This window comes from Thermobia domestica, chromosome 3 (assembly GCF_964235325.1).
Source record: "Thermobia domestica chromosome 3, izTheDome1.hap1.1, whole genome shotgun sequence".
Lineage (NCBI taxonomy): Eukaryota > Metazoa > Arthropoda > Insecta > Zygentoma > Lepismatidae > Thermobia > Thermobia domestica.
The window spans coordinates 132,241,863-132,301,374 of record NC_137456.1 but is presented as its reverse complement, the minus strand read 5'-3'; the positions used below and the strand labels follow the sequence as shown (position 1 = coordinate 132,301,374).

Here is a 59,512-nt window from a genome sequence, read left to right as displayed (position 1 = left end):
CAATTAAGCGATTCGGTGACTACAAATCATATCACAAGCAATTTATAAAATTTATAGACCATTTGAGACGGACAATAGACCCCATCAGATAGTACTTAGGCTAGTAGACCCTATAACCGGAACAGGAAGAAATGTCACTACTGATAACTGGTTTAGTTCCATACCACTGGCTGAAGAACTACAAAAACGTGGACTGTCTCTAGTTGCCACTCTGCGGAAGAATAAAAGAGAAATCCCTGCAATATTTACTGAAGGCAAGGAACGTGAGGAATGCAGTAGTTTGTTTGGTTACGGTGAAAATATGACTCTCCTTTCGTATGTACCGAAGAAAAATCGAATGGTTACTCTTATCTCTTCCATGCACTTTTCTGATGATATTGATGAATCTTCCGGAAAAGCCAAAAAGCCAGAAATGTTAACTTTTTACAATGTAACAAAAGGAGGTGTAGATACGCTATATCAAATGAAAGCTACATATTCTGTATCTAGAAGAACTCATAGATGGCCACTAGCTGTCTTCTTTGCTTTGATGAATATCGCCGGTATAAACAGCTTCATAATTTTTCAGTCCAACACACAGAGTAACATGAACAGGAAAGATTTTCTGAGTCTTAGCTAAAGATCCTTGCTTGGACATCATGAGGGCAAGAGTAAATCTGCAATATCTTCCCAGAGAATTAAAATCAAATATCCGAAAGTATGCAGGAATACCAGAAGATCCATCTTCTGTGTCGGATCCAGTTCCAATTTCAGGGCGTTGTGCTTTCTGCACGAGGAAAGAAAACAGGAAGACCAAATATTCTTGTGTCAAGTGTCAAAAATTTGTGAGCGGTGTGCATAAAGAAACTGTCACATATTGCAAAGAATGTGTTCATCAAGACAGAGTGGAGGAACTTGAAGACGTGAATGTGTAAGTAGTATGGATATGTAAACCGAGAGGCAAAAGCATAATTTATATGAACGTTTCAAAATACATAAAAACTATATTTCTTATCAGGTCTAACTATACATGTTATTATTCTTGTTATTTGAGAAAAAGCAGAATAGTTTCTTTATTGTTGAGGTATGTATGTCTAACGTATTTTTATATTAGTTTAGGTCTTCAATAGCATAAAATAAATTAAGACGCCTATTAAAACAAATATTTTAACCTAAAATTAAATACAAATTTAAAAAAAAAAAACAAATATTATACGAGTTTTACTATGTAGTTATTATGCGGAACAAAATTCCGCGCGCGACTAATTAAGTAATTTTTTTCACGCGACTAGTTAAGGGTTAAATGACTAAGCTCAGAACCAACAGTTCATAATTCCATACTTCAATAATTTGCAGAATTTTATATCCAGTCTTTAACGCTTTATGAAGTTCTGGGGTACAATATGTATCTGTTAAGACATGTTGAGTGTCACAATGTATGCATTCAATGATACCTTCTTCCTTACATGTGCAACATAAGCCAAACATAAGTCAGCCGTTACACGTATATGTCTACTGTTACATGCATATTTCTTTACTTTGTGTATATGTTCTGTATCATGAAACATTACAAGTGGATATAGTACTGTAACATTCAAATACTGAATTGTCATCCATTAAATCTGTGTGAATAAAATCATACTTTCTCACACTATATTTTCATAAGATCATGTATATAATTAATGTTATTCTTAAGTTAATATTCAATCAAAATAAAAGTGGAGTTAGTCTGACGTATCAAATTAAATATTTTTTTTTATATTTAAAATACACAGAATCTAATTCAATACGTAAACAAATATTGTAATGGGAAAAAAACTTTTAAAATATTCATACTTATTTTCTGCGCATTTGTTTCGCGCATCCCCTACCTTTGCACTATAAATCCTGCGCATGCGTGTACTTGTACTAACACAAATAAAGTGGATGATACGTTGTTAAGATGTACAGTCAAAAGGTAGATGTTTCAGCAGTTGCAAAGCGAGAAATAAATAAAGACCTGCATAATGTTAAACAATTAAGAACATATTCTTCTTTTCATAATAAGAAAAGGAAAGGTGAAATTGAAACCAATCTTTCCTTATCGCAAAGTAAACATGTAAAATACATTTCACCACGTGAAAAACGTTTTGAACTTGAAAAACAAAAGAAAATTATTGTTGTACATCCAAATGATCCTGACATTCCTGAAGAAGACGCTGAAAAATATAGGATTATTTATCCAACACAAGAAATTAGCATAGACGATAGTGTGTATAGACGAAATTTCAGATACCCAAATGAAATACCGTTTGAAGAGGAAGTAGTAGTGCTAGATCAAAATACAATTTCTAATGACATTCTGATATTCAATGATGTGAAGTGTGATTGTACTCCTAATGAAGTAAATGAAGTTTGTGTAAAACAGTTACTAGAAAAATATAAACTTTCTGAACCATTACTTTGTGAAAGTTGTGCAATTCGTAGTGAGAAAGAAACTGAGCATAAATGTGTAAGTGAAAGTGATGAAGAATTAAATACTACTGTGTGGAATTTCCTAATTAAGAAATCAACACGCGAGGAAATATTAAAACAATATCTAAAAATTCATGTGAAATATATAGACGTAAACATTATTCCGCATCTTATAAACAAATTTAACTATACATATCAGTAGATTACATTCAATGATTATCACATTTCTGATTTAAGAGAAACATATCTTGAACACGATAAAAATGTGTATCAACAATCCATACTGTGAATACCAATGTCGTTTCCTAAATACATACAATTATTGTGAATATCGGTGTTCTTCTTTTTCTATAGATGAACAGTGTTTGTTATTATGTATTGACCGTTGGAAACCACAGCGAGAACTTTTGTGTTACGGGTGTTTTCAAAATCGCGCAAATTTAAATGAACATGAGTGTATTACTTTAGACTATGATATGTTATGCTATAATGCATGGCGTAGAATGGTAAGCACACAAAGTTTTGATGACTTATATAAAGATTTTGCAACAGTACATTGTGATACTGAAATTGATGATTGGACATTTACATATACATTATATAACATTTTGTTAAACAAAGATAACATTCAGTTAATTACAGAGTTATTCTTACAAAAAGATTTACATTATAATATGCACAAAAAGTAATAATGGAAAATAAAAACTTTTCTGCTAATCAATTACAAAATAATAATAATAATAACAATGTGTATAAATTAACAAAAAGAAGTGATAAAAGACTTTCAGCAAAAAATTGGCCAATATGTAATTGTACATATACTAATATAAATATAGATTGTATTAAACAATATATCAAGGAATGTTAAAATCACAAATGTATCTGTATGTAAACTATGTATATCTATATCTTATTGTAATTTGTAAATAAAATTTTATCACTGTATATTACTTGTTTTCATTTATATTATTTCCTTAGATGTATGATTTTAAAACTTTCTTTTGTGTAAATGCGTTTTACATTATCGTACTTAAAATTATTTCATGCAACTAAAAACTTTAACATGTGCATATGAAACTTTAACATATGCATATAACAAAAATCCGTATGTTATGATCCACGTGCCTAAAATTTGTTTGTACACTTTTATATTGCATGCATGTGAAAAACTTCACATTTTCATTTTGACAAGTTGTATTTTCATTTTGACAAGTTGCATTTTTATTTTGACAAGTTGCATTTTAGTTTTGACAACTTGCATTTTTATTTTGACAAGTTGCATTTTAGTTTTGACAACTTGCATTTTCATTTTGACAAGTTGCATTTTTATTTTGACAAGTTGCATTTTCATTTTGACAAGTTGCATTTTAGTTTGACAACTTGCATTTTCATTTTGACAAGTTGCATTTTCATTTTGACAAGTTGCATTTTTATTTTGACAAGTTGCATTTTAGTTTTGACAACTTGCATTTTCATTTTGACAAGTTGCATTTTTATTTTGACAAGTTGCATTTTCATTTTGACAAGTTGCATTTTAGTTTGACAACTTGCATTTTCATTTTGACAAGTTGCATTTTCATTTTGACAAGTTGCATTTTTATTTTGACAAGTTGCATTTTAGTTTTGACAACTTGCATTTTCATTTTGACAAGTTGCATTTTTAATTTTGAAATTACATTTTCATTTTTCACAAGTTGCATTTTAGTTTTGACAACTTGCATTTTCATTTTGACAAGTTGCATTTTAGTTTTGACAACTTGCATTTTCATTTTGACAAGTTGCATTTTAGTTTTCGTAAGTTACATTTTTTAATTTTAATTTTGTTCAATCACTTCATATTTTTACGGATCGTATGTTATACATACTCTGAACAAATTTATTTGTGAACGTTTTAAAATTGGAGTTAATTATTTGTTTTTGAAAAACACTTTTCGACATTTATACCACATGTATGTGAAAAACTTTTTGCATGTTATGATTTGCGTTTGTAAAAAAAAAAACATTTTCTGCATGTTATGATGCTTGTATGAAAAACACTTTCTGCATGTTATGATTCGCGTTTGTAAAAACACTTTCTGCATGTTGTGATTCACTTTGTAAAAACATTTTCTGCATGTTATGATTCGCGTTTGTAAAACACTTTCTGCATGTTGTGATTCACTTTGTAAAAAACATTTTCTGCATGTTATGATTCGCGTTTGTAAAACACTTTCTGCATGTTGTGATTCACTTTGTAAAAAAACATTTTCTGCATGTTATGATTCGCGTTTGTAAAACATTTTCTGCATGTTATGATGTTTGTATGTAAAACATTTTCTGCATGTTATGATTCGCATTTGTAAAACAATTTCTGCATGTCATGATTCGCATTTGTAAAAACATTTTCTGCATGTTATGATTCGCGTTTGTAAAACACTTTCTGCATGTTGTGATTCACTTTGTAAAAACATTTTCTGCATGTTATGATTCGCGTTTGTAAAACACTTTCTGCATGTTGTGATTCACTTTGTAAAAAAACATTTTCTGCATGTTATAATTCGCGTTTGTAAAACACTTTCTGCATGTTGTGATTCACTTTGTAAAAAAACATTTTCTGCATGTTATGATTCGCGTTTGTAAAACATTTTCTGCATGTTATGAATCGCGTTTGTAAAATTAGTTTCTGCATTTTTATATTACATGTATGTATGTAAAAAGTTGTTGCATTTTTAATCATACTATAATATTACTTCATAGTATGCATATTTAAATTCATTATTAGATCAGTTTCTGTTTTTATATGTATTCTTTTTTCCCATTGCAAAGTCGGTGTTAATTTTTTGTTGTTGTTGTTGTATTATTTAATATCTCGTAATTATTTAATCGAACACTTTGTGTGAACGTATTAAGAATGCGATGAACAATCTTCTTATTTCGTTTTACTTACCGTAATACTCTTACATCAACATAGTTATGTAGTGTTAAATAATTACTATGTAAAATACTAAGGACACTTAAGTGTGAACTTAAAAAATCCTTTCTCATTGCAAAGTCAGTGTTAATTTTTTTATTGTAAATATATTAAAAAGTTTCTGTGGAACTCTGAACAATCTATGATTGTGAATATAATAAAAATTCTTGCAGAAACTCTGTTTACTTTTCTTAACACAATACTCATAAAGTGTAATTCATCAAATATTTGTTGCACAAATTCGTTCTTATTTATTTATGTGGATCTTTCGTTACATAAACTCTTCTTATTCAGGGTATGTTTTGTTTGTTACACAAACTTTGAGGATCTATGTTTCAAATCGCAAACTTGTAAAATACTCATCAAACTTTTAAATACTTCAAAGTATTAGTAAAATCAAGAAAAATATAAAACACTCATCAAATACCAATTTTAAACGATAGAAACCGTAAATGAGTTTCACTTTGTAAAATGCCAATGATAGCTTTTATTTAGGAAAGTTTCTTTTATTAAATAAAAATCAAGAAATGAAATTCGTATATATTTATTTGGAGATAAAGATATATACAAGCAAACAAGTATAGAAAATAATATACATGTACAAACACACACACACACACACACACACACACAGAAATAATATATACAGATTATATTACATACAAAAAAAGAAATCACTTTGTCGCGTTTCTATCTTTTTCTAATAAAATGTTCACTAGTCCTTCAATATAATTTGGGTTCTTTAATAAGTTGTCATAGGTTTCATGAAATAAATGTTCACTTCTTTTGTTAGCAGAATGCGATTTCACATAATTTGAATACACATTGTCTCTCACATTTTTGCTTGCCATAATTTTCCATGCTTCTGCTTCGAGAGTTAATATATTCACAAGAAGGCACCTGTGCCCGAACTGGTTGAAAAAATTTAGGGTACAACCAGGGCATAGTAAAACTGTATCTGGTTCCCACTTTAAAATACTATCTTTAACACAGGTTTCACTTACAAAGTCACTATTACACTCGCACTGGTACTGCACACGCAAATCCAATGGAACCTTTTGGGGTGAAGATGGATAGTCCAACGGTGAAACACTTGGTGATGGCGTGCTGGGTTTGCACTCTTCTATCTCGTTGAATAACTTACAAATTTCTTCCTCCTCTTCCTCATTAAATAAATCAGGAGATGTTGATCTTCCTTCTTCTGCAAGTGTCCACTTTATCGTTGGAACTTGAAACTTTTGCTCCGGTGTTCCTGGTACTGGTACTGGTGAAGTTGTTCTTGATCCAACGGGCGAAGTTGGAATTAATATTGGCTCTTCTCTTAAATCAATGATTTCTTCCTCTATAATAACATCTGGAGAAGCCGGTGAGCAAATTTCTTCCTCTATAATGACATCTGGAGAAGCCGGTGAGCAAGTTTCTTCCTCTATAATGACATCTGGAGAAGCCGGTGAAAAATAGCAAGTTTCTTCATCAATAAACAAGTCCGGAGATTCTCTATGCAATTTAAACTTTTTGTTGGGAGATTCAACATAGTCAAATGTAGAATCCCAATCTACTTCGTTGCAAAGTTGAATTTCTCGCTGTACTATAATGGCAGACGAATCCATGATGATACTATGTCAGTCTTCTCATCATACCCAGTATATAAGGAAAACTTATGTCGACGTCATATCACGTGGTACTTTAAAACACGCCCATTACATCATTTAAAATATTTTCAAATGTACTTCCCCAATTCTCTATACAACTTTCAATAGGTATAAGGGACGGAGAAAACATATACTTACATTGCATTTATGTTCTCATGTATCATTTATTGATCAAACATTCTTTTGAAACAACATTGTCAATATTATTTACATTGTGTTACGATCATTCAAATCTTACAACGGTATTCCCTCAATAATGTTATTCATATCCTGTACTAATCACTTAAAATGTTATCTACGTACAAAGAAAAGTGTCAACACAATTCATACTGCAAAACTTCTTTTGTGTTTTCATTCGGTATCATATCAATGTAACAATCTTCTATTGCATTCAGTACCCCTTCATGTTTCAACAGGATCAACACTTCTTTTGTATTTCCGTTCGGTGTCGCGTCATGTACCACAATTCGTGGTGCCAAACTTCTTTTGTATTCTTCGTCAACAATGTTTTATTACTGTATTATTATCTACCGTAACCTTAATCTTCTTTGTATTCACCATCAACATTGTTTTGTGTTCATCTAACGCATTACCAAACTTCTTTTTATTACTCTGTTGGCACTCTGTGATGTTTACCTGTCACGATCTCAATCCTCTTTGTATTCTTCGCCGACAATGTTTTTTATTGTCATTTCACATACCAATAAACTTGTTTTTATTACTCTGTCGGTATTCTGTGATGTTTATCTACCGCAACCTTATTCTCCTTTGTATTCACCATCGACATTGTTTTGTGTTCAACTACCCTGACGCCAAACTTCTTTTCTATTACTCTGTCGGCACTCTGTGATGTTTACCTGCCACGACCTTAATCTTCTTTGTATTCGCCGTCAACAATATCTTGTGTTCAACTACCATGACGCCAAACTTGTTTTATTACCAATTAGCATAGGGGCATGATTCAACATGTTTACCTGCCACGATCTCAATCTTCTTTGTATTCGCCGTCAACAATATCTTGTGTTCAACTACCCTGACGCCAAACTTGTTTTTATTACCAATTAGCATACAGGTATAATTCAACATGTTTACCTGCCACGACCTCAATCTTCTTTGTATTCGCCGTCAACAATATCTTGTGTTCAGCTACCCTGACGCCAAACTTCTTTTATTACTCTGTCGGCACTCTGTGATGTGTACTAAACGTGTCGTCGGTTTTCCTTTGTATTTGTCTTCATGTTTTAACACGCACCTGTTACCCAACAACGCCATCTTTCCCTCTTGCACAACGAGTTTCCAAAAAGCGCGCGAAAAGTTCAGTTCGTGTCTTAAGTTCACCAGCGAAAGACGTACAAGCACCACGCTCTGTATATGTATCAGCACTGCTTATCGTACCGCACTATACATACATATTCTATACACGAAATTTCTAGTATGCTCACACAGTGTTCGAGAAAATAAAGATACGATCCGTCAAATTAAGAAGTCCCGCATGAATAAAGATTATTCCCTCCAATTTATAACAACGAGTATTATTATAAATAATACGAAAGAACAAAAAAAACAAGTTGCTATGCAAATGGTCAAATTAATTAATATAATCACAATCAAATTTAACAATGTGTATGCTTTAGCATACGATTTGGGAAAAAATAATAAGGAGATTGCTTAGCAAGCAATCCGTAAAATAAAATGTTCCAATTAATTTATTAAGAGAATTAATTAATATAATCACAATCAGAGATTGTTCTATGGAGTATGCTTTAGCATACGATTTGGGAAAAACATAATATTTTTTATAATGAGCTTCTAATGAAGCGATCCAATAAATAAGCAGAGTATGCTTTAGCAAACGATCCAATAAATAAGGAGCTTGCTTAGCAAGCGAACCAGTACAATTGTTCCAATTAATTTATTAAGAAATACAAATAAAAGAATAATTAATTTGATCATAGCATAGCTGTTAGAAACAACCCTATCAAAATCATGTCCTTCAACCTCTTTTCTAGAAACTACTCCATCCCTCCTAACACTCAACCTTTTCCAGGAACCCGTCTAACCACCTAACAAACAGGGTAATAAAACCGCCTCCCCCTAAAACATCCCCAAGGCCGACACGGGCATATTGACATCAAATCTACACAGTCATAAAAGCAATAAAAGCAATTAAGAGGGCAATAAAAGCTATTCAAGTGTAGAATCCTAGACATGGCTACTACTTTGTACCTGTAAGAGGCCAGAAATCGAGTCAGTAACTTTGCATTTCATACAAAAATTCCGAAAATTTGCCGATTGTTAAAATCAGTTACCAGTAACTCTGTGGTATGAATGCTTTTTAAGTTCATTTGGGTATGAACATTGATTAAGAAACTTGAGGATATATAATGCTATTAGTCAACAGTTATCCCTCTATAACATTTGAATTTTTCATTAGTAACTATAAAATGCTACCACGATTACTTTCAAAAGTCTAGTATATAAACTTATTAATTCAGACGAGAAATTTTTGAGACGGTACGAGAAAAGCGTTTCGAAGAATCAAAACGAGGCGAGGGGGCCGCGGTGGCTCAGTAGTAGAGTGTTCACCTCTGGTACATGGGGTTCTTGGTTCGATTTCAGCTCGCGCCAAGTAAGCTTTGTGGTGAACAAACACGTATGTGTGCATTTTATCGGGGTTCTCCCGTGTAACCCCACTTTCTTCGTTGCACTATTTCATACATTTCTCATAATCACCGTCTTCTTTAGGCTAGCCGCCATTACTGTGGGACGTAAATCTTAAAGATTTCATTTCATTTCATTTTTTTTTCAAAACGAGGCGAGAAAGAATCCTTGAAGAAAACGAGACGAGACGAGATCAAAAAACCTTATTTCTCGTCTCGTCTCGTGGCTAATATTACTTAAACTTCTAAGAGCGCTTGTGGTTATTATTTATTTATTTGTTTATTTATTTATTTATTTATTTATTGCAACGAGAGAAGCCACAAATGACGATTTTGTTATTCAATTTCTCACTATTTTGTATGAATGTGCTCCATCGTAGCTAAGCGGTTAGCGTATGCGCCTTTGGCGTGGGAGACTTGGGTTCGATTTCAAGCGAGAGCTCATTTAGTTTGGATCTCACGTTGAGCTGTGGGTCCACGTCTCACATAGCCTCGCTGCTGAAAGGAAAATCGTATCATATGTACCACCATATGCTGCCAAATCATATCATATCATGCCGTTTTCTATGAATTTATATGCTAGTACGTATATTCTATATTATCATTAGTGTTTAATGAAAATATATCCAAAGATAAGATATATATATATATATACCAGTTGAAGATTTTATTGAGGTTTACGAAATGATAGGGGTTAAAATGAGTGTAAATCCTCATGCGTAATTCTCGAGAAAGTCGAGAAACAAGTTTAATAAACTTAACGAAACGAGTTTTAATAAACTTAAAAAACTTACTCTACGATAACCACGTGACCTACTAAGATAAAACTGATACGGAAGTTTAACCTTATGCGTAAAACTTTCCATTATGATACTTCGCAAGATGACAGTACACGGTACGGTGAATGAGATATATAATTAAAAAAAATATGTTTAAATTGTACAGTTCAATTTTTAAACTATGCTATTTGAGACATATACCAATTGATAGATCACATCGAAATGAAAATTATATATATATATATATATATATATATATATATATATATATATATATATATATATATATATATATATATATATATATATATATATGTATATGTATAAGGGGAAATTGACGCACGTAATTTTCGAGAAAATCAAACGAATTTTTATGGCGTTACAAAGTATGTCGTTCGTAACCGATCTCCTATATTTATGTACTGTAGATGAAAATATGTTTTCTTAAGGAGCAGATTGTATGCTCTTCCATTTCTCCTTACAGTAACACATACACTTCTAACAATAACTAAAATAATTCTAACAATGACATACATGTTCCTAACAGTGATACACATACTTCTAACACTGACTCACATAGTCCTAAAATTACACACATATTCCTAACAATGACACGCATACTTTTAGCAATGACTCAAATAATTCTAACAATGACATACATACTTCTAACAGTGACACATCTCCTAGCACTCTCACATACTTCTTAAATGACAAACATATTCCTAACAATGACACACACACACAGTCCTAAAATGACACATATACTCCTAACAGTGGCTCACATAGTTCTAACAATGACACACATACACCTAACAGTGACATCTAACAATGACACATACAAATTCCTAACAATCACACGCATATGCTGTTACTAGTGGCTCACACTTCTAACAATGATACACATACCCAACAGTGATATATGTTTCTAACAGTGAAGTAGATGGTTCTAAAAATGACACACACACTCCAAAAAGAGATTCACACATTTCTAACAATGATGCACATATTCCTAACAGAGGCATATATACTCCTAACAAGTTCTAACAATGGCACAAATAGTCCTAACAGTGACACTTAATACTTCTAACAGTAATATAGCTTGTAAGATTTTATATTTCACTCACTTCTTTCCACGTACTAATATAAAATACAGAACACAAAGCAATTACAATATACTATATATATATATATATATATATATATATATATATATATATATATATATATATATATATATATATATATATATCCCTTAATATCTATATTAATATCAGGAGAGCTTCACACACACATGTTATAACGATACATTTGTTGAACGCGCGATTGATAGGTAACGTACGAAATGTGCTACTCACGTTTCGCAAGTCTGTTATTTCTATATGCTGTAGAGCGCAAGTCAATGTCCAAGATTCTCGTTGTCGGAATCACGCTGAGGGTGGAGCGTGTGTTATGTGCGAGTATGCGCGATGCCAGTCAATCGATCGGTGTGTTTATAGTTTCCACAGTAACTTGTAAACAACTTTTCAGGGAGGGATTCACATATCATTTTATGTGTATCAAAACAAAGAATTAAGGTAAGTACTAATTTATTGTTGTTTAAATGTAAATGTACTTTATATGCATTTGTTTTCGTACATCATACAAAGATGTCTAAGCGTGCATTATATGCATCAAACACTTCCATATTATGGGAAGACCAGGAAAAATTTGGTCTGCTTAATTATTCAAACAGATATTCTCTAAGAAAAAAGCACGAAAAGTTCATTACACCTATGGCTGGAAAAACAGAAATGTAAATAAAATCTTTGTTGATACTCATTTGACACACGTGTTGGCCGCGGTGTCTCAGTGGTAGATCGTTCACCTATGTTGCATGGGGTTCTTGATTCAATCCCAGTTCGCGCCAAGTGAGCTTTGTGGTGGACGAACACCATGTTCGTGGGTTTTCTCGGGGTTCCCCCGTGTCCTCCCACTTTCTTCATTCCACCATTTCATTCATTTCTAATCATCACCGTCTCCTTTAGCCCAGCTGGCATAGACGTGGGACGGAAAACTTTTAAAAAATCATTTGACACACTTAATTGTAATGTCACTATTGAGCGCTAACTTGATGACAGCATCGTGACATAAATTTTAAGATTTATAAATCTGTATAAGTCCCATTGAGTCACGATTCAATTCATGTTTCGTTTCAACATTGTAATAATACGTTCCTCAGGTTATCTTCCCTCCCTGAGAAAGATACTGTAAAGGTACCGAAACGTTAAAAAAAAATGTAACTTTTCTATTTTATTCCTAAGCTTTACATGAATAAAGAAGTATCGTAAATATCAGTTGTATGCAACTCACGATCATTTGTTCCAAAAAAAAAAAACCGATCATTTTTATATATAATTTTATATACCTATGTATCTAGGTATATAATAAATTGATAGAAATAGCAATTGACTAAATAAGAAGTTGTAAAACTTCAACAAAAGCTTAAACTCTTCTATTTTTATTTTATTTTGTGTGAATTATTATTTATTATGATCATGATTATTAATAGGTCACTTGCACCAAACTGAGAAACCTCAATGCTCTGTGATCCTCTTTGTCTTGACAGGATTCTTTTAGCACCGTCAATTGTGATACCGGTACTTTCCTTCCTCTCTTTTCCTTCCAGTGTACCTTTTATTAAGTCATCATAGGATTCAGTTCTTGTTCAGAGAATGCTTCAAATAGTTTCTTTTTCCCTTTATAATTATATCAAATGTTGTTCTGTTCTTCGTATAATTCCTAGTACTTCATAAATATACCTTTCAAATCAGCTAACTTTCTACTTTCTTTTCCATATCCAAATTTTGAAAGTTTCAAGTAGCTTTTCTTCCCTTAAGTACATTTCTACCCTAAACAATACAATACTTCATAGTAATATTTGACTATGCTTTTAAAACTCTTTATTTGAAACTCGTAAACACAATTTTTCAGTAAATTCAACATGTAATCTTTTTGTACTTTTATATAATCGTTTAGTTAACATTACTCTGTTCGATTTTAACAAATTTATGGCACGTATCTTCCATGATGTCGTAGATAATTAGTCACAGCGTTATATAAGGAGTAGAGTTCATTAAAATAATAATAATAGTAATATTAAATTAACAATGGTTGACTTTAAAATAATAATGAATGATTTTTAAATAATGGTTGACCCTAAAATAGTAATGAGCTTGGAACTAAAAGGATAATGATTGATTCTAAGATAATGATTAATATTAACATCATGATAATTGCTTTAAAATAATGGATGATTGATTTTATGATAATGACTATCAATAGTAATGACTGATATTAAAATAATGGTTGGTTTTAAAATAATAATATAGATATTAAAATAATGATTCGCTTTAAATAATAATGATCGTTTTTCGGCTTTCACATGCTTTTCTGTTATTGTTACGTGTGTTTTCTGTGTATATAGGAGAATACCCTGTATATTTTCAAATTCACTATCCTAAGCAATATACTAAATATCTATTATTGTTTTCAGTTTTTCCTGTGTATATGCAAAATATCGTATTCGTGTTTTTCCTACTTATTATTTATGCTTATTATTATGTAGCTTATTATTTTGTATTTCAATTAGTGTTTCTGCATTTGTGTGTCTATTTGCTCAGTGCATTGATGGATATATGTAACAATATTTAACAACTTAATTTTCAATAATAAAAAATGTATATAAAAATATATTATTGATTATAACTATAGAACGAAAAATAATGATTGATATTAAAATAATAACAAATTTTTATTAAAATAATGATCGACTCTTAAGAAATAATAATTGATATTTAAAATTAAATAATTAATATTAAAATAATAATGGCCGATTTTACAAGAATGATTAATAATAACATAACAATGATTATTATGAAAACAATGATTGATTTAAAAATATTAATGATTGACGTGCCTGAAGTTGGCCCCCCACCTCTTCCAAATTACGCCAAACATTGCACATCGTTAGTGCATCGTTAGTGCACGTTAGTGCACTCAGAACTAACGTTAGTGCTATCAGCGTTTACGAGATATTGAAGATTTTTGGTGGGGGGGGCCAACTTCATATGAAGTTAGCCCCCCCACCCATCTTTATGCAGACACATTTTTAAAAAACTTTGCACATCGTTAGTGCATCGTTAGTGCACTTAAACACACTTAGCACTACCGTTAGTGCTATCATATTTTGGGATTTATTCAAGATTTTTGGTGGGGGGCCAACTTCAGAAATACCAAATTCTATTCAAATAGAGGTAGAAACACGAGGTTAGCGGCAATCGTTAGTGCATCGTTAGTGCACCTAAACGCACTAAGCACTAACGTTAGTGCTACCATATTTTGGGATTTATTCAAGATTTTTGGTGGGGGGCCAACTTCAGAAATACCAAATTCTATTCAAATAGAGGTAGAAACGTAGAGCCAAAGGCAATCGTTAGTGCATCGTTAGTGCACCTAAACGCACTAAGCACTAATGTTAGTGCTACCATATTTTGGGATTTATTCAAGATTTTTGGTGGGGGGCCAACTTCAGAAATGTCAAATTCTATTCAAATAGAGGTAGAAACATAGAGCTAACGGCAATCGTTAGTGCATCGTTAGTGCACTTAACGTACTAAGCACTATCGTTAGTGCTACGATATTTTGTAATTTATTCTAAATTTTCGGTGGGGTGGGCAACTTCAGTAATATCAAAGAGATAGGAACATAGGGTTAACGGCAATCGTTAGTGCATCGTTAGTGCACTTAAACACACTAAGTACTAACATTAGTGCTACCATATTTTGGGATTTATTCAAGATTTTTGGTGGGGGGGGCAACTTCAGAAATATCAAATTCTATTCAAATAGAGGTAGAAACATAGAGCTAACGGCAATCGTTAGTGCATCGTTAGTGCACTTAACGTACTAAGCAGTAACGTTAGTGCTACCATATTTTTGGGATTTATTCAAGATTTTCGGTGGGGGGCCAACTTCAGTAATATCAAATTCTTTACAAATAGAGATAGGAACATAGGGTTAACAGCAATCGTTAGTGCATTGTTAGTGCACTTAAACGCAGTAAGCAGTAATGTCAGTTCTACCGTATTTTGGGATTTATTTAAAATTTTTGGTTAGATGCCAACGTTAGAAATATCAAATTCCATACAAATTGATGTAGAAACATGGGGTTAACAACAATGGTTTGTGCTTTGTTAGTGCATTTACACGCACTAAGTACTAACGTCAGTGCTACCATATTTTGGGATTTATTCAATATTTTTGTTGGGGGGCCATCTTCAGAAATATCAAAGTCCATAGAAACCTTTAGTGCTTTCTAGAAGCACTAACGATCCACTAACGAATGGCATTAATTTTTTGTTAGTGCTTGAAGTTGGGGCAGTTCCCGTGCCCTCCAAAGATATTGTACTTGTAGCACCTACACCACTGAAGTACTAACGTTAGTGATTGGTGCACTAAGAACCACTAACAATTGCACTAGAAGATATCATTACTGCTTTTGAATTTGGCGGAAATTTGATGTAATTAAAAATTACCAATAAATTTCTTATGGGAGTTTCGTGACATGGAATTGTCCATAACTACCCTAATATTGAAGTACTAACGAAACTGTTAGTATTTTCTAGAAGCACTAACGATTGCACTAGAAGAGATCATTAGTGCTCTTGAATTGACGGAAATTTGATGCAATGTAAAATTTCCCATAAATTTATTATGTGAGTTTCGTAACGTGTAATTAGCCATAACTAAAGTAATAGTGAAGTACTAACTAAACTGTTAGTGTTTTCTAGAAGCCTAACAAGGCACTAACGAATGGCACTAAGTTTTTAGTTAGTGCTTGAAGTGGGGGCGCTAAGTTCACTCTGGCCTCAAAATGTATTTCAATTGTAGCACCAATACTATTGACCACAAACCAAGTCCACAAAGGTTGTTTACTTGTAGCACCTACACTAATGAAGCACTAACCTTAGGTGTAGATGCACTAAGAAGCACTAACAATGCACTAACGATTGCTCTAGAAGAGATCATTTGTGATTTTGAATTTGGCGGAAATTCGGTTCAATAAAAAAATTTGCCATAAATTTCTTGTGAGCCTAGTGATATGTAATTGGCCATAACTACACTAATAGTGAGGCACTAATGAAATTGTTAGTGCTTTATAGAAGCACTAACGAATGGCACTATTTTTCCGTTAGTGCTTAAGTGTGGGTGCGAAATTCACGCTGACTTCCCCAAAGATTTTTTTACTTGTAACACCTACACTAATGAAGCACTAACGTTAGGTGTTTGTGCTCTAAGAAGCACTTACGATGCACCAACAATTGCACTAACAGAGGTAGTTAGTGCTTTTGAATGCGATGGGAATTTGATGCAATGAATAATTCCCCATGTGTTTCTTATGAGAGTTTTGTGACTTTTAATTGGCCGTATCCACACTAATGGTGAAACACTATCGAAACTACTTGTATCTTCTAAAGATACTAACAATGCACTAACGAATAAAACTAATGTATTCGTTAGTTCTTGTAGTGGGGGCTAAGTTCCCGCTAATTTCGAAAGTTTTCTTTGCTTGTAACATTAGTGCTTCCTATTGCAGCAACACCTAAGTTTAGTGCTTCATTAGTGTAGGTGCTACAAGTAAACAACCTTTGTGGACTTGGTTCCCACTTCTAGCACTAACGAAAAACAGGTCCATCCGTTAATGTATCGTTAGTGCTTCTGCAAAACACCCATAGTTCCGTTAATGCTTAACTCTTGATGTAGATATGGCCAATTATATGCCACAAAAATCCCATAAGAAATTCATGGGGTATTTTTCATTGCGTCAAATTTCCGCCAAAATCAAAACCACTAATGACCTCTTCTACTGAAATCGTTAGTGCTTCATAGTGCACTAACACCTAACGTTAGTTCCTCATTAATGTAGGTCTTACAAGTAAAAAAAAAAAAAAAAAACCTTTGGAAGCCTTCATGAACTTGGCGCCCCCACTTCAACCAACAACGAAAAATTAAAGCGTTCGTTAGTGCATAGTTCGTGGTTCTAAAAATACTTTCAGTTTCGTTAGTGCTTCACTATTAGTGTAGTTATGACCAGTTACATCTCAGGAAACTCACATAAGAAATTTAAGGAGAGTTTTTCACTGTGTCTAATTTCTTCTAAATTAAAAAACACTAATGATAACTTCTAGTACAATCCTCAGTGCATCGTTAGTGCTTCTTCGTGCACCAACCCCTAACGTTAGTGCTTAATTAGTGTAGGTGCTACAAGTAAAATATCTTTGGTGGTCAGCGTGAATTTCCGCCCACTTCAAGTACTAACAAAGTAATTAGTGCATTCGTTAGTGCTTGCTGAAAATACTGACACTTTGTATGGAACTTGATGTTTCTGAAGTTGGCCGCCCACCAAATATCTTGAATAAATTCCAAAATATGGTAGCATTAACGTTAGTGCTTAGTGCGTTTAAGTGCACTAACGATGTACTAACGATTGCCGTTAACCCTATGTTCCTATCTCTATTCGATAGAATTTAATATTACTGAAATTGCCCACCCCACCGAAAATCTAGAATAAATTCCAAAATATGGTAGCACTAACGATAGTGCTTAGTGCGTATAAGTGCACTAACGATGCACTAACGATTGCCGTTAACTCTATGTTTCTACCTCTATTTGAATAGAATTTGATATTTCTGAAGTTGCCCCCCCAACAAAAAATCTTGAATAAATCCCAAAATATGGTAGCACTAACGTTAGTGCTTCGTGCGTTTAAGTCCACTAACGATGCACTAACGATTGCCGTTAACCCTATGTTCCTATCTCTTTGATATTACTGAAGTTGCCCACCCCACCGAAAATTTAGAATAAATTACAAAATATCGTAGCACTAACGATAGTGCTTAGTACGTTAAGTGCACTAACGATGCAATAACGATTGCCGCTAACTCTATGTTTCTACCTCTATTTGTATAGAATTTGATATTTCTGAAGTTGGCCCCCCCCACCAAAAATCTTGAATAAATCCCAAAATACGGTAGCACTAATGTTAGTGCTTAGTGCGTTTAGGTGCACTAACGATGCATTAACGATTGCCGTTAGCTCTATGTTTCTACCTCTATTTGAATAGAATTTGATATTTCTGAAGTTGGCCCCCTACCAAAAATCTTGAATAAATCCCAAAATACGGTAGCACTAACGTTAGTGCTTAGTGTGTTTAAGTGCATTAACGATGCACTAACGATTGTCGCTAACCTCGTGTTTCTACCTCTATTTGTATAGAATTTTATATTTCTGAAGTTGGCCCCCCCACCAAAAATCTTGAATAAATCACAAAATATGGTAGCACTAACATTAGTGCTTAGTGCGTTTAGGTGCACTAACGATGCACTAACGATTGCCGTTAGGTCTATGTTTCTACCTCTATTTGAATAGAATTTGGTATTTCTGAAGTTGGCCCCCCACCAAAAATCTTGAATAAATCCCAAAATATGATAGCGCTAACGGTAGTGCTAAGTGTGTTTAAGTGCACTAACGATGCACTAACGATGCGCAAAGTTTTGTGAAAATATGTCTGCATAAAGATGGGTGGGGGGCTAACTTCATATGAAGTTGGCCCCCCACCAAAAATCTTCAATATTTCGTAAACGCTGATAGCACTAACGTTAGTTCTGAGTGCACTAACGTGCACTAACGATGCACTAACGATGTGCAATGTTTGGCGTAATTTGGGAGAGGTGGGGGGGCCAACTTCAGGCACGTTAATGATTGATATTAAAACAGTGATTGATTTCAAGATAATAATTGCCTTTATAATAATGGTTGATATAAAAATGACAATGGTTGACTTTAAAATAATAATGAATGATAATGAAATAACAATAATATTCATTGTTTAAAAAAATATTATTGATTTTGAAATATCTAATAATGATTGATATTAAAATAATAATAATTGATATCATTTAATCTCTTATTTAATACAGCGGATATCCGTTTCTATCCAACGTGGTAACGTCTCGTCGGTCCTGGGCACTTTACTACCTGGCAAGGAACTGGATGAAGTGTTTATACTCTGAGGGACTATAGTTTTTCTTTTGACGTTATAATTACATAATTATTCTGATTTAATATTTCTTGTTTCCGACCATGAATCGACAATACAATAATTATTATATTTATTCTCGATCACACAATAATTAGTTACGGACAATAATTAATATTCTGTTATTTTGATTCTGTCAGTAGATTTATATTTTAGAAACTTGAACTATTGAAAGATTATTGTGTCTTCTATACAGAATATCAGTTTTGTTTATAATTGTTCAATAAATATTTAATTTTTAAAAAAATAAAAAAAATAATTGATATTAAAATAATAGTTAGCTCTAAAATAAAAATACTTGTAATTAATATAAAAATAATTCTGATTGATATTAAAATAATTGCGAATCGTTTTATTTTCATATTATACAACTTACGTGTAATGTTACAGCTGTGTCATAACAATATATTTATCAATGATTCGTATTAATCTGATATCGAAATCTTATAGCGTAGCAAGCAACAAATTTTCAAGTATAAACTGCATTTTTAGTCTTAAAAATCAAGTTTCACAAGCATTTGGATAAATGTTCAAAACAATATGCAAGAAATAAATAAAATTTAGAATAAATTCCCACAGGCGTTGATCTTGGGGAGGCTAGGAGTACTAGCCCCCATAAAGTTTTCTTCTGTCCCACTGTTTATATTAAAATCTTCATTGAAACTTGTTAGACGATATCTCACAACGCCTCCCGTTCAAAGTTGTACAGAAATCGGTGCCGCTGTAAAATCCTTCGACTGGCAAATTGAAGTAGGTTATGTACTTCGTTGTTCTCACCCCTTTTAGAAGTTCCTTTATTGTATTCCTTATATAAATATATAAAGAATCAAATAAATAAATAAATAAATAAAACAATCCACGAGGGTATCTTAAAAGTAAAACATTCCGTGCTTTATTTAAGTGTAAATATGTGGGAGTAAAAAGGAACACATGTTATTTCTGTTTCATATACTTCTTTCTATTTTCCTACAAGAATGGTAGGATACTTTGTTGCATACGACTTTAGGTTCGATTCCATCTTTTTTCTTTTTTAATACAAATCAAGAACATCATACAATAAAGAATTCTGCTAAGAAATTTCATGACACCTAAAACGATACACTACGACGTCCTCTTGGTAAAGGTCATATCCAGACCAATTTAAATTGGATATATTAACAATTAACATTAGTAATAATAATTGGAAAGACAACGGAAATAACATAGACACTGTCTTACCCGAAAGATTTCATCTCAGTCATATGGTAGCCTACTGAGTTTGAGCCCAGGACCTCCCAATTCGACGTAAGACCGCCAACTACTAGGATACACTCGCTCAGTAATAATAATAAATTGTTGTTTTCACTTATTAGCATCATATATGTATAAGAACATGAGAAAAATAGGGTACACATAAAAGAATAGCTGGACTTGATCGGAATCAAACAGGGTCAAGACAGTCTATATATAAGTTTTGTATGTTTCTTCGAACACCAGTACATGTCTACTGTTCTGTCGTAAAATACATATTATATCTTATTTGCAGATTGTTCATACTTCAATGGCAATAAGAATGGCGTATTGTACGGATTTAGACAAGTCTGTGTTGATTACAAATTTCGAGAAACGGGGATGGGTTGCCGTTGGTCCAGACGATGACTGGAATTTTTATTGGTATGTAATATCCCCGATTTATGTATATCAGATACATGACTTTTAGGGTAAACTAAACATACTTTAACTTCATTTTTTAAATTGGCACTTTCGCACCATATTCGCCTATATATACACTCAATGCATTATGCAAGAAGCTTTTCGGGGTTTCAACCCCACTTGAGTAAGATAGTAAGGAAAAATAAACATTTATTATATATATTTGTGATGTAAGGACTTGTGATGTAAGGTCCCACTATGGAAGGATTTTTGGAAATTTGACGGGGAAGAGTAGTAGCAATTGTTATCTTCAGCCTCAAATGTCCAGATCTCGGAACCTTGAACGTTAGAGACATGGTATTGGGTATATGGACTTTTCATTTGAAATAATTAGACACCTATTACAGCGTTTTTTAAAAATTTGATCCAGAAGGGAAGAAAAAAAGGTGTGAAGGAAAAAGAGAGTGGGAATTACATTTTTATAATAAAATGTCCATATATCGGAATCTCTTAAGGTTAGACATACAACATTCGGTGTTTGGATTTCTCATTTCAAATAATTAGACAAATGTTTCACCGTTAACTTTTTTTTTTTTTTAATTTGTCTAGAAGGAAAAAAAAAAAGATGGGGTTGTGACTGTTCAAGTAACATGGCCATATTTCGAAATCCATTAAGAGTAGAAATATATTAATCAAAAACATATTTGAGTGTTTTTTTAAATGTTTCCCTTAGAAGAGAAGAGAAAATGCGGGCAGAAAGAAGGGCGGGAGTTGCAATTGTTATAATAAGATGGCCATATCTCGAAATCCCTTGAAATTAGAGAAATGTCAGGAATATGAGAAGTGTGAGGCCGTAGACTGAACAAATATGCAGGGGGTCTGGGAGCGAAGTTTCTAGCTAGGTGAAGGCTAATGTGTATAATACTGTATATACAAAAATCACGCGTGTCATGAAAGGATATGAGGTTGAATGCATCATCCGTTCCTTGGTGAAATTTTGCGTACGCGACTTCATATGCTAACTAGTTGACAAACTGCAGGAAATGACATTAGGCGTTAGGTATTTTAGGGAATTTGAGTTAGCTTAAACTTCTTTAATATAGTTACTCTGTTTATCTGGGAGACACAAAATCTCGAGAACTACATGAAGGATCACCATCAATTTTGACAAGGGTGTAGAGGGTCAAAAATTTGGAATCGAGTTCGTTAATGGAGACGATCCATCCACTTGATCCCAAGATATGCACAATCGAAACTAAATTCCCTATTTTTTCCTATGGGAGTAATTATGGATATCATCCTTGCTTGGTAGACTATCCGCAATGCTGTTCAAATTAGCGGGTTAATATAATGCTCAGGATACAAAATACTAATCTGTCCGTGAAATAAACCACTGAAATGAAAGTAAATGACATTCTGCTCGACAAATCAAAAGATTTAAATATTTTCTATTTTCAAATATTCAATTAACTTTTCAAAGTTTTTAAGTCGGGAGCGGAGGATGAGGGGAATCCATATATTCAAACTTCAATTTTCACATTGTGTACACTGTGATATTATCTATCAGATTTTGTAATCGGTTATCATTGTTGCAATTTAATATCAATAAAGTTTCTTATTCGCACTCAAATAACAACTGAAATGCTTAAATTGAAAGCTAGTTGAATTAATACTAATAGAAAAAATATTGAAGAATGAATTTAAAATAATAATTATTACTGGCGTTAGAGGACGAATACGCGACAAAACGTACTAGCGACAAAACGTACCACCGACAAAACGTACCACTTACCCTGAGGGATGCTTGTGAAAGGTTTTCTAAAAACGCTTTAAATAATGACAAGCGACAAAACGTACCACTTGCCTGGAGGGCTACTTGTGAAGAGTCTTCTAATCAGTCATCAAATAATGACAGGCGACAAAACGTACCACTTGATAGGACGGTATATAAGTATATACATACCGGTCAAAATAAGGTTAAAAGTTGAACAGATTGCTGGTGAGAAAAGTAGCGATGCAAGACCAAGACTAAGACTAAGGCTAAGACTAAGACCATGCCTGCAAGATTCTCGCAACACCACGACAATACCTGCAAGATTCTCGCCAGACCAAGACCAGCAAGAATCTTCCATATGCAATATTTGAATATTTGCTGATTTCCATCACACTTTATCCAGGCTTTGGACCAGAGATGGATAGGCATTATTAGAGGGACGCGGGCGCTTTCTCCCACAAGGGCCACCAGCATCTCAATGTCACAAATCAATTGCAGTTTTCTTTCTACAGTAAGTCAATAGTATTAACAATTGACAATTAAAACCTGATATTCTTTCATCAGTATATTACTCTGAATTGTTCAAAATGTTATATGAAGTTCATGGAGAACGTATACTATATTACAAAATTAGCAGATGTTTTAGTGTACTAGTTTTTGATGCTACTGTATCTATCACTTTTGTATTCGAAATATTTATTAATAAATCTTTTTCAGTAGACATCAACATAAATGTTTTCAAATGTTCCTGAGACATGGTACTCGTTATCCTATTTTTAATGTATTTCAGTTTATTTAAGTTTTGAAAAATTTCTTTTACATGTTACCTGAGTTACGGGCAAAGTCAATAAAAATTTGTATGCTGGAAACCTGGATAAGTATTACTGCTAAATTTACAATTCTGCAAAATTAAAAAGCAGCACATTGGACAATTTTGCAACATGTTTTGCATTCGCTTTCCTTGTAAACAAATGTATTTTATCCTAATTCTGAATCACTTGCACCATCAGGACAGTCATTTTTCCTCGGTTGTGCTCGTCATCAAGACCGACTTTCAAGGATATCCACGTCCTTCAAAAGTCCAAGAGAATACATTTATAGTATCCTTGGAAACTTCTTTACTGAAGTTTTTCAGAAAATATGTAAGTTTATCGAAAGGCACGTCTGGAAGTTATGTTACTTGGTTGAAGTGGCTAGGGTCCAAATAATCCATAAAGTACATTGCTTCTTGAATATTGAAGAAATACTCGAAACTACCATGTCCAATATTGTATTGAATGCTTCGATGCAATTCCTGGTCATTGGATATAAGCAGCTTCATCTTCATATTTACAAGAAAATCTTTGTCCATCTCTGAAGGCGAATTGTCGACAGGTCAATAGAAAAAGAAAGAAAGAAAGAAATCATGTTCTAAGTCTTCAAATTTGTTATTGGTCCATTCTGCAAAGCTTAATGCTGCATTCTTAACGGATTCAAAATCATCTCTCTACTCTTTCACTTGGAACAGAGTAGTCTGCACCATCCGATAGGACTACACTAGCAGCACCCTCTATTTGCAGATAGGTTGACAGAGAGGTCGTCACTTGAAATATCTTAAGGAACATTTGTGCTGTCCGAGTTGTTTTGAACTTGAGAAGATCTTTTATATATCCTTCCGCTTTACACCTAGCCTTTGGTTTGATATTTTCTGTAGAAGCAATTTTCTTAATTATTATGGTCAACTCTATATACAAAGCACTTTCTGAGTTCGAAAAATGACCAAACTTTTTCTGAAAAACAGTGTGTTTTCTACCATCTTGTTTCCGCAATAACTGTAAGACGCCTTTGTTAACATTTGATCTTCCAAATGTCCATTCGCTGATAAGACTCACGCATAAATATCGCACAGTCATTCAGCAGAACAATGACACAGAATCAATGCAATTTTTTGTCAAATCACATATGACATGATTGAGTATATGAGCGTAACACCACACGTGTAACTGAGTTTCTTAGTGGTTAAGTAGTTAGCGTATGCGCCTTTGTCGTGGGAGACCTGGGTTGATTCCTGGCAGGAATTCATGTGCTTCGGATTTCCCGTAAATCAATATGTCCCGTCTCATATAGCCTCGCTGCTAAAAGGGCCGTTAAACTCAAAATCAACTGAATCACAGTGTAACTGATCATAGGTGAATTGAAAAAATCCGAATATTGTCCTTCCATGTTACTTGAGCCATCGGTTGAATTTTCAATGCACTTCTTAATATCAAGGTTCAACTTCTGCAGAATTTCCTGCAGTAAACCGCAAGGTCACTGGCCTGTGGTAGATATGCATTTTACAATGACAACAATACTTTGTTTAACAACCATTTTAAGAACATACCGTAAAACAACAGAGCACTGGCCCGAAACTACTATATCTTGAGTAGTGTCTAATAGAACAGAAAATATTGAAGCTTGAGAGACTTCTTTCGAAATATCTTCTCTGATAAATGTGTTGATTGCATTCAAAACAAAATTCACCGTGTTTAGTAAAAGTTATGCGACAACTATCCTGCTTACTTCCTCGTATATGACTCTTCTCGGTGACCTTATCTAAATTACTTTTAAGCGGAAGATCAAATGTGCTTAAGAAAGGAATAATACTCAAAAAGTTTCCATGATCTATAGCTGTGTCTTTCAGTTTATAGGCTGCTACATTTCCTCTGTAAATGAGCCCTCTTTTACCAATGAGTTTCTACACTTTGACAACTCGATACATTACCTGTCTGTTCTTGTCAACCTTATACTGCCGTTGTTTTACCTGTTCATGAGGAAGTAGTTTCTTAACATTATGTTCTCTTTTGTTAGATATGTAAGCACTCACATTGGTCTAATGTATTTTGGAAGACTCGTGTTCTCTTACTCGCAGATAAAAGAGTTTAATGTTACGTTTATCACGTACAGAACCTTTAAGAGAAGTTTGTTCGATCTGGAGAATAATCTGTGAACACGCTGAAAAAAAAAAAGCTTGAAGTGGTACGTTTTGTCGCGGATTAAATATCCGAAATGTTGGAATTAGTCCAAGACAGGTTGTAATTTATATAAGTGGTACGTTTTGTCGTGGAATAAATATCAGAAATGCTTTAATTAATCCATGACAGGTTGTCATTTATGACAGGTCGTCAAAAGTGGTACGTTTTGTCGCGAAAATTCAAGTGGTACGTTTTGTCGCTGGTACGTTTTGTCGGGACACCTAGAGGACACTCATTATATTAATTTAAATAATAACAGTAATAATAAAACCAATTTAGTTTGTAGTAAGAATGTGAGCGTACAATAAATACTCAATACAAAGTTTTCGAGATCGACAAAAACGAATTTTGTAACAGTAAAAAAATGTTATTCGAAGCCAGCAATAACAGGCTCAAATACACCTCACCTATATTAATTAAAGTGAAATTTTTACTAAAACATACTCGATTGAACCTTTCGTTATGACGCTAGCAAGATGACAGTATAGGCCACTGTTAATGAGATATAATAACTTAAAGTTTTCATTGAATTTTCGAGTTTAATTTTACATACTGTATCTTACAATCAACGTTTTCAGAGTTGTATGCAGATGTGGATCCAAGGGGGCCCTATACGGGCTATAACCCCCCCCCCCTTGACTCTCAAGTATACACTGGTTAAAATGGGCTTCAATCCTGCTTTACATTGGATAATAAAGCGGCATGCTATGGTTTAGCCCCTCCCTTGATCATATCCTGGATCCGCCACTGGTTGTGTGTATTTCTTGTAAGCACAGAACATCATTAAATATTTAGATAATTAATAATGAAATCCTGTGTACAGCAATCTGCAGTATATATATATATATATATATATATATATATATATATATATATATATATATATATATATATATATATATATATATATAGTGTGTGTATATGTGTGTGTTTATTGTATATAGATATTTATCAATTTAACTGAATCACCCGAAAAAAACACAACTTACTAAATTAATATGGTGTTGGACCATGTTTCGCCCTCAGAACAACTCTAATGCGACATAGAATGAAGTCATAGAAGCAAGTCCTAGATGGTAGCAGATGGAATATTACACCATTCCGCATGCAAAATGTCACTCAGTTCAGTGAGAAAGAATTAAGGCGGAAATCTGTGAAGGCGATTCGTGCCTCCGAAACGAACCACAGGTATTCAATTAGGTTCAGATCTAGGGAATGGACGGACCAAAGGGACATGTTCTACTTCAAGTTGTATGAATGGGTTATTACCATTCTGAAATATGACTCCATTGCCCAGAAACATCTGAACCATAGGATGCACATGGTCTCCTGCGACCGGTATGTGTCAGCATAGGATTCACTGAAAGCCATGATTTAATGATACACAGTAGCACAGAGTCGCTGTCATTCTCCACATTGGCCAGAGACACTGCGGATATCATATGCTTCTTACAGCATCCACCACACATAAACATGGCTCGTGGTTTGAAACAAGCTAAATGATGACTTATAGGACCAAAATAACTTTTAGAGTCATCAACAGACCATGTTACATGTTCACAGCATCATTGGCATCATGCTAAACTGTGATGGTCCCTTATCAGCAGTACCGCTCGTGGAATCTGATCCTGTATCTAAATGTAGTGGCGGACTGTTATTATTGACACAAGCTGTGACAGATACCGCTTGAGTTCCTCCGTCACCTGCACCATAGCCGCACACTGGTTTCGAAAGATACTCAGTTTTAATGCTCGGCGACACATGACACTAGGGTTTTCTTGGGTCTACTATTCTTCTTCACCTGCGTGGTTTTGCCCTGAGTTTTGTAGACCATTATCATCTTGGGCACTGTCCTGTGTGACACACCCAACACACCTGCCGCTTTCGTCATGCTCGCACCACATCGAACAGAACGTCAACAAATTTTCCCGGTTTCGAAATCAGAGAGGTAGCCCATTTTATACTATGACTGTCTGCTTAGCTCACTGGGCACTGCCGTTCTACTGCTCGTCACGCCCGTGCCTTGTTACATCAGTACCAACAGCCCGGTGCTGCGATCGCCGTTTAACCGTTATCACTTCAAACATCTGACGTGTTTTCAACTCTAGGCGTTTCCATAAAATCGATAAGAATATATATATATTGAATTGAGGTCACAATTTTGGCTTTAGAGTACAATTTTAGTACACATATGCACAGTGGCATATTTACGATTTTGTTTCGAGGGGGGCTTTGCTAACTTTCGGGGGGGGGGGCTTTGTCTGAAAATGTGAAAATTCTGCAAGATATTTCATATACTTTACTTTAGTAAGATTTCGGGGGGTTTAAGCCCGGAAGCCCCCCTAAATACACCACTGCACTGCAAATTATTTTACTTCAACTTATTTCATTAAAAAATCTTGTTTCCATGATGTCTAATTGGAACTCTAGCTCAATTTAATTATTTGTGGTAATATTTTTATGGTCAAATATATATTATTCTCTTCTTTTAGGGCAGGCACACAAACATGTAGAAACCTGTTTAGTGTAGACAGTGGATATCGAATGAATGATAACCAGTAAGTAATATTGTGCATATTCAGCGTTGCCAATGTGTGTGTAATTGCACAAAATGTGTGCAATTTTTGCCTGTTTGTGCATTTTGTGTGTAATGCCAATCTGTGTGCATTTAGTGTGTAATTTGGCAAATTAAAAATTTTGATCATTGATGACTTTTACGAAGTTCCTTTCATTCAAATATTTATTATTTCCACCATTTCTTTTCTGAAAATTGCCTTCTAAAAACTACGAGCTCCAACGCCTGACTCCAGGCCAGCGCAATAAAACACAGAGAAAATAACAAGTTATTTGTTATTATTGTTAATCTCTTGTTATTTTCTCTACAGTATGATAAAACATATCTTGCTTCATTTGTACCTCACTTCTTGTTTTTCAAAGGCGGGTGTCATGATGTCCCCAAGCAAAGACGCTTTGTTCAAGCAAGGAATGTGAATGAATGTTGACCCTCAATGTTGGCCAAAACATGAGGCGGAGGTGGTAAGAAGTCTTGTCTTCTCACCACTTGTGAAGAAAATGCCATTTTGCAAACAGATGAACGACAGAGTGGCCGATGTCCAATTAAAAACATTAAGTACGTTGAAAGCAATGGCGCAGACTTTCCAAGATTTATGTCGGTGCATATCAATGGCGGGTCATATTAGCCTATATGTTTTCAGGGAAGTCTCGATGTTTGATTGATTTACTTTCTGTTAAAATATTTTATGAACATTGTCATAAAGGCCTGTGCTGTGAGAAAGTAAAATATATCGGTACTATAAGGATAAATTGGGACTGCCCTAGCTCAGTCGGTAACACGACTGATTTAAACGCAAGAGAAACTGGTTCAAACCCGGGTTCAAGCTAAAAATCTTGTGAGTGCGCCGCACCCACAAGATTATTTATGTGGGTGCCGGAGCCCTGGAGCACCCACGTAGTCGACGCGCATGATATGAAAGTGACAATGGGCGGGAAGGTTACGGTTTTACAATAATAATAATAATAATAATAATAATAATAATAATAATAATAATAATAATAATAATAATAATAATAATAATAATAATAATAATAATAATAAATCAAGCGCTGAATCCCTGAACAATGGCTGGTCAATGTAGCTGTACGTATAGATGTACGTCATTAGACATAATATACATATAGATAGGTAGTTATGTATTGTGTAATGTTGTGTGCACTGTCTTCCAGCTTGTGTGTAAAATTGTGCAATTTGGACGGAAGGTGTGTGTAATTTTGCTTGCCGTGTCTGGTAACACTGTGCATATTACTTTCAAATCGCATGAAGTGTAATACCTTATACAAATTCAAGGCAGTTCGGTATAATCGAATGCTTTTTTAAAATAATAATTACATTCTTTGAACTACATCAATAATAACAACAATATTCTTATTTTTACATACGTAAAACTTATTTCTACATAAAATGATCTTTACTTCGAAACTATAAACTTTTTATAAACTGTGGTTTAGTATTCATAAATACTCAAATTCTTAATATAATATTTTTTACACTCCGTTCAGGATCATACTGTATTTCAGTACCCTGTTTGCTAGCAGAAGAGCAAGTCTCATTTATTTACTTATTGACATTAGCAAATATTAAAATGTAATTATTTTCTTAACATCCAGAATTACAAACTTCAAATTTCTCAACTTCCTAATTTTTAAAAATATTTTCCTTAGTAGCATACTTGGTAAGGCCTATGTAGGAAAAATGGTCAGCATGACTGGGAATAGCTAATTACCCAAATGAAATTGAAAAATACATTGGTCCAACTTAGTTTAAAGTGTATATTGGGTAACCAATAGTTTGCCACCATTTATCCAAGAGTAACGAAATGGTCGGGATGGTTGATAATTGGGAATTCGAAAAATAAAATTGAAAAATACGTTGCCCAACGTAGTTTAAAGTTCATATTGGCCAACGGTCAGTTTGCCACCATTTATCCAAGAGTAACGAAATGGTCGGGATGGTTGATAATTGGGAATTCGAAAAATAAAGTTGAAAAATACGTTGGCTCAATGTAGTTTAAAGTGTATATTGGCCAACCAACAATTTGCCGTCATTCATCCAACATTTTGGACTTTACAACCCCATCGAAATTGTACTTCTTTCATCATCGTAGTGACTACGTTGGCAATGGAGTTGGTTAGCTAATGCTCGGAAGAACGGTAAAGTACAACGTAAGACCAAAATTGGCAATTGGCTACGTTAGCTACCGTTTCCCACCATTTGGCCTACCATCTGGGCTACTAAGGTGGCCATAATTTCTTGAACTCTGAAGTAGGAATAAAAATTTTAACTGAATATTATTATTATTACATGTTTATGTTGCTTGGTATGTACCTGATTTCATTTTTCTGCTTCCAACTAGAATGATTAACCATTTTCCTAACCATTATGAGCTAAGTCGAAAGGATTTGCTGGTGAGGAACATTAAACGTTATCGGAAGGAGCTGGAGAGAGAAGGCAACCCATTAGGAGAAAGAAATGAAAGTGGTCGCTATTTGCACCTGGACTTTGTACCTGTAACATTTGTCCTTCCTGCAGACTACAATATGTTTGTAGAAGAATACCGGAAAAACCCTCTGAGTACATGGATCATGAAGCCTTGTGGTAAATCTCAAGGGGCTGGTATATTTCTCATTAATAAACTGTCCAAGTTAAAGAAATGGTCTCGAGAAAGCAAGACACCGTTCAATCCCACACTTGTGAAAGAGTCATATGTTATTTCCAAGTAAGAGTCCTAGTTAAATAATTATATTTTAATAGATCTGCTTTTATACAGTAGACTTTCGAGTATCTGGCCTACTGTGGAGGAAGTGCAGGCCGGATAATAAATCATTTCTTTATCAACATTAGGCATACTCCAAGAAAAAAATTACGAATACAGTACTGTACGTACTCTATAGTTATAAACAGGAACAGTAGCAAGCGTACTGTATTGAGGTCCGTTACACACTGACGTAACAATGAACAAGGAGTAGAATGCTGCTCTTTTCCTATCACAATTAGAATTTTACACACGTCACGTAGCAGGATCGTAGCAGTAGCCCGCTTCCAATGCCTTGGCAATGTTGCCAATGCAACGCCTTGCCTTCCACATTTGATTACGATTTAAAAAAAAAAAAAAAAAAAAACTAGGCCGGATAGTCACGAGCCGGATACTCGGGAATCTACTGTAGATTATTGTCGGCTGCTAACATACTGACATATCTTTCTTTAATTAGGTTACTTTAATTTTGGCCTAGTTTATTATTTATTATATACTTATCACACCACAAAATGCCGCACCTTAAAACTCAATGTAACAGACTTACAGGACTTCAAAAGTTTTGGCATATCTCAAAATATACTTAAATGGACATAGCGAAGTATCTAAAAACAAAAAAAAAAAAAAAAATCAACTTTTAAGAAAAGAAAAGAGAGAGAGAAAGAGAGAGACGCAGCTATGTCAGCCAGCGATGGCGTGTACAGAATAGAATTGAAAAGAAAACTGCAACTATTATAGTACCGAATGTTGTGTCGTATCACTGTATGACATTATCTTCAGAAAGAATCTGGTAAAAATAATGAGTAATATGGAATACCTTTATCTCAGCATTGTAACTTAAACCCTCTTGTCGATGCATTTCTGTGCCACTTCCGTTCCAATATTTTTCTGAAACTTCACGTATGCGGGATATCATATTTTACTCTTTATTTAACAGCTTGTTTTTCAAGAATATAAGGGAATGAATAATGTTGTATGACCAGGTACCCACCTAGAAATTTTTGTTGGGAGGGGGTCCAAGCTATGAGAGGAGGTTCAATACTACAACCCACCATTACTATGTAATGTAGTACTCTTGAACGGGTATTATTCTGCACTCGAAAAGATAATAAGTAATTGTAACATGCTTCCATATATATTTTCAGATAAAAATTATAGAAGTATGTTACTTTTATAAGACAAAGAGTACAGATGAGGTGTATATTAAGATCAAATTTTCATGCGACATCAATCATTTTCCTGTTAAACAAATATAGTTTTATTGAGAAAGTGTACAAATCTATGTTGAGCTAGGAAGTTTTGTGAGATGTCCGAACTTTGTGTATCTTCCGTTGGTGCGCCCATACATTAATACACTCCAGAACACATACAACACACACTAACAAATGCTTGTGTACATTCATCAAGAACGGCAGGGAGAAAGGATGGTAAATTGTTTGGTCATAATCCATGACAGTACCCGTACTTAGCCAGGACAAGAAGATCAACCTAATTTACTACAAGCTTTCAAATAAATGTAAGTTAATGTGCGACAAACTTGCCTTGATAAGCAAAATGGAAATTCAAATTAAGTTCAACCCAATGAATGAATTAAAAAAAAAAAAAAAAAAAAGTAGCCAAAGAACCTAAATGCAAGCGAATTTAAAATACAAGGACAATTGAACGGATTTCAAGGAAAGGAAATCCTTTAAAGTCGTCTGTATCCCCAAGTAACATATCTATTTTCCTTTTCGTAATTCAATACAAAAATGAAAGTACGTGTATTAACAAATCGAGAGAGCTCCTAATATTTACTAGGAATGCGCACGAGACGAGACGAGATAGAATTTTCCTGACAAAATTCGAGTTGAGACACAGCTCTTCCAAAGAGAAATATACATTTTTCGAATCGGGACATCTTTTTTAGAACACATTTTCGAAATCTTGTCTCGTACGCATCCCTAATATTTACAAACCACACATGTGAACAGATGCTTTGAAGAGTTATTTTTACTCGACTGAGTAACTTCTTGTTCATTTACTATAATCACAGGTATTCTGTTTTATTGTCAGGTCACTTGTCGCAACTGAGAAGCTTCTTCACGTGAAATTTTTCTGTTTTGATGCCTTCTATCAACTGTACCTCCTTCGCTTCTTTCCTTTCTTTCCTGCCACCATATTGACTAGCAAGTCTCTCACCATCAAGTTCCTTAGCAAATGTACCAACAACTTCCTCTTTTCAATAATATCTAAAAACTTTCTTTTCTCCCCCACCATCTCTAACATTCATTTATTTTCCGCTCGACCCGTTAATTCTCTGTATTCTTCTCCACATCCATATTTTAAAAGCTTAAAGTAGTTTTTCATCACTTTTCACGTACTAACTTTATATCATCACTAATAATACCACTCAAGCAAAGACGCCCATTAGGGGGGCAAGATGGGGCGCTTGCCCAATCTAGAGGAAATTGTACTTCGGAATATCGAAAACCCAACAGAGATTTTAGAATAGTTACAGCAAAATTTGTAACTATATTTGAAATGTCGCTTATACTTGCCTCTCCCAGTTGGAAACCACATCATGGGCACCCTTGCACTCAAGTATCGAAAACTATTATTCTCTTTCATTTTCTCCCCACTGCAAAGGGCTCTTTCATGTCCAGAGCTGGATAGCTATGTTTGCGTAGTCACCTCAAGTTACCACAATTTATGGACTATCGACTTTCCAGCACATGAGAGATGGGTGGAGGAAATATTGACACCTGTAATTCACTTAACAGATATAAGATAATCTGCTTAAACAATTAATTTTAAAGAAACTATAATTGGATTTTATAAGAAATTTGACACCGTAAGCCGAAATGAAATTATTTAGATTGTTAATTTTAATCTACTTTTACAGAAATCAATATCCTCCTCCCACGTGAGTTCAGAGTTTATAATTGCCTTATCCCTTGACGATTCCCCTAGTTATGGCCTTGATAATTCAATTTTCTCTGCCATCCCTTGACCAGAGGATCTTTTATCATCAGATAAAATTTAAACGAAGACAGAAAGAGTGTTTACAGCCTCCTCTGGACTCAGTCAAGCGGCACATATAAAACAGAGATAAGCAAATATACATGAGTACTCACCTCTGCCTTCGGGAACATGGGTATCTGAAAGATTACAAATCCAAGATAGACTTACGAATATCAATTTTATTGAACACTAAATCACTAACACTATACATCTTTTATAAACATAAAAAAAAAAATCATCGTGATTGATCGATCATATGTGGCACTTTATGTTAAGATTTTTTTTTTTTTAAGTTTTCAGTCACTGACGACACTGCTCACTATTCGTAGTCTCGTTCTCTTCGGAGCAATCCCCTTCACTGTGGTACTCCCCTACTGTCTTCTGGCCTCTTTCTTTGAATCAGTACTCTAAGGGATGTCATTTTCTCATAGGGATGCGCACGAGACGAGTCGAGACAGGATTTTCCTGTCAAAATTCTAGTCGAAACACGGCTCTTCCAATAGAGGAATATACATTTGTCGAGTCGAGTCATCACTTTTACAGCACATTTTTGAGATGAGACAGCCACAAATCTTCCCTCGTGCGCATTTCTATTTTCTCACGCCAAGACTGTGAGTTTGTTCACCTTTCATTCAGCTGAATTAGTGTTATAGTTTCTTTCCCCTATCAAGGCTTTTTAACGAAGTCCTTCTCGCCTCAATAGAGTACTATTTCGCTTAGAATATTGTCCACTGAGTTTGGCTCACTAATGAAATTCTCTATGTAAATTTCTGTTGTCACCCTGTCCTTCAAGGATTAACAACGTTGGACACTCCCAACTCACAACCCGATAACTGACTGTTATGATGTCCACTATACAATCACAACATAATTCGCAAATCTGCATGATGTATACCTCTGGTACTTGACAATATTGTATGTTTTTTTTTCTTTCTGACAACTGTAATGCTTACATGAGAATTTCTCATGCTTTGTAAGCTAATGAAACAGGCAAATGAATGAATGAATGAATGAATACTAAGTATGTTTCATTAGCGGTATCAGATACCAAACTTCCTTTTTTTTAAAAAAACAAAGCCTTGGCTGTAATCAATAGAAAGTGATGATTTCTTTTATATATATATATATATATATATATATATATATATATATATATATATATATATATATATATATATATAATATCGTAACTTGCTGAAAACTAACTCTCTTGCAGAGATTTATTGAAATAGTGATCACACCTCGCTTAAACCGCTGTGGCGAACACAAACTAAACTGAGTGAAAAATTGACACGATTTGAGAGCAGCTACACGTCGACTACTGTCTTCTCCCTATGGTTCTCTATTTTACTTCCTCCGGTTGTCCCTCAACAGTTGTAGACTCCCTGTATCTTCATTGTTTTCGGGGTTGTTCATCTTTTCCCCTTTGTCATGTGCCACCCGCGTTGAGCCTGTGATATTTTGACAAATTTGTAAACAATTTAAAATTGATATACTCTCACACCATTTTATGGGTCTATACGTACACTTAGAATTTATTTACACACCCCCAGTATCAGTAGCGTAGCCAGGATGTGTGTTTGGGGAGGGGGGGCAAGTGCTGTTATAGGTACACCTTGTCTCAAAAAGGTTGAGCGCATTCTTTATTGGTGTTTTGAGGCAAAAATTTTCAAAGTCCAGCTTCGGGTATCTTCGGGAAAAAGTAAGCCAGGTTCGAACCTCCAAGCCAGCCTTTGCAAAAGGGAAAATGTTTGCAGATGTGTTTTTCTTCTTTTAAATATAATAAGACTTGTTGCCAAGTGTTTAAAAAAGCAACATTGATTGAAATACTAAATGATACAATATTTCGAAACGTTTTTATTAATGTGAGCACATGCTTGTTTGTCATTTAGCTCTCTATACGTAATGGAACATTTAAATACGTTAAAGAATCTTTCCATATGTAAAAGAATGCTCAAAATTAAGAAATAGAACATAATTATCGCCTGAGTACTAAAATAAAAGTCAAAGTAGAACAGAAACTGCGTTTGTAATGGATATGAATGTCATAATCATCTTGAGATCCGTTATACGTTGCTAGAAGCTTAGTTCTAGAAGTCCTTGTGTTAGCTCATTGGTAAGCTGTTGGATTTCAAATCATATGGTTGAGAGTTCGATTCTCGTCTGGGCCAATACTTTTTTTTAAAATTACATTTTCCGCAATGCATGAAAAATTATATAAAATAATTACATTAAAATACATAAGTTGTTTATATATAACATAATAATTGCAGAACATAGTAATTATTATGTTTAAAATATAACATCTGAGATAATTTTCACAGTAGGTCGGTATTATATATGAGGATGTAAATACAAGTTAAGAAACTCGTTCAATAGCAATAAATAAATCATGTAGTGTATTTATTTGCAGCTATTTGTCATATAGAGAGTAATTCTCAACATTCATAATACAGAATGTCATTTATGTTCTTGAAAAGTTATTCGATGCATAAACAGAGGGTATAAACAGAGAATCCAAAGTCGGAACGCTCGCAAAAAAATTCATGAACCCCAATGGTCACGTGAGCAGACTGAAATTGTGCTTATGAAGCATGCCACAGCAGAAAGTTTTTACATAGATTTTCAATTCAATTCCTGATATATGCTTTTGCAATGTGGAAGTGGTGATGCCTTGAGTCGCCCTCTCTCGCTCGCTCGCTCGCTCACTCTCTATTTATACAGAATATAAAAGTGGATTTATGTGTGTGTTTCAACATAATTCTAATATATCTAGAGCAATTTTAACTATATTTCTTACAGTCTGGAAAAAGAGTACTGTCGGGATACATATCAAAAATGCTAGAAACGGGTCGATATTAGTATCGAATCCATAGTTTCGTGGTCGCTTAGGTGAATAGCTCTACTTTCAATTCAAGTCCAATTAAGCTCCCATTAGCACCCAGGGTGGTTACGTAGCGACATAAAGATATCGAAATCAACCGATATTAGAATCGAATCGTAAGTTTTCAGCGCCGCTAACAGTGTAGCATTTCCCATTAGTCCACATTAGTCCCATTGCCTAGAGGGCAACATATTTGCAGAGTGCAAATTTTAAAACTTGAATAATATTTTAATTTTTTCCGTATGAAAAAGTTAAAAATCATGGGCAAATATACTATTTCACGAACAATCCTCTTTTACTATTCTAATATGTTTAATAATTGCGTAAGAAATGTAATAGTAATTCAGAACATGTTTCACAGTTGTTATTTTTTGTTACATAGTTGTAGCTATAGCATGTAGTGAGTGGAATTTAACTGTAATAAATTCAGTAATTAACCATATTCGAATTAAGTTTTATTTTTAAGTTCGGAATGAAGGGGCGGAGAAATATGTAGTTATTGGCGGCACCGAGCTTTTCTACATTTTACTTTCAAGATCTCCATTTTTCTTTTGTCATTTGTTCCTAATAAAAAAAGTTCAGTCACTTTTGGATTGTCATAGGATAGTAGGAGTTGGATTTTGGGATGCAGCCTGTGAGATTCTAGAGGAGCTAACTGCTTGAAAAAATATTTTTGAATCATCTGTAACATATGAAATAAGGATATGTATCATAAAAAATTGAAAGTAACTATGTCTGCGTAATCATCACGGTCAAATTGCAAAGTCAAATGAATTGACGTTTGGTATATAATCAGGCTCCAATCCCAACTGGGAAGTTATCATACGCGTGTCACTTTCATTATAATACATATCCTTAGGGGGAGTAGAAGTCCAAATTTTTGCGAAAAATTTAGTATCTCACAAGCCGTTCAACTGAGAGCTGAAATTCAGCATACAACTCTTTATTAAAAATAAAGAGAATATGCCCTGGCATTTTTTAAAATTGTCTTTTATGAGCGGGGGGACGGGGGGTGCCTTTTCTATATAGTGGAAATTAATAGTGGGTTGATTAGTAAAAATAATCGAAAACGATTGATATTAGTTGAGAAAAAAAATTGAGTAATGCAAACTAAAGTTCTTTTTGAATTTTATACCCACTGCTTTCTATTTATAATTGCTGAAGCTGGTGTTTAATATATGGAGCGTTCCGAGCATAAGGCAATCAAGCCATAAAGTTAGAGAAAATGGCCATAAAATTTGTATTCTAAACGTAATTACATGGGCATTTTCAATTTTTTTTTTTTTTTTTTTTTTTTTTTTTTTACGTTGGTCTACTTTTCCTTGATTCGAAACTTTTAAATTTCACCCTATTTTCTACTGAATGTGTCTGTAAGGCAACAAAGAAATAATTACATATGATAAATTTAAATTCATTTTAATTCAGAAAATGAGAAACACTTTGCCATTATATATCGTAAAGGTCAGACCCACCAGTATTGTAACAAAGAGGTGCTTGAGCCAATGACGGTAGAAATTCAAACTCCGATAAGTGATAATTTCACAGTCTTGTTTTATTATAAGTGTAATCTCTTTAGTCAATGGAGAGGAGGACGTGGGTCATCGGTCAGAGTTGATGTCGATGGGTTTTGGTGGGTCGGAGTTGGTCGCAATGGTTCAGAGTGGTTCATAGTTGGTGGTGGGTCAGAGTGGATCACGATGGTTGATGGGTCAGAGTGGGCCAATGGGTCATTTGGGTGGTGGGTGATAGTGGGTCATGGTGGGTCGTGGATCAAATTTTCATTGACCCACACCATCTCTGGTTAAAATTGTACTAAAGATAAGAGGCACCGAAGATGCATGTCGGCTATTATGCTCAAATTTTGCGCATGGATAGTACTCCACCAGAAAGCAATAAATCTGAAACGGTTCACGGTATCACCTCCTAGAACTCGAGATGTAGGGGTTTGTCTGATTGGCTAAATTAAGACGTCAATGATTTATCCTTCAACAACCAAGCTTTTTATGATCGTTTCCGTGGGGAAGTCAGAAGAACACGTGCCTAGTAATCGTAATATTGATAGTTCGCGTCCACCCCGGCGTATTTGTTTTGTGTTTTTTTGATTCACCTAAATATAAACAAATCACACATACAGGCATTTTAACATATTTTGGGAGAGTAATTTTTGTGGTTCGTTGGCGTTTCATCGCGTCTCTGCCGCTGGTAGTAAAGTTTTCAAAATTGAACTTGGGCCATCACGGATCGTCGCTGCGGGGCCACCAATTTCTGGCGAGAGGTTAATAGTTGACCATCTGTAGTCCACCGACGCTTACAGCTTAGGGTAATGAATGATGTCCTTGCCTTGTAGACTTCATGACTACCGACGTCGGCAGTCAACTAGCTTTTAGTATTCCTTTATTAACCATCTATCGTTCATGTTTGTACACGGTGTTGTCATAATAATAATAATAATAATAATAATAATAATAATAATAATAATAATAATAATAATAATAATAATAATAATAATAATAGTTATTATTATTATTATTATTATTATTATTATTATTATTATTATTATTATTATTATTATTATTATTATTATTATTATTATTATTATTATTATTATTATGTAGTAACAGTAGTATAATTGATGATAGAATAATTATTGTCTATGTATTGTCTAGGTAGGACTACACACAGGATTTGGGTCGTTTTGGTTCGACTTGACTCTAATCCGAGTCGAGTTGGAAGATATTTTTCGCGCCGAGTCCAAGAGTAGACCTCAAAGATGTCTGTTTCGAGTCGAGTCGAGTTTCAAAGAAAAGTCGTTCGTGCCCATCCCTACTAATGAGAGCTTAATCGGAGTTAAGCGAAATTGAAAGTCTCACTATTTATCTAAGCGACCCCGAAAACTATGAATCTAATATCGATCATTTTCTAGCAATCTTTTATATGTATCCCCCTCCCATTCACCATAGGTAACCCGACAGCACTCTTTTTGAAACTATAAGAAATGTGGTTAAAATTACTCTACGCCAGTGGTTCTCAATCTAATTCCTATCACGATCCCCTTTTATCACACGCTCTTGCCAGCGACCCTTTTATAATTTGTTTTATAATAAGCTTGTGTGGGATTTTTAACATACCTATTTCTATAATAGTAGAATCCATTTTTTTGTTTATAGTGAACAGTGCCATGGAAAATCATTGCCCGGGGCGAGAGTATAGTACGATGTCACCGTATATATGAGTGACGTCGACAGACTAGCTACGAAGCGCCACCATGGTTGGCACGAAGCTCAATAACATTTTCAAAATAAACCCTACCTTTCCTTAATTTTGAGCACATTTTATTACGTTTTCCTTCTATTTTACACATGTGCACATGCACTTTCCTAACATGAGTAACACACCTCCTCCGAAATATGTGGCCCCTTTTTTAGGCGTCCGGCACTGACAGTGGATACAGTAACTGTAATATCTATATTCCCAACGACGAAGGTGCTGGTTCAAGATGGATGTTAAACTCCTTCATTGAAGAGGCCATTAACGTATCCGATCTAAGCCCACAACTTCTTGACCAAATAATAGAATGATCATGCGACAAGTCTTTGCAACTGGTTTTCTGTAACGAAGACTTGGACAAGTTCTGCCTGATGAGGAGAGAAGAATATCCTGGTCTGGTGATTGCTGCTTTAAAAGTAATAATTCCATTTGCTATATCGTACTTGTGCGAAAGTGTGTTTTTTTTTATGGTAAACATTAAAACAAAGATAAGAAATCGCTTATCAGTTGAAAATGGCTTGATAATGATCGTCATGAAGATTGAACCGGGCATTGCTGCACTAGTGAAATTACACCATGCTTAGGTATCTCATTAGGTTTTAATTTTAATTGTATTTCAATGTGCAGGTTTTGTTTCATGTGTATTTTTCTAGTATTTCTATATACAGTTCTCATTAGTTTTATATCATACCTCTTTGATTTAAATTCATTTTTAAACAACTCTACTAACTAACTAACTCTATGGCCTATGGAACCCGGAGGTTCAATGCCGCGTTCACAAAAGCTCTACACTGACTTCTATCCTTAGCCAATTGGATCCAGTTTCTAATTTGTATTCTTATCTCAGCGAGATCCATCTTAATATTCTACTCCCATCTGCGCCTAGGTCTTCCTAATGGTCGTTTTCCGTTTGGTCTTCCTGTCAAGACTTTGAAAGCGTTTCTACTTTCTTCCATTCTAGCTACATGACCTGCCCACCTAAGCCTCCTAGACTTGACGACCCTAACAATGTTGGGTAACCGTATAAATTATGTAGTTCCTCGTTATGAAGTTTCCGCCATTCCCCATTCCCGTTCCTCTTGGGTCCGAATATTCGTCTAAGGATCTTGTTCTCAAATACTTTCAGTCTATGTTCTTCCCTCAGAGTAAGTGACCATGTTTCGCAACCATACAGAACAACAGGCATGATTATCGTTTTGTATATTTTAAGCTTCAAATTTCTCGACAGAATTCGCGACGACAAGAGACTTTGAACCGAATAGTAACACGAATTCTACACCCTTTGAAAATGTTCAGTAGACTTATTTTTTATTGTTCTTTACAGTGTGTATAAAAAATAAAAGTATGCCTATCAGAACAAAATTAAAAATAATATTTAAAAATAATTTCTGGTATTAGATTCTAACTATATTTATCTCTTCCGCCTATCTTCGCGATCCCCTAGGGGCCGCGACTCCCAGGTTGAGAAACCCTGCTCTAGGCACACATGAGTTATGATGGAACATACATACATACACTTTTATATGTATAAATGCAGATAAGAGAGAGTTGAGAGAGAGCGATTAAGGAATTACCGCTCTCAATCTCTTCACTTTACTTTTGCGATTCGTGAAAATCTTACGTGACAGTTTGGGGCTAGCTAGTTTTTTTGTCTTGAACCACGATCCGATTTTCGATATGCTCGACCTAAATGCTGTAATGCGAATATTGAGAAGTTATCTGCGATGAAAGTAGCTGCAAATAAATACATTACATAACTTATTTATTGCTATTACAGGATTTTTTAAATTTGTATTCAATATTCACACATAACACACCGACGTTCTGTGAATACCTCAGATGTTATATTTTAAAGATAAGAATTACTTATGTCGTGAAATGATATGAATATATATATTCAACTCATATATACAACGGATGGTATGAAAATATATATACAACTGATGAATTGTAATGTAACTATTTTACATAATTTTCATGCATTGAGGAAAGTAGAATATCATAAAAGAATCTCACCTGAACGGGTATCGAACTCACGATTTAAACACTCGGTGGTGTACCACTGAGCTAACATGACCGCTTTTCGGAATCTGCTTCTGAAATATAACTGAGCTCATACGTAAATGCTCTTTTCCGTATGGAAATCACAATGACGAAACGAGAGTGTGAATACATAGTCTCGAAATATTGTATCATTAAGTATTTCAATCAATGTTACTTTTTTCTACTCTTAATACCATTTCAACATGTCTTATTATATTTAACAGAAGGAAAAACATATCTGTACATCTTTTCCCGATTACTAAGGTTGGCTTTGGAGGTTCGAACCAGCAGCTTTAGTTTACTGTTTTCCGAAGATACCCGAAGTTGGACTTCGAAAGTGTTCGTCTCAAAACAGCTATCATCATATCGCTCAATCTGTTTGGTATATGCTATATGTTTTTATACGTGTAAAGTCAGTATAACAATTCATTCTTTAAACAGCTTTTCGTATGTATTAATATTTCTTTATAAAAACTGTTTTTAATGTTATTATTACGGCGCACCATTTTCAGATTTCTTTCGCGAGTCGTTGATCAAGTCGTTCGCCACCAGCGTTGCCAAACTCACAGCTCGGAATTATTCCAAAACCTGATCGAACTTATGCTAGATTCGGTCAAATTATGCTAGATCCTCATAATTACTAATTCAGGAGTTTTAAAGAAAGGAAGTTGAGATACGATAACGTAACTTAAAATACACAGAGAGCAAGAATGCATGGATAGAACTCAATACTTCACGCACCAAAATTTTAACTCAACTAAATTACTGCAGTCGTTGTCAGACTCAATGGCGTATATATCGTATAAATGAATGCAAAGTTTTTGTTTACATATTTTGAAAGAAAATTACTTCGCAGCATAAGCGGAGTTGGGAATCGTCTGCTGGGGGGGGGGAAGATTTTTGGTCGGTCTCGGAGCTGTCATTTCAGGAATAAATATGATCATGAAGTCAGAAATAAAGATGGTGAAGTTGCCAAAAAGTTGGGGGGAGAATGGCCCCCATAGCTCCGCCCATGCCTCGGAGTTAAAGGATTAGAAAACCCTGGGTGGAGCCACAAAAAAAAAGCCCAAAGCCGTTCCGAACTTACTTCGGAAAATAAGACTGCCTGTATGGTTTACCGAGTGTATGAATCAATGGAAGAGGATACATTTCTGCCGTTCTTTTTCTTCCCACGACCAACTTCTTTCTCATCTCCAGGTTTTACGGCTTTTTGATAACTTGCTGAAATTGTGCTAGATTTGGGCAGGATGCTAAAAGCAAGATGCTAGATGCTAGAGACATGCAAATTATGCTAGATCTAGCATCATTATGCTAGATCTGGCAACGCTGTTCCCCACAATAGGCGTGTCGTGCAAGTAACCAATCACACGCCAGGTACTAGCTTTTACCTATTGCTTCCTTCTCACAGCTCAGAACATTGGTAACTATGGATAGACGTACAGCAGTAATTACTTTATGGGAGTTGGAAGGTTATTCTGCAACTGCAGCTAGCAGGCGAGTAGGTGTCCCGGCCTCTACAGGAAGGCGATGGATTCGGAAATATGGTGCTACAGGTCAGACTGGTAATTTACGATCTCCTGGTCGTCCGCATGTGTCAACCGAAGCCCAAGATGCGAGATTAGTAAACGAAGCCCGGTTAGACCCACTAAGGACGTCTGGACAGCTAAGGGAAGCTTCTCTCTTTCCTGGTAATAAGCATACAGCTCTGCGAAGGCTTCGTCATGCTGGGTTACGTGGCCGTGTTGCTGCCGTGAAGGAAAAACTCTCAGACGACCACAAAATTTACCGTCTCGCGTTTGCACAGGCGAATGTGGGTCTCAATTGGGAAAACGTAGTTTTCTCAGATGAATCCATATTCACAACATCAAAGGAGGGACGCCGTTTTGTGTATCGTCCGAGAGGTACCCGATATGACCATGGATATGTGGCTGCTTGCAATCGCAGTGGCCATGTATCTATTTTATGTTGGGGTTGGATTTCCAGTCGCGGAGCAGGACAGCTTCATAGAATTGAAGGACATCTGGACAATGCTCAGTACTTAGACATTATCAGTAATATCATGGTGCCATCTGTACGAGTATTTCAGCCTGATGGTGTAATTCAGTTCCAGCAATACCAGTCGCCAATACATACTTCCCGTGTGGTTCATGAATGGTTCGCAGGGCACCCTGAGATTGATTTAATCGACTGGCCGCCTCGTGGAGCAGACCTCAATCTCATGGAAAATATGTGGGCAGAAGTGAAGCGTACTCTAAGGGAACGTTGGCCTGAGGCAGATCCACCAAGAACTCAGGATGACCTGTGGCATCTTGTTTCCGAAGCATGGCTGGAGGTAGGGGAAGAAGATAGATTTGTCACCCATGTAATAGATTCCATGCCCAGAAGAATGGAGCGTGTAATAAATTCAGAAGGGTCTTGGACACAATATTAATGTCCCCGCCTTAACTCCCGAAAAAAGCCCTTTTCAGGGCTACCTAAACGCCTCTGAAAATATTTCTAGAAGTAAACCACTTCTTGTATCCGATTTCTGTGCAATCCTACTAACAAAAGAATGATAATTAGCTGTAGGCTTTGAACTCAAGACCTCTTCAGTGGCAAGTCCGTACTCTACCAGTGAACTAACATGAACACGCAAACCCAACCTGAAGAAACACGACTTTCAATTTCTGGTATTCGATGACAACGATGCTCATATACTTTGCAAATGTTGTATTCAACTTGGGATATTCCGCAACACACACACACACATAAACAAAGCGAAAGAGAGAGAGAGAGAGAGAGATGAATACACAAAAGCATATTCAACGTATTCGAATGAGACTCTAAGTAACGACATTCCGTTCTAAAGAGAATTTGTGTTTCTTCCCGTGACGTTAAGGGGATCGGGAAAAGTTATGTGTCTTGAAGCAGGATACGACTTTGGATACTCTGTTTATACACTTTCTATATCCGTAGGAATATACTGTATTTCACGAATATAAATAACATACTGTAATGAGAATATTGAGAAGTTAAATCTGTATGACAAATAGCTGCAAATAAATACACTACATAACTTATTTATTGCTATTAAACGATTTTCCTAACTTGTATTTAACATTCTCATATATAATACCGACCTACTGTGAAAATTATCTCAGATGTTATATTTTAAACATAATAATTACTATGTTCTGCAATTATTATGTTATATATAAACAACTTATGTATTTTAATGTAATTATTTTATATAATTTTTCATGCATTGCGGAAAATATAATTTTAAAAAAAAGTATTGGCCCAGACGAGAATCGAACTCTCAACCATATGATTTGAAATCCGACAGCTTACCAATGAGCTAACACAAGGACTTCTAGAACTAAGCTTCTAGCGATGTATAACGGATCTCATGATAATTATGACATTCATATCCATTACAAACGCAGTTTCTGTTCTACTTTGACTTTTATTTTAGTACTCAGGCGATAATTATGTTCTATTTCTTAATTTTGAGCATTCTTTTACATATGGAAAGATTCTTTAACGTATTTAAATGTTCCATTACGTATAGAGAGCTAAATGACAAACAAGCATGTGCTCACATTAATAAAAACGTTTCGAAATATTGTATCATTTAGTATTTCAATCAATGTTGCTTTTTTAAACACTTGGTAACAAGTCTTATTATATTTAAAAGAAGAAAAACACATCTGCAAACTTTTACCCTTTTGCAAAGGCTGGCTTGGAGGTTCGAACCTGGCTTACTTTTTCCCGAAGATACCCGAAGCTGGACTTTGAAAATTTTTGCCTCAAAACACCAATAAAGAATGCGCTCAACCTTTTTGAGACAAGGTGTACATATAGAAAAATTGCAAACAAAAAATATATAAACATAAAAATATATTTAAAAAAATACAAACATCAAAGTACCAAAGTAAATTGTCGGACCTCTTTGGGGGGGCTGGCCCCTCCGGGCCCCCCTTCCCTACGCCACTGCCCAGTATGTCTTTTATACCAAAAAATATTACAATTTTATTTAATCACAACTTTATGTTTTGTTTACTAGTCGTGGAAACCCGTTAGGAATCTCCAAGCAGACGTTTTGTGTCTAGTGTTTAACGCTCTCTAGTGGCAGGTCTTCAAATTACCGTCTGGTAGGCGGGAAATAATGGACCTGTCTGCTTCTGTTTTTACTTTCACGTTTTTTTTTTTTTTTTTAAGTTGGATATGAAATGTTTACATACAACAAATAATAACCACACATACAATAAAGTATATAAGTAATTTACTTATTTTTGTAGATTCTTGGAGTTGTCATCCCTTTCAAATACTAGGCGAACAAAAAGTTCGTCTCAGAAGGTGAGTCGTCTGCTCATTCCTCTCTCAGACATGCCACTCCCGTCATCCAGGAGTGACTGAGAAAAATATTTTCGACTGAATTGGAAGCATGCGGGAAGCGAAATACTGATGCGGGGCCGCGTAAAACATTTTTCTTGGCTTCTATCGAAATTTCCAAAAACATTTTAATATTGAATATTACTTATTAATAATATATCCTTTAAATCTGATACTCCTAACATAGGATCCATGTTTTCTTTCTTTTTTTCTCTCAGGCTCGCTTACCAGCCAAGCTTCACTTAACGGTTCTTCTCAGAGACGTGAAGATGCAGGACAGATTGAAAATCTAACCCCTATTGTAACAATAATTTCGCATCAAAGTGTGTACCCGCAAACAAGAGACTGAATTTGGAAGTAACAATAGTTGCTGGTCAATGCTTCTAACTTCATTTCATTTCCCTAATTTCCGTTCCATATAGAATATACACTATAAGCCTGCTTCTTTTGGGCTTGCCTCTCACTTTAGGTTATCAACTCTGATAGCTCAATGGTTATTGAACTCTTTGCTTCTAGTATTATCCCAGTGTGTGATGCGAAATTTGAAATTTTGTGAAGAGGAGTGCTTCTTAGACAGAGAAAGAATTTTTTAGTAATTCATTTGGACTCTAATTTGAACACCCTTTCTGAATATAAATAATTTCATTAATGCATATTTAAATATAGGAATTATTCTAATATAATTACAAATTATTATTTAATTTGGCTTTTAAATTATATTAATATGTATATGTGAATTACTATATTTACATTTTGATATGCAAATCACGTTGGTGGGGCTGGCAGCTTACACCACCTACTTCTCTATTTCATATCGACCGCTTCGTTTCTATTACCATGCTTTTGTATTAACATTTATTTTCATCCCATATTCCTCACATGTTCATTTCACTTGCCATTTCTATTTGAACCCAGCCTCCTTTAGAGTTTCCACCAACAATTCCAATCCACACGGTCAAAAGCCTTTTCTAGATCAACAAATACAATATACACCTCTTCGCCTCTTTTCTATAAACTTTTCACTGATTACCCTTAATAATCAAATTGCATTTATTGTGTCCTTACCTCTCCTGAACGCGAACTGTTTCTCCTCAGTTTTTTCATTTGTTCATTCATAAAACCTTCTGTTTAGTATTCGAAGCAAAATCTTTGCTGTATGCGATATGATACTAATAATTCTATAATCCTTACATCTCTCTGGGTTCAATTTCTCACCATCGGCATCATTGTCGTCTTCAGGAAATCTTTTGGCCATTCTTCCGTTTCATATATTTCATTGTAGAGTCGGAACAATTCTTTGTTACCCTCGTCTCCCATATTCCTAATAAATTCGATTGGTATATTATCTATCCCGGTTGCCTTTCCATTCCTAATCTCGGATATAGCTTTTTCAAACTTATCCCGAAGAATATTAAACCCTTTATCATCCTCGCCTATTTCATTTTCTGCTTTAACATCCCATATGGTCAATCACTACTCTCATATAAGTCCTCAACATATTACTTCCATCTTCCTAAGACTTCACTTCTCTTGCTGACTACCTTCCCATTCTTATTTTTTATTGGAATCGTAATAACACTTTGTTTTTTCGAAGTTCCATAGATTTCACCTCCTTGTGCATTTCTTCATTTCTCTCAACTCTTTCTAATTCTTCCATGTCCTCACTTGTTTTGTAAAACTTTTCCCTTGCTGTGTTTCTCTTCATAACTCGTTGTTTAACTTCCTTTACATCTTTCTGCCCTCTTCTGTATCAACATGTTTTCACGCCTCCTTTCCTTTGTTTTCTGCAACATTTATTCTGTACCCATGGTTCCTAAACCATTTTGTGTTCACGGTAACCTACTACTTCTTCTGCAGTCTGCTGTATGCAAAGTATAATATGCTCCCACCTTCTGTTTCTACCTTTACTTATTCTTTCCTTGTTTGAGTATTTTTCTTTGAATTTTCCAACGAAGAGATTTCTTACTTCCTCGTTTTTCAACTTTTCATTTTAAATATCCTGTTGCCTACTTTTCTTCTGCCTATTTTTTTAAATTGAATATCTACATAAGATTCTGATCAGAGAAAATGTCGATCCCGGGAAGGGTCTTCGCGTGCTTTAAACTATTCAGATTCCTGCCATGAATCATAATATAGTCTATTTGATAACTTCGACCGTCTATTGAGGATTTCCATGTATATATTCTTCTCTTGTGTTGATTGAAACAAACGTTTCCAATTACTAAGGAATTCTGTCTACAGAAATGGACCAGTCTCTCTACCCTTTCATTTCTTTCGCCTAAACCATATTTGCCTACGACATTGCCTTTCTGTTTTTCTCCCACACTGCACTGAAATCCCCCATTACAATTACACACGCAACCCTATTCTCCGTGATTATAATTTCTTCTATTTCTTTATAATTTTCCTCTACTTCTTCGATTGTATGGGAAATGGTCGGTGCGTACGTCTATATCACCACTAAATCCGTCTTTTCCCCCTTCAAGTCTTAACATCATAACTTTATCATCAACAAATTATACTTTGATCAGTGATGAAAATTTTCCGGAAAATTTTGAAACGGAAAAAAAATTTTCCGATTCATAAAAACATACTCCACTTATTCCTACATCATTGTATTGCCATGATGTGAGGTGGAAAATTTTCTTCTACACTTTTCCGGAAAATTTTCCGTTATTAACAAATATCAGTGATGAAGTATCACTTCCTCAGTATTCATAAAATTGATTGAAATCATGTATAGAAATGTTAAAAAGTGAAAGATCGTTTAAAGAATCTGAAAATTTTCATGGCTCAGACAATTTTCAGTACTATGTAGGAACAAGTGAAACAATTTTTCATGATTCAAAGAATTGTTTGCCCTGTACAGTGATGAAAATTTTCCGGAAATTTTTCCGATTCATAAAAACATACTCCACTTATTCCTACAACGTTGTTTAGCCGTGATGTGAGGTGAAAAATTTTCTTCTATATTTTTCCGGAAAATTTTCCGTCCTTAATAAATATCAGTGATCAAGTAACAGTTCCTCAATATGCATAAAATTGATTGAAATCATGTATTAAAATGTTAAAAAATGAAAGATCGTTTAAAGAATCTGAAAATTTTCATGGCTCACACAATTTTCAGTACTATGTAGGATCAAGTGAAACAATGTTTCATAAATCGAAATATTTTGTGTCTTGTATGGAAAAATTGAAGAACTTTTTATGAGTCGGAAAATTTTCATCATTTTGAAGCAAAAAGTAAAACAACTTTTTGTGAATAGGAAAGTTTTATTTCTCTGTAGAAACAAGTGAAAGGAATTTTTCTAGATCGGAAAATTTTCATCACGATGTAGAAACAAGTGGAAAAAAGTTTTCATAAACCGAACAATTTTGGATATTATGTATAGTGATGTTAGGTGGAAAATTTTCCAGTATATTTAACTGCACATAGAGCTACAAAATTGAATTTCTGTAGAGGAAAGTTAGTCAGCAACAAATTATAATTTTCCAATTAGCTTTCGGGAACAAGAAACTTTTCTAATATTTCAAGTTGGGAAGTAAAAATTTACATAGTGTTTCTCACTTTGTCTCTCTGTCTCTGTCTCTGTCTCTCTCTCTCTCCGTCTCTATTATATCTACTTATTTAATAAATGTTGCAGAATGTAAATCGATAAAAGTAGTAAAGCTATGAGAAAACCATCTTATGCGTATTAAACTGACGAAATCTAATATGGTAAAATCAAAGATGGATTCTGAGGGAAGAACGCATTGAAGTTTTTGAAACATTCTTGAAATGAAGAATCGGTAGATTTTCACTTCATGAAACTTTTTAAAGATAATATTTATTACCAATAAATTTTACGGCTAAACAACGATGTAGGAATAAGTGGAGTATGTTTTTATGAATCGGAAAACATTCATGGCTTTTAATAAATTGAAATTTTAAATAATAGAATGGGATATTTGTATCCTACGAACTCATGTTCTCTCCACTTTGCATACACACACAGAGAGAGAGAGAGAGGAAGAGAGAGAGGAGTTGATTTTGAGTTTAACGTCCCTTTCAGCAGCGAAACTATATAAGACGGGACCAACTGATTAACGTGAAATCCGAACTACATGAGCTCCCGCTGGGAATTGAAGCCAGGTCTTCCATGCCAAAGGCGCGTATGCTAATTGCTTAGCAACGAAGGAGCTCGCAGATGAAGAGAGAGAGAGAAACACTATGTAAAATTTACTTCCCAACTTGAAATATTAGAAAATTTTCCGGTTCCCGAAAGCTAATTGCAAAATTATAATTTGTTGTTGACTAACTTTCCTCTACAGAAATTCAATTTTGTAGCTGAATGTGCAGTTAAATATAGTGAAAAATTTTCCACCTAACATCACTATACATAATATCCAAAATTGTCCGGTTTATGAAAAGTTTTTTTCCGCTTGTTTCTACATCGTGATGAAAATTTTCCGATCTAGAAAAATTCCTTTCACTTGTTCCTACAGAGCAATAAAACTTTCCGATTCACAAAAAGTTATTTTACTTTTTGCATCAAAATGATGAAAACTTTCCGATTCATGAAAAGTTCTTCAATTTTTCCATATAAGAGAAAATATTTCGATTCATGAAAAATGGTTTAACTTGTTCTTACTTAGTGCTGAAAATTGTCTGAGGCATGAAAATTTTCAGATTCTTTAAACGATCTTTCACATTTTTACATTTCTGTACATGAATTCAACCAATTTTATGATTGCTGAGGAATTGTTACTTGATTACTGATATTTTTAAAACGGAAAATTTTCCGAAAAAACATAGCGGAAAATTTTCCACTTTACATCACTAACTTTGATTACCTTCTCTTTCAAATGCTTACTAAGAATTATTCCCACAACATTGTATGACTGCCCTTCGTTTATGGCCAGTTGCACGTGGATTTGTTTATGGTCATTTAGATATAAAACGGTACAGATAATAATTAAGTTTCTAAAATATCAAAGTGCAATTGAATTATTTTCTACAAATAAATCGATAAAGAATAATTCATTCATGTAAAAAATGAAAATTTCATATTAGATTACATAACATTGTTTACCTATCCTTTTGGTAATTAGCTTCAATCGTGGTAATTAGCTAAAGTGGAATCAAAATATACTTTTATGTCCACAATTTTCATATGATATTATATTAAATCTCTTTTTCTAGGTATATTGACAACCCATTATTGATTGGTGGCAAAAAATTCGATTTGAGACTTTATGTTCTTGTGACGTCATTTCGTCCATTGAAGGCTTATTTATTTCGACTGGGCTTCTGCCGATTTTGTACTGTGAAATATGATACTAGCATTCAAGAACTAGACAACATGTATGTTCATCTTACGAATGTATCGGTTCAGAAGCATGGGGTAAGTTCCATTTAATCTTATATGAATATATTTCATACAATTAATGTCAAGTAAATAAAATATTTTGGTAAGAATAGTTTTCAAATAGTCAGTGTGATGGTTAAAATATTATTCTAAAAGAGATTTATAGTCGAATCAGAGCAGCAGTAAAGTATAAAGAGAAGGGAGAGTAACATTACAGATAACTAGAGTTAATTATAAAATATTTGAAAATATATCATTATAATCAACGCGAATATGAATTTAAATGTGAATGTATGATTGTGATAACATTTACTTATTTACTTATGTAATAGACAACAAAATATATTGTATGTATGAATGTAAATAGACATCCAACCATTCATTTTCACCTTATTTCTCATTGATGGATGTTGGTTTCCATGGATATTGACTGAACATTTGGCTCTGCGATTTGTTACTACACATTGTCTCAGAGATGAGTGTAGAACATATATTTCCAGAGCTTCTGTATATTTTCATTGAGGTACTCTTGATGATTCACGAATATTTATTACTTTTCCTTCCAAACTCGTATATTATGACTAGATGATATACTTACCTTCTGGCACAAGCCTATTTTTAATAATTTCATGTACAAAAATTACACAACTACAGTTTACGACAAATACTGCGCCAAATTTTCTATTAATAAATTAGATTGATTATAAGAGTTTCGAATTAAATTTTTCTACATTTTTTTTATTATTTTGAGCAGATTATTTCATATATTGCACATCACATAATAGCAATGATCATATGAACAGTGCATAGAACTTTATCTTATATCATAACAAACAGCTTACATCCAAAACTACATTAATACATTACACTATTTATACTTACATATATAAATAGTCATAATTTTCCCATTTAGTTAGAAGAACCAAAACAGTAGTCGCTTCTACATTCACTTTTACTTGTTACAAATGATTTACAAGTTTTGCAATAATATTGATCGCAGTCTATTTTTACTATATTTTGTTTCAGCATTTATTTCATAAATAATTTACGTACATTTTATTTCATTTTTAATTCTTACTTCTATCTTATAATAACCCCACAGTATGTGTTTATTTCATCTTCTAATATACGTAATGTGTGTATTTCATCTACGCAACTGAGAGATAGTTAACTAGCATCAATGCTTTATACTTTATGCTTATAACTTTTACATAATAACATTTTCTTGAATAAATAGTCTTTATATTCATCAAATGGTAAATATTTATTTATAACATTCTTTTTTAATTCCTTTTGTTTTTTACATATTTCTTTATCAAATTTGCTTTTAAAGTGTGAATTATTCAAATCAACTTGCGATGGTTTTATATACCATAGTATCAAGAATGCTTGGGTTTTGGCGCGTGCTTGGGTTTTGGCTTTCTACGCTTGTACTTGAAAAGCATGCTTTCATACAATCTGCCTTTTGTTGTACTTGCAAATGATGCTTTAGACAATACCTAGAACGTCATAGCATCACTGGCCGTTCATTGACTATTGGCTTGACGTGACTTGTAAAAAGCTTGCGTCAAGCTTGAATGGAACACTGAATGCATGGTTGCCTTCATGTAACTTCTTTACTGGAATCCAGCTTGCAGTATGCTTGCACCTTTTACAATCAAGCTGGATGCAAGCTTGGCCGGCTTGCAATTCAAGCTTACAGGAATCTGTTTGCAAGTTATCTCTGCTACTAGGATAATATATTTCCTATCGGAATCAACTATTTCTTTTAATATTGTTCCTTCTAATTAGTTTCATTTTACCAAGAACCTTCTTATTAATCTTCAGTATATTGTATTTGTTATTTTCGCTTTAATTACTTGTTACAAAATTATTAATAAACCTTTTAATATCTTCATAAGAGTTTTTTTTATTATTTATTTAAATGTGATAGATAAAACGTCCGTGTCTGTATAAAATATTTCTATATTGTCTTCATAGTTCGGTTTCATTATTTTGTACTGAAAGCCATACATTAAACTTTTTGATAGATCTAAAATAGGCTCTTCCACATAGCTTGGTTTGTTAACTACTATTTCAACTTTGTCGTTCTTTTATAGTTAGGTTTTGCCACAAGTTCCTCTATTTTAGTATGCATAGTCTACTGATGACCGAATGTTTATGGTGGCTTTTATTTCAGGGCGAATACAATAGCATGCATGGAGGGAAGTTAAGCGTGCAGAACTTGAGGCTATATTTAGAAAGTACAAGGGGTAAAGCAATCACAGAACAGCTGTTTAAATCCATCTCTTGGCTCATCGTACACTCGCTGAAAGCTGTGGCACCTGTAATGGCCAATGACAGGCATTGTTTTGAGTGCTATGGATACGATATCATTATTGACAATAGTCTAAAGCCGTGGTTAATTGAGGTACGTATTCCTTAGAGATTTCAGCAAGTATACATTCATTCTTGCTTTCTGTTGTCGTGTTTTCTCAGCAATAATTAGAAGTAACATAAGAAAATACACTCTTAGTATTAAAATTTCCGCTGGTTGAGATGGGTAATTCAAATATATTGCGATCAGTGCACAAGGAAATCAATTCCACTTTAGATCATTTTGGACGTATTTCAACTCTAAGATTTTTGTCTGCAAATTCTTTCAGAACTTATAAGATTCATCTTTAAATAGTGTAAATAACTCTTTTAATGTAAAGAATCATGTTAACTTTTCCCTTACTTCAGGGTACCGTACAAACTGTCTATCTTACAACTCTGGTAATTGAAGTTGATTCCTTTGTGCTCTGAACGCCTCATAATATCATAATCGTGGGCACAGCTACGTTTTTAAGCGGTCATGCAAACCAGGCCCGTAGCTACCGGGTGAGCAAGGGGGCTCAGCTCCCTTCATCCCCTTCAACTTTCAGTTATGTGTTGGTATTTTAGGTACAGTATGAATATAAGGTAAACACATGTTATCCCCCAAAGTTATCTTGTCCTCCCCTAGCACTCTTAGTGTTCTTCCTACAGGCCTGATGCGAAATACGGGAAAACAATAAACAGAAAAGATAAAAGTGAAAGTTATTTCCAACAAATTACGAATAGACTCGACAGGGTCACCAATACAAACACAAATATAGACAACAGTTAAAAACTCGTATGCTCTCCATAGGAACTAGAACTCCCAACGAGTCTCGCTTCACGACCATCAGTCTAATGCCTCACGCAACTTGACTACACCACACTTGCTTCCTAAATCTTCCCCCACCATGTATATTAAAGGAGCACGCTTAGCCACTTGGCCAATGGGAGAGTATCACTGAGCCACCGTGCCCCAGCAAAGAATACGGCAAATTATTGATAATATGTATATGGAACGTACATACTGTACATTAACAGAATCTTTTAGATTTTTGTTTTTGTTTTGTCAATCTCATTTAATGTAATTTTAAATGTTAAGAACACGCAAAAGACAAATTTGTTTCATAATAATAATAATAATAATAATAATAATAATAATAATAATAATAATAATAATAATAATAATAATAATAATAATAATAATAATATGTATAGGTCTCTAGAACATATGCTCACTGTCGATATACTAGTAGAAAAACTCTGGTTTACTAAGTGAAAGGGTTGCAGTATTCTGATATATCTTATTAAATCTTTTCAGGTTAACGCATCACCTTCCTTGACTTCCACCACAGTAAATGATAGAATCCTTAAATACAAACTAATTGACAATATATTGTCAGTTGTATGTCCTCCAGATGGTATTCCAGAGTAAGTGATACTTATTTAATTAACTAGTTTAGTACACGCAATCAAAACAGCAGCAATATCTAAATGTTATAATTTATATAGTATAAATAGAGATCTGTGAAGATATAAAATATCGCATCTACATCTGCATCCACATCACTATCTGCATCTGCACCGGTATCCGCAAATCCAATTTATTTGTTCTATGTCAATTATAATCTATAAAATAGTTTGTAACAACAATTGTAAGTAATTATCTGTTTTATAATTATATGAATCCTGATATAATACCAGTAAAACTTAAGCTAAATATTAAATCAATCTCTTCCTATTGTAGTAAGCTACGGTAAAGAAAATTGAATGAAATTCATCAAGTCAAATGTTGTGACATTAATGGGAAATATAGTACCTATTGTCTCATTAAGCTTCTTTGTTCAAAGCGCAAAGGTGAACTGGAGATAAGATGTCTTTGAGAAAGGAGAATAAGCTATCTGAAACAAACTTACAGGATTTTAAAACGAAAGAAAGAAAATTTAACGATACAATTTTGTTCTGGCTCTTATTTGTCCCAAAAGGGTATACAAGCTTAAATACTGTTTTCAAAACAATTTAGGGGAACAAGGCAAGAAAAGTAGAAGCGACAAAGGGAAATCAAAATTGCCGATGGATTTGGTTGTGGGCATTGTCGTGATCACTACAATACATCTGTGCTGGATGGTCAAATGGATATTTGCATTACAGAATATCTCTCTCGTAAGGTGTGTGTCTCTCAGAACGGCTACAACTGCTGCACATTTGTTTGGCATGATTCGATCAGGTTGTCTATGCTAGCCTGTGGAACGTTTCGACAACTGCTCAATGGGATTTAGGTCTAGGGAGGACATTGTCCATACCATCCGTTCGATACTCTCCACCTGTAGTTCATACCTACAATACGTGCTCGGTGAGGTTTTATATTATCCTCCATAAAAAAAATGAAACGACTGCCAATTGCTGCACTCATAGAAACAATATTAGAGCTTAGGATATCTTCTCTGTACCACTAAATTGTTACAGTACCCTTGTGAATGATCTGCAGAGCTGTGCGGCGTACGGTACTGATTTCTGCGCACACCATTATTCCACCATATTCACATTACGATACTTGTTGCACATGGGATGGACAATTATGAACTCCATGTTCCCTCCAGATGAGAATATGTCTGTTGTCTGATTGTAAACTGAAACGTAATTTGTCGGAGAATAGAATAGTGATCCACTCAACATACTCCCACTCACGATGTTCTAAATACTCCCACTCAGTTTCTGCGAGTTCTACGGTATTGAATGGAGAGAGCTTTCGACCTTCGCGCATAAAGTCTCTTTCCCGCAGCAGGTTGTGCACAGTTTGGATTGATACACTGCCTTTTATTGCCCATGTTTCAAGTAAATTGCGTTTTACTACCTGTTTCTTCCAGTCAATAACACGAAGTAATTGTCTTTCCTTGCTGTTGTTATCTGTGGCCGACCCTGTCCTGGTCTCCAAAGTATTATTCCAGCCTATTAAAAGCATATCCATCTGTGGAGGGCCTCAGCTACCACGCGTTGTCTGCTCGGCTTCTGTCTATAGTTCTTCATACCACAGATTCCGCTAAAGCGTGTTGTACTACCATTGTTCCTATTTAATATTATATCACAGCAGTCCACCTCCACTCGCTGCCCATCAGATAACACTACTAGATCGTTCCCATGTAGCATGATGGCTTCATGTCTTATCGCAAGTTGTATCTCGTGCGCTGTGACCTCACATTTGCGTTCGTTTTTGTAGACCATCCAGCACAAGTACGTTGCAGTGATCAAGGCTACGTTCTCCACAACAAAATATATCGAAAAGTCTGATGTTCCTCGGCCATTTAAGCATTTTAGTGCTTACTCTCATACTTGTTTTGACCAGTGTAGAAGGTGTCAGCAATAAGGTGTTTGGATGAATTATCAAGATAATTTTTATCTCTTCACTACATTCGATATTTTATCCACCATCCGCAAAAAAATTAAATATATATATCCACCTCCACGCAGACTTTCAGCAATAAGTTACATATTAAGTGACGACTTTAGCTCATCTTTTACTTCCAAAGTCTTTGTGTTGCTGTTCTTTTCTATCTTTAGTCCCAATATTAGGAAATATCAATCTATTTATTTCTAATAAATTTCAAAAGTATCAACTAATTAGTTTTTTTTTTCTTTTTCTTTCTTCTTCCCAGTGTTAAATGGAATAAAGTTCCATCTTCTGAAGCTCTTGGTAACTTTGAACTGTTGTTGGACGAAGAATTAGCTGCACAAGAGGAAGGTTATTCGCTGTACAGGTCACGACCAGAAACAAGCAAAGGACATGCTAACAGGTGGAAGTAGTCAAGGCTATTCTACCAACAAAAGAATCGGAATAGGATACCCGAAATTGAAAGACTTTAAATGCTTCTTTATATCTTATGTTAAAAAAAATAGTAAACATTTCTGGGTTGCTGCAAAGATGCCCCAACTCATCAGCTCAGCTCTCGGAGTCTCAGTCGGCCTCGAATGCAACAGATGAGCGTGAGTCTGTGTGAGCACGAGTTTTTAAGTGGATAGCGACAAGAGCCTGAGTCATTGAGGATACCGAGCTCGAGCTGGATCGAGTGCCTCTCTGAGCTAGTATGGACCTAATCGAAATTCGATAAATGCGAGCCCCATTGAAGAATTTGTTCAAGTGCGAACCTGAGCCAGAGTGAGCCTGATTGAGATTAGTGAGACGATTTTCTCAAAAACGACTCAGGCAATTTTGTTCGTGTCTTTATTAATAACTCCAGAGGTAAAATTGAGGGGAACGCCGTTACCTCTCTTCCAGAAAGTACTTATGGCGTCCCTCCACTTCCTAAATAATTACAATGGGCTAAGATAGGCACAGAGGACAGCGTGACGTCATGCGTTCTCCTACCTTTTCAGATCCAGTTTTAACCCTGAATAACTCCATAATGTTGTTTAAATTATTCCTTACGAAAATATTAACAAGAGATAGTTTACTCTTGGGGATGGATTTCTTTTTAGACTGGGTTTCTAAAAAACGAGTCAGGTGATGTTGTTGTTTATTTCATAAATAAATATTTTTTTATTATTCCTATAATATAGAACAAATCACTTTCATGAGATTATCCACAAGGGGTAGTTTACTCTTAGGAACAGCTTTTTTTTTTCGACAATTTTGAAAAATACTATTCATGCGATTTGTTCTTATTTTATATGAAAAATATTTCATTAATAACTCCAATATATCTAATAATTAATTTCTTATGGAAAAATCTACAAGAAGTAGTTTACATTTGGAGATGTTTTCTTTGGGTGAAGTTTTCCGAAAACGCCTTAGAATTTTGTTTATATTTCTCAAGAAAATGTTTCATTAATAACTGCAGCACACCATGATTTGGAGCGAGAAAGTTTAGTGCAATTCCCCGTTCCTCTTCTTTTGTCTGAGTTTGTGAAGGTCAAGGTCTATATG

The 59,512-nt window shown here is 34.5% G+C and overlaps 1 protein-coding gene across 1 annotated transcript; it reads left to right on the top strand.

Annotated features, from left to right (window-relative positions):
- The first annotated feature begins 11,916 nt into the window (after positions 1–11,916).
- TTLL1B (Tubulin tyrosine ligase-like 1B) lies at positions 11,917–59,172 on the top strand. The gene is made up of 8 exons (XM_081753154.1): positions 11,917–12,048; positions 21,135–21,262; positions 28,501–28,566; positions 30,940–31,302; positions 52,089–52,290; positions 54,434–54,664; positions 55,913–56,022; positions 58,245–59,172. Exons 2-8 carry the CDS (start codon positions 21,150–21,152, stop codon positions 58,390–58,392), a joined length of 1,233 nt encoding a protein of 410 aa, XP_081609280.1. The 5' UTR covers positions 11,917–12,048; positions 21,135–21,149; the 3' UTR covers positions 58,393–59,172.
- Positions 59,173–59,512: the final 340 nt, after the last annotated feature.

What these genes read in the sequence shown, in the direction of transcription:
- TTLL1B (XM_081753154.1), top strand. Translation starts at nt 21,150, where the DNA reads ATGGCAATAAGAATGGCGTATTGTACGGATTTAGACAAGTCTGTGTTG. An exon ending in TAAAGCCGTGGTTAATTGAG is followed by an intron (nt 54,665 to 55,912) that starts GTACGTATTCCT and finishes AAATCTTTTCAG; the next exon opens with GTTAACGCATCACCTTCCTT. An exon ending in CCTCCAGATGGTATTCCAGA is followed by an intron (nt 56,023 to 58,244) that starts GTAAGTGATACT and finishes TCTTCTTCCCAG; the next exon opens with TGTTAAATGGAATAAAGTTC.